This window comes from Peromyscus maniculatus, chromosome 11, assembly GCF_049852395.1.
Source record: "Peromyscus maniculatus bairdii isolate BWxNUB_F1_BW_parent chromosome 11, HU_Pman_BW_mat_3.1, whole genome shotgun sequence".
In the NCBI taxonomy this organism is placed as follows: Eukaryota; Metazoa; Chordata; class Mammalia; order Rodentia; family Cricetidae; genus Peromyscus; species Peromyscus maniculatus.
The window spans coordinates 76,522,203-76,592,566 of NC_134862.1; the positions used below are offsets into that span (position 1 = coordinate 76,522,203).

General features: G+C 47.1%; 1 protein-coding gene across 3 annotated transcripts; it reads left to right on the forward strand.

The window, feature by feature from the left end:
* The first annotated feature begins 13,798 nt into the window (after positions 1 to 13,798).
* Positions 13,799 to 56,343, forward strand: Rxrg (retinoid X receptor gamma). 3 transcript variants are annotated; one of them, XM_006983235.4, is made up of 10 exons: positions 13,799 to 14,467; positions 29,627 to 29,874; positions 39,601 to 39,745; positions 42,375 to 42,554; positions 45,942 to 46,102; positions 46,212 to 46,341; positions 47,889 to 48,021; positions 49,358 to 49,449; positions 50,708 to 50,813; positions 55,849 to 56,343. In XM_006983235.4, the coding sequence occupies exons 1-10, from the start codon at positions 14,419 to 14,421 to the stop codon at positions 55,994 to 55,996; spliced, it is 1,392 nt and encodes a 463-aa protein (XP_006983297.1). In that variant the 5' UTR covers positions 13,799 to 14,418; the 3' UTR covers positions 55,997 to 56,343. The 3 variants fall into 3 exon arrangements, with proteins under 3 accessions (XP_006983297.1, XP_076404049.1, XP_006983298.1); XM_076547934.1 differs by lacking the exons at positions 13,799 to 14,467; positions 29,627 to 29,874 and adding an exon at positions 33,072 to 33,203; XM_006983236.3 differs by lacking the exons at positions 13,799 to 14,467; positions 29,627 to 29,874 and adding an exon at positions 33,151 to 33,289.
* The last annotated feature ends 14,021 nt before the right edge of the window (positions 56,344 to 70,364 follow it).

A 70,364-nucleotide genomic window follows, 5' to 3' on the forward strand; every position in this document is an offset into this window, starting at 1 on the left:
GCCCACTATGGGCGGTGCCGTCTTGAGGTAGGTGGGCCTAAACTTTCCGTATAGGAAAGCTCTCTGAGAGCCAGCCAGTGAGCAGAGCTCCTTCAAGCTTTGTGCTTCAAGCTCCTTCCTACCTTGAGTTCCTGCCGTAAGTTCCCTCAAGGATGAGTCGTGAACTGTAACTATAAACCCTTTCCTCCCCGAGTCGTTCGTAGTAAGGACGTTTTTAGCATCGCGACAGAAAGGAAGTGAGAACAATGAGACCCAGAGAGTACACTGTCAGTCAAGGGGCTGTGCCAAACTGACTCATGAAAGAACTTGTTAAAGCCATTCTCCGGCAAATTGAAAACAACGGCAATAACTTGGGCTTCTAATTGGTGAAACCACACTCTTGAGTTTATGTAGATTTTGCATGCTCTTCCATCCTTAAAAAGAAAAGCTGTAGGGCTACCATCTTTCGCCCAGGGATCTGCAACTGCGTGGGCACCTGGGATGCTCAAGATGTCCTCCAGCTGGCAGGTCCCCGACGGGAGGGGTCACCCTGTGAGAAAGGACCAGCCATCTCGCTTGCTCATTCCCTCTGTCCGGTGTTTATGCTGTGTCTATCCAATTTGCGCTTCCCCCCCCCACCCCCACGCCACGTGCATTCCCCATCTCCTTTTCCCATCTGCAGCCTCCCTATTCTTATCAAAAGCTGCTCCTCTTCTCTAGATCGTGTAATGCCCGTTACCATAGCACCCGGGTACTTCACATTATTAAGACAATCTCTTTATTAGTAAGCCTGCTCCTCCCAGGGAGCCAGGCGCTTAGAGCCCTTTTGAGGAGATGATCAACCTGTGTCTTGGAGGCTCAGGGATTTGTCAAGGGTCAGGACAGACAGGTCCTGAGTGGTTGGGCTGATGTCCCGTTTCTGGCTAGCACCATTGCTGAGAGATGGCTGAGATTTTGGTATCTGTGTTTTGTCACTCTGTTTCCTTCCCTTTTCCTCACACATTCAGAATAATTGTACATGTCATTATGCTTCGCATTGTACTAAAGGCTTTCAAATGCAGCCTGGCTCCCCATCCTCATAACATACCTTTGAACTCTGAATTTTGTGCTCATTTTAAAGGCTGAGGAGAATTTTATACTAATTTTAAAGGTTGAGCGGGCTGTAGGGATGGAATTTGAAGGGCTAACTGCTCATATTCATATAGTTATTCAAGGCTAAAGCTAGGACTCAGAGCCAGACTCCAACCCAGCCTGGTTAATTCAAGTCTGCAATAACCAGATACTCTAGAGGCTGGACAGTTTTCAGAGTGAGTTCAAGACCTGCGTATGTACTGAGACTCTGTCCCCAAATACAAAGATCACAAAAAGAAGGCCAGGGATGTAGGGTTCAGTGGCAAAGTGCTTGCCCAGCTAGCTGTCACCAACCCCGACGTTCCATCCCTAGCACCAAAATAAAAACAAAACTAAACAAAATCACAGAACAACATGCCCTGTCCCTAGAAGAGACAGGAACTCTCTGCCATGTAACAGTTAATCAGACAGTCCTTGATGCAAAGGCAAGGACTAAAGGCGAAGGATGTGATGGGCAGGTCTTAACAGCAGTAAGAGCAGATGACATCAGTTTGTGGGTATGCACCATATTCAGAAAGTTCAAAGACCATGGAACCGAGCTAGCTGCAGATCAGAAACACAGGTCCAGGGTGCTGGCAGGTGACAGGAAGTGGGGGTTTTAAGCTCAGGGTGGTATAGAAAGAGGAGAGAGACAGAGAGTGCCTGGTTGGAAAGGATCAAGGAGGTGGGTGACATTTAGGGTGCTGGAGAAGGGCTGGCTGAGATTTAGCGGATGGCGGTGGTATCGGGGACGAGAGTGATCCAGGAGGGGAAGCAGCTGAAGCAAAAGCGAGACCAAAGACCATGTAGCATGAGCTCTCTAAAGGGCTCAGAGAGGTGGGTGGGATGTAGTGCGGATCTCTCTGTAGCAAAGGACGGTGTTTAGTCTGTGGAGTTGCATCTAAGCTATACATTAGAAGGGTGAATGGATCTGGAGTATTCAGAATGGGCAGGGGAGGGTGAGGGTAGTAGCCTCCTCCACCTCACTCACAGCATCTCCCTGGCTTACGGAGGGCAAACTAATCAATAAGTGGAAGCTTGAAAACAGCCCTCTTCCCTTCCTCCAGTGAGAAATGGGCCATTCATTCTCAGAACTAATCATTAGTGCTTTTCTTAATTAGCAGAAATGAGTGATCCCTCACTGGAGTGTAGAGACGGCATGACCCTGTCCCTCAAACAGACGCAGAAGCAACGGTTGTGCAAGAACTACTTGTTGGCTGAATTCAATTTCTTCCCTGCTTGCTTTTGCTTTGGGTGGCCTGAAGACCTTGGAAGCCTTTTCCATCTATCAGGTGACGGCAGCTCTGCTGCCACTACCCCCTGACCTCGGCTTTCATAGCCCTTCCAGGCTTGGTGTGCTGAAGTCCGAGAAACTAGAACACATCAGAGAAGACCAAGAGGCCTCTCCTAGAGGAGAGTGTCGGAGCAACACCAGCCTTACGTATGGACTTGGACTTGGCGTCAGAAAGGCTCCAGTCCCTAAATATCTGGTCCCTAAATACTAGCCTGCTGATATGTCTGAAATTCCTCCGTGAGAGTCAGTGATGTTTGGGTCATTTCAGAAATAGCACAGCATCCCAACAGCTGCTCATGGGTGAAGTCACAGGCAGTCAGAAACCTTTGTCTCTGCATACAGAAGCCCCAGGAACTGTCTCCAGATTACCCCTCCCTTGCTGTTTAGTCCTCCGGTTCTCTTAATTGGAGATATTCTGGGACTCCTCTTGTCGAGCTGTGCTTTTTCACCCACTTTTTTTTTCCAATGAAGACTTTCCAGTAGCAGGAATTGTAGACCAGGAGTGCACTGGTTCGACCTCACCCCTACACTTAACTCATCTAGAAGAACCTTCATCTGACCAGAGTCTGGGCCACTTGGTGCCAGGAACTAGAGTGTGGACACTTCAAGGACTACCTGTGTAGAATGAGGAGTAGAGAAAAGAGTACAGGATTTGAAGTCCAAAGAACTGGCTTCTGATTTTACTTGGGATATGCTGTATCCCCCAAATGCTCATGTGTTAAAAGCTGGGGTGCCAGTGAAAGGCTTTGGGGGAGGGATCAGGTCATGAGTGCTCTGACTCATCTGTAATTAATCCACTGATGGATTTATAATTTGGTGGCATTACTGGGAGGTGGTAGGGACTTTGGGAGGTAGGGATTACCTGGAGCAGGAACTTCCCTGGAGGACCACCTTTGCTTGTCCCTAGCCTCTTCTCTCTGCCTCCTGTTGTCCTTTGCTCTACCAGGTTATTCTCTTTCAGCTCCTCGGGCTCAGAAGCAACAGAGCAAAGCAACCATGGACTAAATCCTCTGAAACTGTGTGCCCCAATAAATACCTCCTTCAAATGGCTTCTCTCGGGTTATTTGCCATAATATGGGAACCTAACTAACGTAACCATTGTGAGTATGAAATCACACTAAACAAGGCATTGATACCAGCACTATGGAGGAGCAAGGAGTTACCTTTGACCCCATAATGCAGCATACTCAGTTAATAATATGAAGATATTCTCAAGAGTGGGATTTCCACATTGCATGACCATAGCCATCATCTATGGAGCTTGTTAAAGATGCATGTGTGCAGGACCCTTCCAGGCCCAAAGAATCTGACTCAGAAACTTAGGGCTGGGTCCAGGAATCTATTTATAAGCTTCCCAGGAGTTCTGGTGCACAGAGTGCAGCCCTGCTTAGGAGATGTTATTATATCTCTTCAGTGTCCCATAAGATACTAGCTATACTGGGTCTAGTCCCTTTTGTAAAGCATACTTGCTTACGACATAGGGGATTGAACTCAGGAACTCTTGCATGGCAGGCCAGTGCTCTAAGCCCGAAGCATATCCTTAGCCTAAGGCTAATTTAGCACATAAACGCAGAGCTTTCTCAAACTCTGATGGTGCTAAACGTTCCGATTTTACTTACTCCAATCAACGATTTTTCTTCCTACAGCCATTTCTGCTTTTGCTGCTGAATGCTGGTCATTAGTAAATCCCTCCTTCAACTCTTTGCAAAATCAAATGGTTTTTATCCCTTCAGAGTTATTGACCTGATAGAAAATAGATGGTGACAGAGGGGCCCCTACAATGTGCGGATGTGGGCCATGCATCCTACAGTGAGCTCCTGGCGGTCGGAAGACAACCGCAGGTGTTGGTCATGGCTACCTTGTTTGAAATGGGGGTCTCTCTTTTGTTGACGTGCTCCTGGGGAGTCTCTAGTCTCTGCTTCTGTCCTTGCCGTAGAAACACGAGGATGGCAGACTTGTGCTGCCAATGTCTGGCTCTAGGTAGGCTGTAGGGAGTCCACACTCTTGCACAGCAAATAAGTACTTTACCACAGAGCCATCTTGGATTTTGTTTTTGTTGTTGTTTTTTTCAAGAAAGGGTTTCTCTGTGTAGTTTTGGTGCCTGTCCTGGATCTCGCTCTGTAGCCCAGGCTGGCCTCGAACTCACAGACATCTGCCTGGCTCTGCCTCCTGAGTGCTGGGACTAAAGGTGCGCACCACCACCACCACCCGGCTGGATTTTTTTTTTTTTTTGGTTTTTCGAGACAGGGTTTCTCTGTGTAGCTTTGCGCCTTTCCTGGAACTCACTTGGTAGCCCAGGCTGGCCTTGAACTCACAGAGATCCGCCTGGCTCTGCCTCCCGAGTGCTGGGATTAAAGGCGTGCGCCACCACTGCCCGGCTGGATTTTGTTTTTAATAGCAGTTCATAACCTGCTAAGAATGGGCAACAAGGGCGTGGTATATACTATCAAGTGTTAGACACATGAGTAGTTTCATTACAGCTGTTTATAGACTTGGAAACCTTCTTATGGTGTAAATATCACAAAACAGAGCAAAATGGACTTTGCCCCTATCCTAGCTTGTGACATCTACTTGACTTGCTCAATGGTTCTTTAGAGGACCACATAGTAGCTTTTCCTGCTACCCAGAGCTCATCTCTACGAGTTCCTAAATGGAAATCAAATCACATGTAATAGCCATTTGCCTCTGTGTAAATATAGCTCTACAAGTGGTAGGATCTTTGGGCTGTGCTGAGGTTAATGGTGGCGCTTCTGACGTCCCTGTCTGCCACACCCTGTTCAGCTGCCAGCCATGGTAATCTGCCTCCTGCAGTCACTGGATGGTATATTTAGAGCCTCTTCCCCAAGAGTAAGAGGGATCTGAAAATAGACTGCTTTGCTTGTGTGTGCGATTGGGTTGCAGCCTTCAACCTACACCTGAGTATGTGGATGCATGCAGCCAGTAGCCAGCAAGCAAGCAGTTCAATGGAATCTGAGTGCCAACGGCTTCAGCCGAAGAGCAAGGCTGCACTTCAGAAGTTCTTCCTCCATCTCAGGGACTTGAAGAGGCTTCTCTGAACTTGCATGTGACAGCCCCTCTTTGGCTGAGTTTTCTTGCATCTGGACCCAGTCTGGATTAGAGTGTTCCACATTTGCACCAATGGTTCCCCTTTGGAGGGGTCCAGATGTCTTCCCCTGGTCTCAGCTCCATCTCCTCCCAGCGTGATCACCGTGGTTCTGCATCCTCAGAGCTGCCATGTGCATTGCAGCTGTGGTTGGGTTGTTTATGGCGGGAGGGCTTTGTGATCATTACATGGCTGGGAATCAAGAGAAATAGGAGTCTTTGCAACTGTTCTTTCTACTTTAAGGAATTTATGGCAACCTCATTTCATTAGGAGTACGTTTCCCTAGCACTCATGGCTAAGAAGCAGCAGAGTAAAGTCTGCTCTGTTAACAATTGTCATCTCAGGCTACGGAAATGGCTCAGTCAGTAAAATGTTTGTCCTGTAAGAGCAAGGGCCTGAGCTCATGTCCCCAGCACTCACATGCAAAGTGCAGTGCTGTGGTGCATGCCTGTCATACCAGTGCTAGAGAGGCAGAGGCAGGAGGATCCTGAGGTTTCTCAGGCCGGCCAGTGTCCCCAGTGAGTGAGTTCCATATTCAATGAGTGATTCCATCTGAGAAACTAAAGTGGAGAGCAGTAGAGGAAGACACTCAGCGTTAACTTTTGTCCTCCACATGAGCATATACACACATGTACATTTACACATACATATACCACACACAGAGAGGCATAAAATAATAAAACGATTGCGATGATAATAAAAATAAACAAGGCAGAGAGCAATTGAATGGCATCAATTGCTGGTCCACATAGGCACTTGCCCACATATATACAGAAACACTCAAACACACATACACACGCGCACACACACACACACATACACACACACACATACACACACACACCTAATAATAATAATCCTCACCATCACCTTACCACCATACATGTTACAGGCATTTAGCAATCTCTAATGCAAAATGGTAGATTCTTTGGTAAAATAAGTATGAGATTGTCCGTGTGTGCAAGAAGAGTACAGTTTAACAAGTGGTTCAAGTGTAAAGTGTAAATGTAAGACATTTAGCATTTTTTTTAAAGCAGCAGAAACATTGAGTACTTTAAGGGAAGATCTGACAGAGGAACCGGCCTTTAATGAATCACAGTAGGAGGAGTAAGATGGGACCATGCCAGGTTGGGGTCACAGTGCTGACAAACTGTAGGTTAGAACCTGCTAAGTCTACCCGCTCAGTGGGTACAACCAACCACATCTCTGGATCAGCAGGAGCTTCTTGGGTTCTTCAGGTCCCCCACTATGCATTGCAGCAGATAGGCAAAAGCGATCTTAGTGATTTCCCAGGAGTATCCAGAATGCTCTTTGCCATTTCTGCTGATGGGTTCTTCTGAGTAGCTCCCAAAACTCAGCTCAGTAGAGTCCCCTGGGTTCTTGGACAGCTCCAAAACCCAGGCCTTCACCCCATACCAACCATATCATCTCTGGTAGTGAGCATGTGCAGTAGGGTGAGTCCAATGTCAGACAAGTGCCAATAACTTCTTTATATGGGGACAGCTCAGTCAGCCCATTTCACTGGTGACGGGGACAATTGGCTGAGGTACAAACTAATAGCTGGTTTCTAAGCCACTAAAGACACTGTAGCTGTAATTCTCGCCCTGGACATATTTAGGCCATTTGCATTTTTTATGATAACTGAGATAGCTCTTCTAACTTAAAGCTAATCAACACTGTGCTGTAGGTGCCTAGTATCTCTGTCTTCTGATGGTCTCAATCACTGGGACTGCTGTGCTGTAGTACTGTCCATAGAAGCCTATAATTCCAGGACAATGAAATCTGGGCTCTAAAATCCAGCGGAGGGCTGGTGAAAAGGCTCGGTTGGGAAAGTGCTTACAGTGGAAGGAGGAGGACCTGAGTTCGGATCCCCAGCTCCTAGGTACAAAGCCGGGTGAGGTGGTGCGTTGGTTTGTACTGCTCACACTGGAAGAGTGGAGACAGGTGGATTGCTAGAGCTTGCTGCCCAGCCAGCAGAGCCAACTTGGTGAGCTTTGTGTTCAATGAGAGACTCTATCTCTAAAAATAAAGGTGCAAAGAGATAAAGATACATGCTATCGATGACTGGCCCCCACATGAGCATTCACATACATATGTGTGCTAACAAGCATTTATGTGTCCATTAAAAAAATTGAACTGTGGACTCTGGGCGCAGCCACACTCAGTTCCTCATGCTCAGCATCCTGGAGTTGACACCAGGAGATCTTGCTGTACTCAGCATATGGTTCCATTTATCATATAGCTACTACGTTTCTGCTATATGTAAGATTCTGTCATGGGGGTTTAGGGAGCTACAGAAATAACTCAGACTTAGGTGCCAGTCTAGGGTTTACCATTCATTAAGGGTTTTCAGAGACATTTATGATAACACAAGGAGAAGCATGTCGATACAACGGTGGTGCCAGACACAGCTATGGCAGTCTAGAAGGGGGGAGGGAGGGAGAGAGGGAGGGAAGGAGGGAGGCGGGAGGGAGAGGGGGGGACTCACAGGATCACCTAAAGGACTCATGTGAATGGCCATCAGGGACAGCAGTTTTTGAACAGAGAGCAGAACTGGGGGACTGCTCTGAGCTAAGGAGCAGAAGGAACCCATGCATGAGGGATTTGGGGGGTGTCGCTGGGAAATGGCAATTCATCCATCTGACCAGCAGTGGAGAGAGACAAAGGCAGGAAGAGAGATTCTGCACAGCATCCAGCAACGGGGTGGTCCATCCAGCCCAGAACCCCGGGTGAGACATCGGGAAAATGGAGCTCTAGAATGCTGGCCATTCAGCACGGGGGAAGAACATGTTAGCCCCAGGCCCTGGATCCCGTGTGTTCACTCCGCCTTGGTCATCAGACCTGCTGTTCTCCCTGCCTAGCACACTCCTCCCCGCCTTCCTGCTCGTTGTTCTGTTGAATCCTGCTGATTGTTCCGATCTGACATAGTTTCCGTTGCCTCAGAAGTTTGCTATATGACCTTTCAGTTTAGAGTCTTCTGTTAGAGTCACTCATCTCATCCAATTCGTTTTCCTTCCTAGCACTTATCATGGTTTATAATGACACACGTGCCTGTATGGCTTTGTACTGCTAACACTGGAGGAGTGGAGACAGGTGGATTGCTATTTGTTTAATATGTATCTCCTCCATCAAACTGCTTAAGCTCCAGGATGTCAGGGACTACATCTATCTTTTCTATTCGTATATCTTTCCTGATAATTAGAGGCCAATGAGTGTTGAATGAGTAATGAAAAAGAGCTAAAACAGTATGTAGGAACTTCCACTTTTGGACCACACGTGTGTAATAGAAACATACTGTGATGATTCACAGTGATGGTCGGCTTGGCAGAATCTAGAATAACCCAAGAGACTAACCTCTGGGCATTTCTGTGGGAGATAATCTCCACTAATTAAATAATCTCCACTGCCATGTTGGAACTACACCCTTGAATTGTAAGCCAAAGTAAACTACTTTCCCCTGAAATCGCCTCTGCCAGGGTATTTAATCACAGCACCAGGAAACTCAGAATGTATCAGTGGTGAGAGGAAGACAATGGTCTGGAAGGGTCACTCTGGCTGAGAGTCAGAGTTGGGGATATGGATTAAAAAAAAAAAGAAAGATTTACTTGGTTTTATTTTATGTTGATGGGTGTTTTATCTGCCTGAATGTTTGTGCACCTTGTGTATATAGTGGCCTAAGAGGCCAGAAAAGGCACCAGATTCTCTGGAACTGGGATTACAGACAGTTGTGAGCTGTCATGTGGGTGCTAGGAACCCAACCTGGGTCTCCTGCAAGAGTAACAAATATCCTTAACCCTTAGCCATCTCTCCAGCCATCAGGAACCTGATGTCATATCCACTCTGTCACTAATAGTGATGAGACCACATTCAACGTGTGTGTGTGTGTGTGTGTGTGTGTGTGTGTGTGTGTGTGTGTAATATATATATTTGAGTAACTGTCTTTTCTTCTCTCATTTCACAAACTTGATGTCAATTTATTCATTTATAAAATTGAGAAAATAAAGCTCATTGTACTTAATTCTAGTACTTTGGGGACACAAATTGGAATTTTGTATTCTGTTATATAAGTAAAGTTCTAGAAAATATAAAAACACCAACCTATTGCATCAGTATGAGATCAGCACGTCTGGTTTCTGTACCTAATGTTTATTGGTAATCATCAAGTGAATGACTTTAGGTTTTCATCTGTGTTTGCTGCAGAATATTATTTAGTTCACCATTGGTCAAAAGAAAAACAAAACTACCTGGAGATAAAGCTGTACCCTTTGATTATCAGGCTTTGAAATATAAGATTTGTTGGCTGAGTTCTCATTTAATGTTATAGTGTGAATACGTGTCCTCATTTAATCAAATGCTCTACTCAGAGCTCGTCAATACAAGTTCAATGCATCATTTAAAAGGACATCTAACCTTGGCAAGAATTAAGCTCAGAATTTTTAAGGAATGAATTAGCTAGTTCCTTCTCCAGACAAGGAGCATTTGGTCATTCATTTAACATCTTGATGAGAATTCACTGACAGATGGAAACACTGGGCAACTGAGGTCCGTGTGGTTCTCTGGGGAGGGCTTGTGTTAGACTACAGGAGAGTCAGGATGCTGTTGTGACATCACTAATGGTCTTACCCCAAACCACACTTCTTTTAACTTTGCGGGAAGTTTTGGGTGCATAGTAAGCCTCTTGGAAGAAATCACAGGGAAAGAGCTTTTATGTATTAGTGGCACACTGGGCCTATTGCAACATGGCAACCACTTTTTGATGCAGCGTATTTATTGGGTATCTCTGAGCATTTATGTCGGAATTACTCACAAAACCCACGGGCACTGTCTTTGCAGAGTTAACAGTTAGGCAGTGAACACAAGGCACTTTTGAAAGAAAGCTAGTAACCACTCAGCTCCACTGTGCTGGGTGTGGTGAGCTCACACCTGGGAAATGTCACCTGAATGCCAGTTTTGTCAGACATGGGCTGGGGGGAGATTGTCCTATAAAGGTGTGGGACTGAGCTGGAGCTTGAGTGATGGGTAAGAATTTGGCAGATGGGGAAAACTAAATGAAAATGAATAATAAACCCTACTGAAGGACCCCACAAAAAAAGGGATAGGAATGAGAAACACACACACACACACACACACACACACACACACACACACACACACAAGAAAGCTTTAATTCTTTGAATTTACTTTACAGTATAAAAGTGAACACATGCCCAGTTCTTATCATATGTGATCCACAAAACAAAAACGAAGTCCAGAGGCTTCAGTGAGATAGACAACATGTGCATTTTTTTTTCCTGGAGTCCAGCTTGTCCCAGGCCAGAAAGCACCAAAGTGGCAGAGCTGTACGGACCCAGTGCTTTGTGACAACTGTCCCTTAGCATTCTCCTCTACATACAGTTCAAAGATTCTGCTGAGATACAATGGTGAGGCCTTCATGCTGGGTTAAGAAAACTTGCTTATTTTGGGGGTAAAGAAATGGCTCAGTGGTTAAAAGCACTGGCTGCTCTTCCAGAGAACCTGGATTCAATCTCCAGCACCCACATGGTGGTTCACAACCATCTGTATCTCCAGTTCCATGGGGGTGCTATGTCCTCTTCTGATCTTTGCAGGTAACAGGTACTAGACACATGGCACACAGACATAACATGCAATAAAAACGCCCAGACACATAAAATAATAAAAACATTTTTAAAAGGAACTTGCTCATCCTGCGAAGAAAAGAAGTTGAAAAGATTCCTCACAGTGGCAAGAGAAGTAAACCACCAGCAGATCGTCTCGGCATGAACGCGGGGCTAGGCTCTCGAGGGAGCATTTTAAAGGGTGGTTTCTTGAGTGTCTGAATACTTAAAGGAGTCCTTGCAAGCATGGAATCATCCAACAGGCAATTGAGACAACATGTTTCCCTTCTGACAGGCGTATCATAGAAAACGTGGTTTGTTCTTGATTGAGACACTTGCTTCAGACACCACAGCGGAGAAGACAGACAATTGGGAACAGGTGGTAGTTGGACTGCGTTCCTGTTTCTCGTTGAAGGGGATAGCGGTGGAGCTTATTTAAGGAAAGTGAACTAAAGTGCCTCACTGAGATTGTCATGCCATCTTCATGGCCATCGTCAGATTAGCTTGTACCTGTGGAACATGCATCATGCCTCTGTCATAGTTTAAGTGGTGGGCATTTGTGGGTTCGCTGAATATTCACAGCCCAGGGAGATTCAGTAATTGACAGATATCACTGGGCTATAGCAATAGAGTTGGGATTTGCAGCAAGACTGGCCTCAGACTTGGCACCAAGGGATGGATTTTCTAGTGGTATAAGATGCTATCTTTGATATATATTCCTTTCAACACTTTGATTAATGGGTTGGATAAGACATGGGAGGCCATCTGTTGCATTTTCAGAAGTCATGAAATGGGGATATGTATAAGAGAGACACTGGCTAACAGAAACATGTTCCAAAATAGCTGGAATGAGGAAGGCATGCCCTAAAAATGTCCATTTTAGGGGAACACGGGTCAACAATGCAAGTAGGCCCCCAAACCAATCATCCAGGAATTGGGTGAGGGATGTACATAAAAGTGAGCATAGCATGAGTGGGGAGGTTTTTTTTTTTTTGTTTTTGTTTTTGTTTTTGTTTTTGTTTTGTTTTAAATCAAGTTAGTTTTCTGCGAATTAACATGTAGAATCCAGATGCTGACCCATGTGAGCAAGCGGGCCTCCTGGGAGCTGCACTGCACTGCTTACATCAGCCCACCCTGGATTAATGCTTTGAGACTCAGTGTCCGTCCTCACTGTCCCACTGTGACCCTCCTCCTTGACTTTTGTTGCTCGGGTCCCCTTCATAGCCTCCTCTTCCATCCTCTCGATTTTGTTCTTCCCTCTGGCACGTTTTTTCTTAGTTTTCATTTTGGTTTCTTCTAGAGTTCAAATGTTGATTTTGTCCCATAGTACTCTGGTTTGATTTACCTCTCTGGCCATCTATGTCCTGTGCAGTATCAGGAGAAACCTTCATCCTTTGTGAAACCCCTCAGTTCTCATCCTATGACAATGGCCCTTGGGGAGTGCTCACAGAGTGCCCATCACTTGAAGAACAATGTGGCCCATACTAGAGTAATCATGCAAGTCTGGTCAACACTGTTCTCTTCCTTGAGGGTGTTTATAGAAACAGCATTATTAGAAACAAGGTCTCTCTCTCTCTCTCTCTCTCTCTCTCTCTCTCTCTCTCTCTCTCTGAGTGATTGGTTGGTTGGTTCATCTATGTCTGTATGCAAGTGTGTATGCCCATGCATGCAAATGCAGAGGTCAGAAAAAGATGTCTTCTATCACTTTCTACTCTGTTCTCTTGAGACAAGGTCTTTCTCCGAACCCAAAGCTCACCATTTCTTCTTCAACTAGGCTGGTGGCTAGCCAGTCCCATCAATCAATCTTCCTGGCTCCACCCCCCTCCCCAGTGTTGGGGTTATAGGTGCACTTGGCCACATTCAGCTTGTTCAATGGGCACTGGGGATCTGAACTCAGATCCTCAATCATGTGCACCAAGCGTTCTTACTCATGGAACCATCTCCCCAGGCCCCTGGATGTTTTGAATAGTCATGAACTCTTAGTGATACATGGACTGTCTGGAAGAACCAGGGACATCTAGACAAGAGTGTGTTTGGCATGGTAGAGCTTTGTCAGAACTTCCAGATGATCCGGTGACAAACCCCATAGTCTTCTCTTCTGTGGTTTCAAAGGGTAGCTGAGATCCTGAGTGCAGAAGCAGCAGGGAGAATACTGTAGGGTGGTGAATGCTTCCTAGAGATGAAATGGGATGGTAGTGAGTTCCCCGACACTGAAGATATTCAAATATAGGCTGAGCAGGGCTTTCTATACATCAGACCCAAAATACCAAAGGGACTTAGACTTCTATCCATCTATTCAAGGGACTCTGTGTCAGTGAGGAAGCAGGGATGACCCTTGAGCAAACTGCACAATGATGGTGCTCAAGGTGAAGTTATCCCCCGCGCAGTGAACTATTAGTGTGAGTACCACTTTGTGGAGGGAGCATCCCCTTCCTACCTGTAGGCTTCCTTGTGAATTAGCTCTGGTCTTGCCTGCTCCATCAGGCTTCTATTGTTAGAGCATGGACCACTGTGGCTGGCCACCCAAGCAGGAGGGGCCCAGCCCAAATCTAAAGGCTGCTCTATTTGAGTTTTTCGTCTTTGGGCATCTAGTCTCATGCTTTTCTAATTTTGTGCTTATGAAAGGGCTCTGTTCTCTCTTGGCCCCCACCCCCGCCCCCTTTCACAGATCAAATAACAAATGCACTGGACAGAGAGGAGCCAGAGTGAGAAAATGCATTTTAATAAAACCCCATTGATTTTTGTGGGTGCAAGTCAAGGAAAAAGGCACCTAAAGAGTCTTCTATCGCCTGCCACCTCCCCCTCTCTCCTGACCTACTAGGGCACTCACACATCGATTGGTTCCCAGCTAATAGATTGTGCCACCCGGTAGGGACCTCTGGGGACTAGCGGGGGAGCTGGAAGAGTCGCTCACAGCAGCCCAACCCAGAGTTAATCAAACTAGCAACAGGATCTCAGGCGCGGTGGTGGTGGTGGTGGCGGCGGCGGCGGCGGCGGCGGCAGCAGCAGCAGCAGCAGCGACGGCGGCGGCGGCAAGAGGCAAGAAGAGGAGCAGCGGCGGCAGCATTATGCGTGATTACTGACAGGCACCAGCTGCTGCCGCCGCCACAGCCTCTCAACACTATGTGGACTCTCGGATCTAGAGGCAGATTCCTGACTAATCCCAGAGGGCTGGCCCAGCCTGCGCTCCCCCGGCTGCTAGCAAGCGATGGCCACTCTTGTTAGCCCAAGTTGAAGGAAGCCGGGCTGTGCCTGGGAGCGGGGAGAGGCTGTACACTCTTCAGAAGCGCGGCAGAGGAATGAACTGAACAGCCAACATGTATGGAAATTATTCCCACTTCATGAAGTTTCCCACCGGCTTTGGTGGTAAGGACCTCACTGGGGCTTCACCGTGTGAGTGGGAACCTGTCGGGGAGAGGCAGGGAGGAAAGAGGATAACGTAGCTTGGAATTGGAAGGCGGGCATGTATGTTCATATGCATGTGCAGTGCGTGTACCGCGTGTTTCGTGGGTGCTTCTCCGTGCAGAAGAGAGAATGGTCCCAAGGTGAAGGCATGTTTGCATATCAGAAGAAGGGCCTGGGGTGTTCCGAGAGTCTAAACCAGCGTGTTGGAGAGGGTCTGAAACAAAGATAAAGAGCTCGCTGCAACCCCACATGTCCTGTGGGTGTGAAAAGTGAAACAGTGAGGGAAATCGCTAAGATGTACCTTTTATTTAATTTGCAATGAGAGGGAAAAAGTGGTGTAAAGGGTTTTGCTTAGGCAAAAAGTGCTGGAAATACTTTACAACGCGGGCAAGGTTGTTTTTACTTAAAAGCTGATCTCTTTACAATTGGATTTTCAAAAAGGAAACATACCCCTTTAATTTGCCACCCTGCTCTCCTCCCTGCGTTTCCCCCTTTTGATTTGCTAATAGCCTCCTCTCTCCTCCCCTGCTGCTGCCCCCAATTCCACAGCAAGGGTTGCAGTCATCATTTCCGCTCTGGGGGTCGAGATCTAGGGCTGGGGGTAGGGAAGGCCAGGCTCTGAGACTGAACCTGCAAACTGAGGCTCTAAGTAGCCAAGGCCAGGCAGGGTAGTCACTCACTCCCCAGGAGGCTGAGCTCATGGGCTGCCTGCCCAGGCACATCTGTCCTGAGGACCCCCTCCCTCCGGAGACAGGAGTAGTCCAGACACACAACCATGTGGAAATGCAACCAGCCGTCAACCCAACTGACTTCTCAGGTGTCTGCTTGGTGGCATGGAGTTCTTATTCCTGGGAACCAAAGTCAGAGGCTCTACTCTATGGACTCTGGCAGGCCTGGAAAAGCAGACTGATTTGCAAGGTCTGAAGAAGTGAAGTTCCTGCTCTCTTGACCTCCTCTATGAACAAGAGCCAATTTATCCAAAGGCCTGGGAAGAAAGTTGGCCACTTTGCTAGACTGTACCCTCTGTGAGGCATTGTGACATAGACTGTCCCTTGTTGGGAGGCTTTGGGTGAGGGGGGGTCTCATTCCTTCAGAGTGCATCCAGCGACTGTACGAGCCAATCAGGGGCCAGGCACCTGGAGATTGAATGTAAAGGACACTCTACCCTTTGCACTGAAGGAGGCTCCTTAGATAGACACAGTAATGCTGTACTGTGTACAGTGGCCGAAGCGTTAGAAGATTGGGCCCGGGGGCAAGGGAACGTGGGAATGGGCCCATGGTAAGCTCAAGTTATTTGGGCCAGTTTGATGGCTGAGCGTGGTGCCCAATAATATGACCTGACGTGAGGCTTCCAGGTTGTGGTCGGGCCCTTCTCCACGCCCATCTCAGTGCCCTTTGGGGCTGAGGAGAGCTTTACCCCTTGCACTTGAGCTTGGTTGTTTTGGGGGGGGCATGTTTATCTTCAGCCTGATTCTTTAGACCCTCAGGATCTGCGGGGTGATGGCTTCAAAACGGAAGAAGAAAGAGGGACTAGTCTAAGATTCCTTGGGGGCTGATTGCTGGAACTGTGAAATGGTAGCAACTCAAGGACCTTAGAGAGGCGAGGATGTCTCATTTGGATAGATACCAAGCTGAGGCCTAAAAGAAGGCCGAGATTAATCCAAGGGGATGAAGGGTAGAGTCGCAAAGTGCTTCCAGAAACGTCTCTAACTCAAACTTATAGTAGAATTGCTTTCACTTGATGTAACAAACAGAAACACACACACACACACACACACACACACACACACACACAGAGAGAGAGAGAGAGACAGACAGACAGACAGACAGACAGACAGAATGAGATTCTTGGCTTTGGTCCTTAATTTTTCATCATTTATTCGTGAGATCTCTGGCAAGCTACTGAACCTCTCTAGACCTTCTCATCTTCAATCTCTAAAGTGGGATTTGTAATCTCATTCTTTTTTTTTTTTTTTGGTTTTTCGAGACAGGGTTTCTCTGTGTAGCTTTGTGCCTTTCCTGGAGCTTACTTGGTAGCCCAGACTGGCCTCGAACTCACAGAGATCCGCCTGCCTCTGCCTCCCGAGTGCTGGGATTAAAGGCGTGCGCCACCAACGCCCGGCTGTAATCTCATTCTTAAGAGTTTTGTTTTGAGAATTCATGAGATAGCTAGCCCATTAAAAAAACTATAGTCTGTACATTTGGTACCAGATACAAATTAATATTTCCATCCCTCCCATTTTGCTCAGAAGCCAACATGCAAATCAATTTAAATACCAGATATTACTGTAGAAGAATGAATTGGGGATCTGGAAAAAATGTACAGCTAAATCTGTAAAAACCCACACATTTTACTGGCTTCAACTTTAATAAATGTGGAGGCTGCAGTATTTAGTGTAATTGTTATATCAGATCTGATATAACACGGGAAAGGGTTGTTTGAATGCTTGCTTCTTATGACGCTTTTTGTTGTCATCCCTAAGGAAGGAATGACTTACTTTGCTGGGTTCTGTGGATATTTTCTACTTTCTTTGCATGAGCCAGTTAAGAGGAGGTCTACGCTCAGAGCCAAAGGACTCTGGCTCTTCTGTCCTAAGAACCTGCTATGCAGGAGGGGGATCCGACTGCAGGCCCGGGAACCCTGGGGACATCACCTGCAGCCACCATGCCTCTGACTTCTTAAGGACAGTGCGGGATGACGCCTGCCTGTGCACATATTAGCAAATGGAACCACAGAAGGTTCCGGGGTCCTGTAAGAATCTCTAGGGCAGCAGCAATATCACTGTCGGAGAGTAACACTCATGTCTGGGCCATGCTTATGATGTGGCTGAAGGCCAGTACCTATAGGGACCTGCAAAGTGCCCACTCTCGGGCTTGGACTCTGCCCTGGATGGTAGGAGAATGGTTTTCTCCTTCTTGGCTAAGTCTTGGGTTTGCCAACTGAACAGGAAAAGACTTGTTATCCCAGTATGCTTCCCATTGAAGATTCAAGACAAAGCTTGTGATACCCCCATCTAATTGTGCGGTAATCCCAGGGAAGAGAAGGGGCAGAGGGTGCCAGGGGCCAGCTGTCAGTGTGAGTGCTCTGCTGGGGCCAGCCCAGCAGCCAGCAGGCTCGCTGACGCTGGCCGCTCTTCTATTTTTTTTTTTTTTTTTTTTTTTTTTGAGAAGAGTAACTGAAGGCTTTTGGGAGCTAAAGGACCCTCACAGCTAGAAATGATACAGCTGGCCCTTAAAGTCAGGCTGCAGGTGCGTGCTCTGCAGAGCGGCCGGCGCACAGCTTTTGAAGCTGGCAGCACACTTACTTTGCAAAGATAGGGGCAGCAGTCCACCTCACTCCAGCCTTGAGCTGATCACAGTGGCCTGGCCCTTGAGAAATAAACTGCAGGATAGCTTATGACCGACCAGCAGTGACCTCTGGGGCATCAGCTGGTGGCTTCTTAGGGACTTCCTGATTTTTAAGAGTCCTGCCCACCTGACCTGGCTTTGGCATAGAAACTGCCCCCTTTCAGCTTGAGAATAGCCGCAGAGGAGAGTCATGTTGGCAGTGTGTGTGTATGTATGCATACACACATGTGTGTATTTTCCAGAACATATTTTTTCCTCCGCTGCCGCCGATGTGTGGGTGGTTAATTGAACGCTACCATGGGCGTAAGTGGTTAGGGCTTGTGTAGGAAGAAATAACTGTTTATGAGATGTAGAAAGGAATATATTTAGGATAAACTATTTTCTGAAACATTTACAATATTAAAAAGAGGTAGATGGATCAATAGCAACCAAGAGAAGAAACTACACAAAGAGAAATCTTTGACTTCCCCCAAGGTATATAGCATCTGAGTCTGCTGAGAGCTGGGCCTTTAGCCCTGGGTGCTTGATGCCAAGGCTACTAAAGGAAGCTGCTGTTTTCCTTTCTGGTGCTTAAGTGCATGTCATGGAGTTCAGGAAATGCAAGACATTTATTTTTTTTTAGAATTCCTGGGCTTGGGTGGCTCTCATGAGATGGATCCAATCCTCACTCAGTCGTCCTCACAAGAGTGGAGGTAATAGTGAGCATTTACTAGGCACTTACTGTGTGCCAGGCACTTTCTGGGGTACTACATGTACGTATATGTTAGTGTTCTCTGGGATCCTTGGAGGTAAGATACTACAATCATTTTTTCCCTGTTTTGCAGACAGGAAAGCAGAAGCCTAGAGAGCTTGAGCAAACTGTCCAAGGTCATCCTGCCAGTAAGGAGCAGAGTCCAGGCAGAATCGGAGTCCAGGTGGCTCAAGCCAGGGCTAAGGAGCTCAGCCTTCCACTGTGTGGCCACGCCCAGGGCCAGAGGGAGGGTGGGGTAGGAGGTAGGAAGGAGTCCCAGAAATGAAATGGGTGAGTTACTTGTAAGAACAACTTTACATCCCTATTTTTTATTGTTTCGAACTTAGGGTTCCTAGCACTTACTTTTTCTCTTTTGAATCATTGTAGTCAAAGAATAAAATATCTTCGGGAGGAGGCAGGTGACAAGACAAAGGTTAATCTTTTTATTTCCCCCTAGGTGGATCACATTTGATTTTAATAGGTGCTGGAGTTTCCCATTCTGGGGTTGGGCTTGGCCAGACAGTAAGCAGCGTACACTTTTACAGGCCACACTGCATCTGCGAGAGGTGCTCACGGGAACCCTTGCGGTGAGAGACAGCTACAGATGTGGCTGTGCTCCAGCAGGGCTGCTGGTCCCTAGGGGATTTCTCGGGAGAAGTTTTATTACCATTTCTGATGGTCCTTTCTGTTAGTTGTGATTCCCAACACCCTGGCTGTAAAACACATTTCTTCTGAGGTTTCTCTGTCACGGACGCTGAGTTCTCACAGTCGGACAGCATCCCTTAGGTCGTCTGTCCCGACGGTCCAGTGACTGTTGGAGATACTTAGGAAAGCACATGTAGCTTGGCCAGGGTGTAGGGATGGATGTCACCTTCAAACTCATTGTCGCAGTCCCATCAGAGCAACCCTGAGTGGGCAGGAAGAGGAACAGGAGCATACAGCTCAGCCACAGGGTCCTACCCTTCCCTGCTATCCACTTCGAATGGGTGAACATTGACCTACAGTTGTAAGGGTTAGGTTTTTTTTTAGGGGGGGCATGGAAAATTATAAATGCTCTATAAAAGTCGGTTCCTCTTTCTACACAACATGTGGAGGCATTAACTGTGACTGGAATTCTGTGTACCCTCTCACCCCCACCCTTCTTATAGGAGGGATATCTGTCTTCATTTTACATATCAATCACAGATCCCCCTCTCCTCCCTCCTCCCGCCCCTCCAGCCTTCCTCCTCAACCTACCCCCCATTCCCTCCTCCAACAAGGCAAGGTCTCCCATGAGGAGTCAGCAAAGCCTGGTCCATTCAGTAGGGGCAAGTCTAAGTGCAGCCCCCCCCCCCCTTCATCAAGGCTGTGTGAGGTGTCCTATGTCATAGGTAGTGGGCTCCAAAAGGCCAGCTCATGCACCAGGGATGGGTCCTGATCCTACTGCCAGAGGCCCCTTAAGCAGGTCCAGCTACACAACTGTCTTGCTTATGCCGAGGGCCTGGTCCAGTCCCATGCAGTCTCCACAGCTGTTGGTCTAAAGTTCATGAGTTCCCACTAGTTTGGTTTGGTTGTCTCTGTAGGTTTCCCCGTCATGGTCTTGATGCCCCTTGCTCATAGAATCCCTCTTCTCTCTCTTCGACTGGACTCCTGGAGCTCGGCCTGGTGCTTGGCTGTGGCTCTCTGCATCTGCTTCCATCAGTTACTGGATGAAGGCTCTATGATGACAGTCAGGGTGCTCACTGGGGATGTCTGTCTTAAAGTATCAGACTGTGCACTGGGACATGCTGAAGTAAACATGACCTGGATTTGATTCCTGGAAAAGCACAGGTTTCAGACAGTCACAGGTTAGCATGTCATTCCAGGGCAGGTGCTCAGGAGGCTGCTGTGATCGGGGACCTCCTACCCCTGCTCTTCCAGAGCCCTGTGCACCAGGGCAGGGACCTTGCCCACTCCTGACTCCTGTTTTCTCACCTTTGAATTAAAGAGCCCCTGGTTGCCCTTGTCAGCTGCTGTGTCTAGAAGAGGGCAGGGGTATGCACAGTAAGGGTTTCCAGGTTCAAGGTCAACTCGAGCTCCTGTTAGGATTTCAGAATTAATATTTGAACTCTAAAAATGGAAAAGACTGTGATCTTTAAATCAAAAGAACATTTACGAGAAGTTAGAAGACTGGCCAGGAAAGTGCTTAATAAATATTTTAGGCTGTTTGCCTGAGTTTCATTTCTGGGACTCAAGATCTTTGTCTCTCTTTCGCATCTTACTAGTCATGAGTGTGAATGGGAAGCAGCCTCATGGAGGCCTTGGGGGTCAGAGTACCTGTGTTCTCTCAGCTCCGACAATGAAGAGAGCAGAGCAGAAAATCAGAGAGCAGCGAGGTAGTTCCCTGGACCGATGAGAGGATGCTTGCTCATTCGTTCGTTCATTCATTCATTCATTCATTCAATTTAAGGGCTAAAAACCTGGTGTGTGTAGGACCTGTCCCCCGATGGCCTCTTGGAGTATATGCACGGGCTCCAAATCCTTGAAAACGTTTGAGGCTCCATTGTTTCTGGAAATTTCTCTTAGGCTGAGTTTAAGTGTATAAATCTGAAAAATTCAGGTATTTAGAACCCAAGAACAGATAACATTATATAGAAGTATATTTCCTGTAATGTAAGATGACTGCAGTCTTTGGAGAAGGCTATCCTTATTCAGAGGCTGAGCGAACCTGAACAACCCAGAGAGCTAAAGGCCATGGGCAGAACTAATGTTCAGAGACCTCAGCGATGAAAAGTTATTCGGTGGCACCCTCAGCACCGGCCTCAGACTCCCGTAGGTACACGGTTAGAAGGGCTTACCGAATACTTGGTACCAGAATATGGACCTGGCTTGTGGGATAGACAGTTTTGTTGTTAGTGGGATCCCCTGGTACATCTCATTTGTTAGGGGCAACACCATACCCGCCTGGACCAACCAGGCTTATATTTGGTCCTGAGTGGGAAAGTAGTGTGTGAATAAAACTATCCAAAGAGAGGCAGACAAACACTGTGTGAGGTTAGACCCCAACTCTAAGGTATATACAGCACTGACTACAGTAATTCACAACAAGCCCTCCTGAAAGAGCCACGTTGTCATCAGGAACCTCTGTTTGCTGATCTGCCTAATGGGGATAAGTCTCAACTTACAAACAGCCCTGTACCAGACTATAGCTGGAAAGAAACAGACAGTGGCCTCAAGGGGGAATGGTTTCATCTCAAAGGTTTGTCATGGAGCCTAGCACAGAGCACTCAAAAATGGTTTTTGAAAAAGTCAATAGTTGCTATGGAAATAGCAGCATAGATTCACAAAGAACCCCACGGTGATAGGCATCATTTAGTGGGCACGATATGCTTGGTTTGAGGATCAGAAGACCTGGGGCTTTGCCTGGTGTGGCCCTGAGCAGAGCCATTTCTGAGCTCATTCCCCCTTTAATAAACCAAGGTAGTTCTTGAAATCTTGTAAGTCTGATTCCTAATCAAAAGCAATATAGTCTTATTAATTTATGACATAATAAATTAAGAAAGATGATAGGGTGCTGGGAGGATGGCCCAGTGGGTAGAAGCACTTTCTGAATGAGTGTGAGGATGTGAGTTGGAATCCTCAGAAGCCACTGGAACACAGAGAGTCTCTACCTGGAGATGGGAGGTGGAGCCAGGAGAGGGAGGCGGAGCCAGGAGAGGAAGCCCTTGGTTGAACCAGCCTAGCAAAACTAACTTAACCAACACCACTATCACCACCACCAAAGAGAGCTTGTCTCACACAAGGTGAAGTTGAAGACTAACACTTGAGGTTGTTGTCTGGCCTCCACACACATGTGCCTTGGCACACTCATGCCTGCATTCACACACGAGAATCTGTATACATTCACAAGTAATAAACATTAGAAAAAAACTAATCACGGTATGGACTGGTTTGTATTTGCTGATTTACAAAAAATTAAAGAAGGTTTGCTAAGCAAATAAGCTGGTGAGAGAAGCGCTGAGCCTATTTAGGATACATCTGTTTTCAAGCAATTTAAAAAGCATAGTCGGAATGTCATTAGCATATTAACGGGGTGTTAATTACAAAAGAGTCTTTTAAAGCAGGTTTTATAGAATCCCACTTAGTAACCATTAGCTTACGGTACTTGAAACACAAACTATTCACGTGTGTTACTTAGAAGTAATAAAATTGTAATTTAAAAGTAATCTGCCAACTTGTCAGGAATTTAAACTGATTTTCCTCTCAATTGATCCAAATGAGTGAGGTTTTGCTATAATTATATATAATGCTGGTAATAATGAGGCTGATTATCAATCTTTCCCTGCTTTTCACCACTCCATCATCACAGATTTTAGGGTGGGAGTGGAGGGAGTCGGGAGGAATGGGGGACGGGGAGGGAAAGTGGAGGAAAAAGAAAAGATGAAAAAAAAAAAAGCACCCCCCCCACACACACACCCCTTTGAAGCCCTGGAAGACGCCACCACACAGCCTCTTCCTGAACTGTGCGGGGCTAGCAGAGCTCCCTCAGTGGCTGGGAAAGGCTGTCTGCCTCTGCAGCCAGTCGGTCCCAGCCCCGCAGCAGATCACCACCAGTGCATCATTCCGGCCTCACCCTTACTTCCCTGTTGGTGGTTGTGGACATGCACAGGACTGAGCAACCCCAGAGACAGAAGCAGGGTCATTTCTCCATGTTTTCCATTCTGGACAAGTTCTTCTCTCTTAAAAAAAAAAAAAATCCAGGAAAGGCTTCGGCTGCAGAGGAGGCTCCCTCTCTGGGCTTGCTTCTAGGTGGGCTCCCCATCCGGGGAGTCTTGTTTCTAATACCTTGTTTTCCACACCTGTTAAGATATCCAGCTCTGTTCCAGTTTAATGGGTATAAAAAAAAATATATCTTTCCATCCAGCCCAGATATTGATGTGAAAGTCCTTTGGAAAATGCCAATAATGATTCAAGTAGAGAAGAGATAGCTTAGCAAATCCTAGTGCAGGATGGCTCTCCGTGGAAGGTTGTGTGGGGCAGGAGTCCTGCAGAAGGGAACCATAGCTGGGGTTTGGACGATGAAGGGCTGGACTCAGGACTAGGAGGTCCTGTTAGAAGGATTCAGAGTCAGGATCCTGAGAGAGGCTAAGAGCCAAATCAAGAAGAAAGAGGCGGGAAGGATCGTCTCAGGAAACTGCCAGGAGCTACTGTTGTACAACCAGAGGCACTGGGATTAGAGTCGAGCGCTGGTGCCTTCCATGGTCTCAAATGCCTTGTCCCCTTATGATCCCAGGCTCCCAGGTTTCACATCAGCACAAGCAGGGACAATAAGAGTGCCAGCCTCAAAGTATACGACCCACGTGCATGAGAGTATCACTAATGACCCCCGTCGGTTCCTGTAATGAATATGTACCAATAATTTTTTTTTTAAAAAGTACCAGCCTCCAAGGGTTGTTGGCATGAGGTGAGTTAATATATGTAAAGTGTTGCGAACTCTGTCTGGCTCATGGCAGTCCCTCAATACTATTAGCTATTATTTTTATTCAGGAGAGGAGACAACACAAAAAGTGTCAGTTAAAGCCCTTCCTAAAGCAGTCCCCTGCCGAACTGGCTCAGCAGCCTGCCAGTGTGTTCAGAGCCAAGTAGGGAAAGGATGTGTAAGTTTTCCTTAAACAAAGAACAAGCCAGGCATCGACTATTGTGATTGTCAGCTTAGGCACAACGTCTTTCTACTGGATGAAAGGAGGGAGACTCGGGTGTGGGATGGTCCCCACCGTGGGAGAAACCAGGGTGGGACAGGGCCCCAGGACGCTCCCCCTCGCCCCAACTTATTGTGGAGACTCCAGTTCTGAGAAACTGTCCCCTTCCCCATGGGTGGGCATTAGCCACTATCAATGGCTCGTGACACGTCTCCTTGCCCTCCTGAAGAGGGTTGCCAGTGGGAAAACAAACTCTCCACCCTGGCACAGCAGCGAAGGGGTGGACCCGCCAGGGCGTTTGCTCCCTTGTCTGGCCAGTCAGAAAGACTACAGGCTTGACATTTCACTTTCATTGGCGGAGGATCGGTTGCTAAGCAACTCCTTACCTTGGTAAGAATTCTGTACATCTCAGTACTTCTCAACAAGTATCTGTCTCTTTCTCTTTTCTCTCTATTTTCTGTTCCTCCCGCCCCCCTCTTGTATACGCACACACTTGATTTGTTGTTTAGAGATTCCACAGGTTTTGGTTTTGATAACTGTCAGGAACATTGTTTCTTATGCAAATAACTTCTGTTGCTGTATTCTACATCTAGTTATATATAACAGCGAACAAATGCTCCACTAGTCAATAATTAGCCAACAAATACCATTTTGAGCACAGTGCTAGGAACCGTGGTGATTGTTTAGAGCAGGGGTGTCCAACCTTCCGACTCGGTGGCGTGATGTCACGGTCTACAAATGTGCTGGTTCACATTCACAGTTAGTCCAGGTGCATGTGGCCCATGCTGGCTGGGCAAGCAAAGAGGTGACTGACCAATGGTCACCAGGAATTCTGAAGGGAAGTCATCCAAGGGGACCTGTGTGCTGGACGGGATGATGAGATGATATGAGGGGACCTAAGGATGGCACTGGGGTAGGTGAGGTGACAGAGGAGCACTTTAGGCTATTTTTGAGCCAGTCATTTAGAAAATCCAATATTAAAAACCCCAGTGTGCCTGTGTAGGTGTTTCTAGCTGAACCCTTGCCTGAGCGTTCACTGTTCACTTGAATCCACATTTTAGTGCTAGATACAGAACCCAAGGCCTTATGCACTGCAGACAAGTGCTGCCACTGAGCCACACCCCCGCGGCCCTTTGATCTTTCCCAGACTAGTCTTCTGTGACTCTCACATACAGTCCGTTCCCCCACATTCCCTACAGAGTAGCAAGCCTTCCAGCGGCTGCCACTGGGCCGGGGATCTCAGGCATTCTTTCTCGTTCGCTGAGGCAGGCACGGTTGTCTCAGTCCACACAGTTCCAGAGAAGTTCAACAGGTCTTGGGTTGTAAGAAGAGGGAGAGACCCGGGAGCAGGCACACATGGAGGACACAGCAAGGAGGGTACCTGCAAACCAAGGCGAGCAGGCTCAACACCACAACAGCATATGGATGCTGGACTTGCCGTGCTCAGAACTCTGATGAAGTAAATCTTGGTTGCTTAGGAAAACGGAAGTCTACAATGGCTGAAAAAGTGGAGCCCAGAGGTCACCCTTGGGCATTTTTTCCACATCTGAGCTTGTGTCTCTGCCTCTTTAGGATTATACCTGAGGCCACAGTGCTATAACACACTTCTGAAAGCGTTAGTGTTCTTTCTGTATTCTACATATTCTTGCCACGGTTTGGGTTCCTGACGATACCCAGCATTTCAAACTATACTTGCCAGACAGCCTGAAGGCCTACCCAAGTCCAGCTGGCGATGGCAGGGCCCCCCTCAGCCAGTGGCTAACCACAGACCATTCCAGACCACCATCGCCTGTCCTTTCTCTCCAATGCCTGAAGGCTGTGCACTGGGCATCACTCACAGAACAGAGCTAGCTGGAAGGATCATAGAGGCTACCAAGTACGAGTTCCCTGCTGGGAGAAATGAGGCCCATGAAAAGAAAACACTTTTCCTTGGCCTGTTGTCAGGAAAGAAGGGGACCTCTTTAGGAATTTCCAACAGATAAGTCATTTTATTTAAAAAAAAAAAAAAAAAAAAGCTGCTGATTCAAGAAAGAAAATGAACCCAGTAAAATAGTTCAAGGGCATTTCTAGGTCTCTGGGCAGTTGGCATATTGCAAATGATATAAGTTCAAGGTGCAGGACCAGGGAACCAGCAAGGTAGACAGGATGCAGAGGCAGGGTCCTCATTCAAAGTGAACCCAAGCAATCAGCTGTTCATCCCTGCTGCTATAACAAGGTACTTCAGTCTGGTTAATTCATAAATAATGACATTTTTTACTTATGATTCCTGAGACTTCAAAGTCCAAGATCAAAGCCCTGACAGACTCAGTGTCTAGTGAGTGCTGGTTTTCCCACTCCGAACGTGATGCACTCCATGAATTCTGATCCTCTGGTGATGGAAGAATTGGAAAAGAGACAAATGCTGTTTCCTCACATGCAGAAGAGATTTTGGAAGGCTTCATAGCATTCTGAAGCTTCTTTCAGAAGGGCATTGATCCCTTCATGAGGGTGCATCCTGAGGCGCTCTTCACTTCCTCAATCCTGGGGTTTGAGTCCCAAATGAGTTTTGGAGGGACATATTCAACCCACAGAAGAGTTCAATATCTTTGCTCAAAGCAAAACTACCATTTCTCAGATTTACTAGGTCATTGTGAGGGACAGAGTTCCAAAAAACATTTGTTCAAGATGCATTTGTCTCTTTGAGTTTGGTTTTATTTTGGAAAATCTGGTTATGACTCGTCTACCCCTTCTGGGTTCACTGACGCATCAGAAGTGAGCCACATTAATGGTTTTTAAAAGTAAAAATTGAATTTTTTATTTGCTTGCGTCACAGTGAGTGAGTGTGTGTGTGTGTGTGTGTGTGTGTGTGTGCGCGCGCGCTTATCTGTTGCATACATGTGACATGGCATGTGGGAGATCATGACCTACGGAGTTAGTTCTCTCCTACTATGTGAGTCCTGGACAAGATCCTCAGGTCATCAGATTTGGCAGCAGGTACCCTTACCCACTGAGCCACCTTGTTGGCCCTGTGCATCTCTAAGACAATAACTGGGCATGCGCACTGTTTCATTCCATCTCAACAAAGAAGCCCTCCCACCACTGCAGTTCACAGTCAAATCGCCTTCATTTTCACTAGTGGCAGTAACAATAGGCTTTGATTTTCAAATTGTTTGCATGCTACCATCTCAGTTGTCTATGAAACAACTTATACAGTCTCTAATATTTATTTCTATGTTGCTGTGCAGGTCCATCAATCCCTCCCTCCTTTCCTGCCTCTCTCCCTCCCTCCTCCTCCTCTTTTTTTTTTTTTTTTTTTTGAGACAGGGTTTCTCTGTGTAGCTCTGACTGTCCTGGAACTTGCTTTGTACACACCAGGCTAGCATCTGGCTCCCCTCCCCCCCTCTTTTTGGGAAGGAGTCAATGTTCCTTAAAAATCATTTGATGCTGAATTTCAGTTTTATAGGGAGAATATACTTTGTATTTGGCGTATTTTTCCGTGACTCGTTCCCATGACAATGAACCTGGAAGGAAGCAGCTTGAGGGATGAGGGTTTATTTTGGCTCAGGGTTCAGGGGATGCAGTCCATCATGGTGGGGGAGGTGCTGTAGCAGGACTAGCCTCTCTCTGTGGTGTGGGGCTGTTTGGTCATATCCAAGCAGATCAGGAAGCAGAGAAGGGGAAGGCCAGCATCCATCTGCCATTGTCCTTTGCCCCCTTTTATTCAGTTCAGAGCCCCCATCCTTAGGGTTAAGATGCCTGCATTCAGGGTGGGTTTTCCCTCCTCAGTTAAACCTATCTGGAAACAGACTTGCCCAGGTGTGTCTCCTAGGTGATTCTAAATCCAGTCAGGTCGACAATGAAGATTAGCCGTTACACTCGGTATTTCCCTAAAATCAATTTATTGCTTTTAAAAAAAAGTTTGAATAATTCCCTTCCGAATGATAACTTTAGATAAAAGTGGGACATTGGGCCCAGGTGTGAGTGAGTGTGGGATCTTGAGATTGTTCTCTTCAAGAAACAATAGTTTCCTCTTTATTTTTTGCCTTGATTGATTGATTGTGTGTGTGTGTGTGTGTGTGTGTGTGTGTCTAGATGCATGAATGCACATGCCACAGTGCATGTATGGGAGTCAGAGGACAGCTTGTGGGGGCCGGTCCTCTCCTTCCACTGTATGGGTTCCAGGGTTGGAACTTCAGTCTCTAGACCTGGCGGCTGGTGCCCTTATCCACTGAGCCATCTTGCCAGCCCCGGAGTAACTCGTTTCCTTAGGCAAACCTTAACTGAGGAAGAGGAAGAGCCGAGAGAAACTCCAGACAGACACGTTTAAGACCAATTCCACAGTGAATTTCTGATAACCCCCTGTTCAACCCCAGGACTTTGAGGGAGAGAGTTGTTCCTTACCTCCTAACATTAGCACTTACTGCTCAGGATTCTGCCTCGGACAGAGTGTGGTTCACAGGAGGCGTTTGGAATTGGGCGGCTTCTCCTGCCGGCCATACTCACTAACCACTCAGCTTTCCTTCTGCTGAACTAAGGGCAGCAATTTTGCACTTTTCTTTGCATCTGGCCCTTCATATCAGCTGCACAGGGACCCGGGACCACAGTTTCGGTGGTGGTGGGGTGCCTTTGCTAAGCTTTCTAGACTGTTTTGCAGAGACTGGGTTTATAACCCTGCTGGAGAGTGGTTCAGGGTGGGCTCTCAAGGAGATGGGAGAGCACCCATCCATCTCTTGTCTTGTGTTAGTTACTAGCTACAGGAAACATGGGTTCAACTGAGCTGAGAAAAATAGTTAACGCTGATCACCCATGCTCTCAGAACCTCTTCCACAGGCACTCATGGCATGACACCCTATCCCTGGAGGTGGGGGTGCTGTCTACAAGCCCATGCGCACTGGTCTGGCTATGCTTACTGGGCTCTGGTACCCACAAAGCTACTTCAGTCATTCCAATTTGCATCTGGGGGGTGGGGGTGGGTGTTAGTCTTGCCTCAGTTCTCATAGCCATATGAACTTGAGGTAGCGGATCTTGGTAAAGCTTGGGCACCTGCTCACTCTGTTCCTCACATGGGCATTGGCTTACCCTTCCTGACTGACTGGCCCGGGACCCAGTCACAGAGGCCTGGGGACTTGTGAGCCATGCATTTGTTGTATTTGCTGTGCACCCCATTTAGGCTGTGATGGATGCAGGGAGCAACTCAGAGAACTAAGGCATCAGTGACTCCCTCTTCTAGGCCAAGCTCTCTCCTCCATGCACTTTGCTTGTCCGAGCAACTAGCATTTGTAGGAGTGGCCAAGAGGAGGGGAAGGATCCAGGAAAGAAAATCAGGGGTGGGCTAGGCCCCTGTCTCCACAGGAGCCCTGTCTTTGCTTCCCTAACGTGTCATGACCTATACTTTTCCTTCCCCAGGCTCGCCTGGCCACACTGGCTCCACCTCCATGAGCCCATCAGCAGCCTTGCCCACAGGGAAGCCCATGGACAGCCACCCCAGCTACACGGACACCCCAGTGAGTGCCCCACGGACACTGAGTGCTGTGGGAACCCCCCTCAATGCCCTCGGTTCCCCATACCGAGTCATCACTTCGGCCATGGGTCCACCCTCAGGAGCATTGGCAGCCCCTCCAGGAATCAACCTGGTGGCCCCGCCCAGCTCTCAGGTAGGTGTTCTTTCTCTCCAAGGTTCATTTAGCCATCTTCAAGGCCTGAGGCTGCTCCTAGGGTAGACCACAGACCAGACCAAGAGCTTGAGCTGGAGCCATAGGCAGGCACTCACTGTGAGGTATTTGAAGCAATTGGATTACCTCTGTAGACTGCTCTCCTTCAGGACCTCACTGTCTGTGCCTTCAGTCTGAGAAGGCCTGTGGACCTGACAGCAAAACTTGTGGTCCATGAGATTGTGGCTGGCCACAAGGGTGCTTCTCTTGTGGGCTTCCTGGATGTGATTTCATCATCTCTCTGGGGTGTTTGTAGACCCCTTTCATTTTTCTTATTTCATAATGAGTATCTAGAGCAGTGGTTCTCAACTTAAGGGTTGCGACCCCTTTGAGGGCCCCATATCATATATCCTGCCTATTAGATATTTATGTTATGATTCATAACAGCAGCAATAACAATAACTTTATGGTTGGAAGTCACCACAACATGAGGAACTGTATTAAAGGGGCACAGCCTTAGGAAGGTTGAGAACCACTGAGCTAGGGGGTTGGAGAAATGGCTCCCCCAGCAAAGTGCTTGCCATGCAGGCATGAGGAACCAAGTTCGGATCCCCAACCCCCACAAGAAAAGCAGGGCACAGCATGCGCCTGTGGTCCTAGTGCTGAGAAGGTAGAGACAGGAGGATCCATGAGGGCTTCCTGGCCACTCATGTCAACCTCTGGCCTCAATACACATGTGTGTACACATACATACATGCGTACTTACGTACACACACAGGAATGAGTATCTATGAGGAATGAGATGCCATATGCTTTTGTTAAAGGGAATATAGAAACGATCAGGGCAAGTCTTTGCTAAGCATTTTCAACTGAGAGGGGAAATAGGCAGGCACAGTGCATAGACAAATCTAGAACTAGGTATACATACGTCCATATTGTGCCTGAGACTAAGGGGAGTCAAGGAGAAAATAAAACCTGAATTCTGGGTGTCTCCTGATGCAGTGCAGAAAAGGTGTATGCACAGCAGACCTGGATCACCGCTCTGTGGAGCTCCCAGGATGGCCAGCAGGCTTTGCCTTTCTTCTAAGATCGGCAGCTTCCCCCTCTTGGAGTGGTTGGCCACTGCTGTAATAGTGCTGTATAAAAATATAATCCCCAGGCTGGGGTGCTCAGTGATTAAGAGCACTTACTGCCCTTACAGATGACTTTGGTTTGGTACCAGTGCCCTTATGGTGGCTCACAATTGCCTGTAACTCCCCATTCAGGGGATTTAATGCCCTCCTCTGACCTCTGCAGACACTTCACGGATGGAAGAACAAGCATACATGCAGGCAGAACACACATACACAAAAAATAAAAATTAATAAAATTCTTTAAAGAAAAGCAATCCCTAAGTCATCAAAGCTTCCACTTGAAGATGCCCCTGCTTCATATGGGCCTAACATGCTAGCAGGACTTTGTCCTTTGTGTCTTAGGCTAAAGGATCAAGAGCTAACTAGGAGATAGTTCTTCATGGTCTGTCCACAAAAGTGCTCTCTTAGTTTCTTTTCCTGTTACTGTGATAAAATTCCCCGACAGAAACAACTTAGGGGAGGAAGGGTCTGTTCTGGCTCATCGTTCTGGGTGACAGTCCAAAATTGTAGGGAGGTGAGACTGCTTGCGGGTCACATTATAGCCACAGTCGAGAATCTGAGAACGGCATTGCCTTCAAGCTAGTGCTCGGCTCGCTTTCTCCACTATTACACAGTCCAGTAACCATGTAATAGTGCTCTGCCTAGGGGACAGGGCCACCCATAGTGGGCAGGTCTTCTCATCTCAACACAATCACGATCATCCCCTATGGACATCATGGCCAAAGAACACCATAAAGATGATTTTATCTTTGGTGGGTGGGGAAATAGGTTGTGCCTGTTCTAGTAGGAATTACTACAAGGGCAACGCACAAAGGAGATGGAGCATTTTAGAAGTGGAGATTTAGGAGCAATAATCCCATTTACTATACCTTCCTTTCTCCCTGCCAACAGCCAGCACTTCCCACTGTAGCAGGGATCCTAATTGATCTTAATGATAAAAACCCAGAGCCAGATAGCAGGGTGAAAACTGAAAGATCAGAGAAACCGAGCAGCCGGCCACTAGAGAGACTTCTTACCTCTACCGAATCCTCAGCCTGAAAGGGCCGAGCTCCTGTTTCCACCCCACCTTATCACTTCCTCTCTCCTTGTTTCCTCCTCCCAAGTGCTGGGGATTACAGGTGTGAGCCACCACTGCCTGGCCTCCAGTGGCTAGCTCCGCACTCTGATCTCCAGGCAAGCTTTATCTGTGAGAGCACAAACAAAATATCACCACACCACACCCCCTCCGTCTGCATACTTGCGGGGCAGGGGGCAGCACTGGTAGTCTTTATGATGCTCAGCTTGTCTGTATAAACATTATTATGAATATTTCTATGACAGTGTTTTTGATGAGGCTGACATTTATAGGTTTCTCATGGATAGAATGAGTAATCCAATGTACCTACCCTGCTTTGGACAGTTATCATCCAATCACCTGAAGGTCAAATTAGAAAAAAAGTTCTTTCCTGGCCCAAAACACGAGGTAGATAGCTACTGAGGGAGACTATCTGAGGTTGACTTCTGGTCTCCACATACAGGAAAACACACACACACACACACACACACACACACACACACACACACACAATTAGTAAGTTCATGAATAAATGCATACATAGTAAAAACTGTGAAGACCTACAGTGCATGAATGCTATTTGATTCCACCCTATTTGGAGGTATGAAAGTGCAGTAAATGTAGCTGCACATTCAAAACAAACAAAAACCTAAGGAATAAACAAGACAGTTAAAAATAACAATCATCGTATCTGTGAAAACCTATAAACCAGGGTAAGTCAGGAGAGTGGCGGGACCTATGGGTAGAAAGCAGGCAGCCACCGTCTCTCTGAGGCTGCACTCAGTAATCACAATGGAGACTTCTAACTAAGCCAAACCTGGCCAATAAATTCATCTTCAGAGCCGTGTGTCAGTCAGGGCCGCTATTCCTGGACCCTATGCCTGTACAGAGGGATCGGGGTTGAAAGGTCAGCTGAAAGCTTTGGTCCTGGCCAACTGGGCTGTGTGCAGAGGCTGGGCCAAGTTTGGCTCTGGTAGCTATATTAAGCTTGCCAAGCGCTGGTGAAGCGGCCTCAGACAGCGAGCAGCGCTCTGGGCTTGGGCTCCGGAACCACATGCAGCAGCAGAACTTTGCCCAGTTAACCAGGTGACACACGGCAAAAGGTCTTGGTGCTAGCCACAGAGACGTAGACTCTGAGGCCTTAGGTAGGGATTGTTCCTACATCCTGCCTTCTCTGCTCAGCCCTGGGTCTGTGGGAGCTTGGCCCTGAAGCATGCTCTTTCCGTGACCTGTGAGTACAACTCCAGAGTGCTGGGGGGAGGAAGTGCTTGGTGCGGGGAAAGCAGACGGGGTCTCCCGCTCTGCTCAGTTGTTATTCTCTTTGAACTCCTCTGAGTGCGCTCTGGGTTTTAGATCTTGAGGACCAAGGAGAACTGAGCTGGCATGGATTGGAAAGGACCGTGTGACCTTTCACAAACCACTTTAGCTCTTCTCTGTTTGAGTTTCATTTTCTCTACTGTGGGGCACAAATGCTTGCCCTGATTTTCCTAAGGGGATTTTAATGAATGTCAAAGGAGACAGGGAACTGAAAAATGCTTCTCAAGTTCTGTAATGCCCTGTGGCAGCCAGAGAGTACTATTATTGTTGTTGTTGTTGTTATTCCTCCATGATGTATATTCTACAAACTGATCCTTGATTCAGATACTCTGTTGCTGAAAGGCTCTAGAGAAGTTTGTTCCAACCAGTATTCACAGAACCATGCCCAATTCCAGGCACTAGAGATTATTTATATGTATATGTATATATATATACACACACACATATACATATATGCATAAATTAACACACACGATTTATATACATGACTGAATCACACACGTGTATATATGAGTTATATATACATATATATGAATTATAAATACATTTATTAATTACATATACATATACGTGAATCATATACACATGAACTATATACACATATATGTTACATATGAATTATACACAAATTATATATGCATATAGATATGAATCATAGATGTGAATTTTATATATGTATAGCTATATGATTCAGTCTCTTTTGGGAGCATCTTAGGAGAGGGAACAATTTTCAAATACCACATCTAGATCCGAGAGGGCATCTGAACACTTTTCATGTAGTCATTTAGGCTACAGATTTCATTGTGTGTGTGTTTGCGTGCGTGCTCATGCGTGTGTGCTAAGTGATGTATATTTGTCAGTATGATTCTGTTGGACAGACTCTGAAAAGGTCCTACAGATATTTGGCCTCTCCCTCCTCTCTTTCCCCTACTGACCCCTACTGCCTGACCTGGATGCTATCCCTATTGATTTTTCTTTTTTCCTTTGGCTTGCTAATTTATTGACAATTGAGTTCTTAACCTCTCAAATGTTTGCATTTTTATAGCAAATATTTTCATAAAACTGCAAATATTATAGTTGGAATAGGTCTAAAGATTATCCAATCTGATGATAAAGAGAAACCAAACTATAAAGTCTCCAAACAAAATTGTATTTGGAAGTTTAATACACATATCAATTAAAAGAAGACTGGTTAGCTGTGCATGGTGGTGCTCACCTGTAATACCAGTGCTTGGGAGGCAGAGGCAGGAGGATTATTTCAGAGCTAGCCTGCGATCCAGAGTGAGACTCTGTCTCAAGAAACAAATCAGTTTTGGTTAAAGCATGTTCAGAAGATAAGTAGCCTCAATTTTTTTCATACCTAGGACACACACACACACACACACACACACACACACACACACACACCATTTGAAAAGCACTGATCTAGTCCAGAGATGAGGAAAACAAATTCTTCTGAGTGAAAGGACCTGGTCAATCCATAGTGAGGAAGAGTAAGGGCAGACCAGGATCCAGGTGGTGGGCCAGACCCATTACAGGATTAGAGGTGGGGTCTGCACCCCGGAATAGGAACCAAACCCTGAGCCTGGCCTGGGTGGAATAACTGAGGCTGAAGGCGGCTCAGAAATGGCTCCAGATGTATCCAGGAGGCATCGACCACTCGCCGAATCTGCAAGGAGAAGATGAGCCAGTATGCGCCTGTCCCATTCTGAGGACACAGCCAGCCTGCGTGCAGTGGCTGGTCAGACCCCCTGCTGAATTTCAGCTCTAAAGTGCCTCCTTCAGCAGAGCTGCCTCTAATGGAATGAGACAGCAAAGGTTCAGGGACTTGGGGGCCAGGCAGCTAATAGGTCTGTATTGACAACAGCTGCCTTCCATTCCCTGCACCGTTGTCTCAACCCACACAAACCCCAAGCCGGTCAGTCAGAGGGGTGGATGGAGGCGAGAACGTCAACTCACCTGTCCTGACCGCTTGGTCCTACCGCCGTTGGTTCACGAAGAAGCGATGTAGGAGAGAGAGGGGCTGCCGAATCGGAATGGGGAGGGAATGTGTAGACCGGCTCCGCTCCTTCCTGGGATCCCGGTCCAGGAGGGTGGGGCAGGAAACAGCAAGAGCAGGTGAGGACTCGGTGTCTCCTGCCAGCCCCAGCCAAGTACACAGTAGTGAAGAAGGATGACCTGGGACCCAGGAGCCCAGGCACCGAGCTCCAGGTATTAGACCTAGTGAGGTACTAAGTGTGTCTTTTCCCATCCTTCCTCGGTCTGCTGCACCCCATGCTTCACTGAGGCTGAGTTTGAAAGCCATACTTCCTCTGCACAAAATTTCTAGCGGCCCCTATTTGCCATCCTCCTAGCTGGATCATCGAGTCTCCAAGCCTCTGCCCACCTCTCAATCTTATCTACCATCCACGTCTACCCCATGGGCACAGTTACCCCACAGGTTCTTGGGTTTCCCTTCAGGCCTTCACTCAAAGTCTTTGCCCATCATCGGCCCACCTACCTTCTACCAATTTGGGGGCAGGTTTTTATCCCCAAGTGCTGCCACCTCCAGGAAGTCTTCCCTGATCTCACAAAGTGTAATCTTTCCTTCCTGTCCTATCTCACCCAGTTTCACTCGGCAATTCCTAGAGGCAGTGACTGCATCTTTTTGCTTGCAGAACCTCTGAACAAAAGGAAAACCCACAGCAAGGCTGTTGTCTTCCTATGAGAAATAGGGGGCTATGGAGGTGGCTCAGTGGGTAAGGGCACAGGATGGACAAGCATGAGGATCTGAGTTCAAATCTCCAGGACCCACATGAAAACTAGGTATGGTTGCCCGTGGGCCTGCAATCCCAGCCTTGTGTGGGATGGAGAAAGGAAGATTGCTGGGGCTTACTTGCCACCAGCCAAGCTCCAGGCTGAGCAAGAGACCCTGTCTCAAGAGAATAAAGGTGAATAATAGGACAGGATGCTTGGCATCTTTCTCTGGCCTTTACACACACACACACACACACACACACACACACACACACACACACACACACACACAGGTGTACACATCTGAAGAGTTCACATATGTATACCTTCTCATCCCTACACGGAATGAAAATAGGAAGACTTCTTTGGGTTGTTGTGAGGACTTTCAGTAGTAGTTAGCATTGATCTAGCTTCCCAGAGATGGTCATGTGCATTGATTACTCTTCTGTGATGACTGCAGGATGCAGCTGCAGAGTTAGGGGATGAGGTGGGAGGCAGAGGGATGGTGGTATTTTCTTGAGAGGATGATCCTTACTCCTAGGATCTTTCTTGTCCGCCTGAGGATTTGAAGACAGAGCTGTGATCAGCTATAAGGCTCACTCTTTGGGCTCATCTGGTGTAATAGCTTCCATTTTATGCATCCAAGTGTTGATTGATACGCTCTTGAAGCAGTTAGGAAAAGCTGTCATGATTCTTACCATGCCAGTGATTCTTTTTTTTTAATTTTATTTATTTTTATTTTGTGTGCATTGATGTTTGTGGCTGCAATCTTGCTGAGCTTCTCCTGGTCTGGCTCCAGAGAGTAGCACCTAGCCCTAATCCATCCTTTGTTTAACCAATACCCTTTGTTTCTCTTATGTGAATCTTGTGAATCTTGTCTGAGAGTCTCCCAAGGATCAAAGGCTTATGCAAAGCTTGGTTCTGGAAACCAGGAAAACCGTGGTACCTGGGAAATTGAGGAATTTGCACTTGGCATTTCATCTTTGGGAAGCTCCTTTCAGGTTGCTTTGAAGATATGGAAATTAACTGGCTAAACTGTAAATAGGGAGAAAATAAAAATGCCCTGGGCAAAGGGAAAGTGCTTCAGTCCTTAGAGGCTGGACACCCTGCAGCCATGAAAGGCTAGATTCATTCTTAAGGTGCTTCTGAGTCTTCTTTCCATGGATCGGCATGAACCCACACACCTGTGCTGCAGCAATCCTCGACAGGTGTTTTGTCTGCATATGTGTTTGTATGAGGGTGTCGGATCCCCTGGAACTGGAGCTGCAGACAATTGTGAGCTGCCATTTGGGTGATAGGAATTGAACCCGGGTCCTCTGGAAGAGCAGCCAGTGCTCATAACAACTGAGACATCTCTCCAGTCCTGCACCTTCTTCTTCTTCTTCTTCTTTTTTTTTTTTAGAGGCAGAATTTCTCTGTGTAGCCCTGGCTGTCCCAGAACTTTTTCTGTAGACCAGGCTGGCCTCAAACTCACAGAGATCCGCCTGCCTCTGCCTCTCAAGTGCTGGGATTAAAGGCGGGTGCCACCACTGCCCTATGCCAGTGATTCTTACCTGTAAAGGTATATCAGCGTCATCAGTGATGTGACAGGAGTCCTACTACAAGATCAGTCCTTAGACCCGCCACGTGAGAGCCTCCAGACACCGGCTGTGGGCATCATTTTCTCTTGAAGTTCCCAGGTGTAGACCTTGTCTATACTCTGCAGAAGCAGGATGAGATATTGGGCGTGGGCTCCAGAGAGCCTGGCTTAACCTCACATAAAAAGTGGAAAGGAATTCTTTCTTCCATCACACATTTTCATCCTTTATACAAATTAATGAAATATTCACAGCCTTTAACCCAGAGCCTCTGTCTGTCTCCCATGCTCAATAAATATTTGCTTAGCGAATTGAAAGGCTAGTGATTGTAAGAGGAACCTTACTTGATGCTATTACAGGCTACATTTTATTGGTCTCTCTTCCTACACCAAAGTCCCAGAATAGGAGAGAAATCCTACCTCTGCTTCAGTGTGGACTTAGAGCTACATGGTTAGACAACATAATTAAAAGTTCATGAGGGTCACAGGAAGTCAGTGTCAACCCTCAGATATTTTCTTGATGGTTCCAGCAGAAACACAGGTACAGCCTCATACCACCTCCCTTTCTTTCAAGTTGCTTGTGCATTGTGTGTGTGTGTGTGTGTGTGTGTGTGTGTGTTCGCATGTGTATGTGTGTGTTTGAAGACACACATGCATGTGAGCTTGCCTACGGAGGTCAGGGGACAACTTCGGTTCTTTAAGTGCCATTCACATGTCTGTCTGTCCTTGTGTTCTTCTTCCTCCCTCCTCCCGCTCCTCCCCCTCCTCCTCCTTCCCTTTTTTTGAGGCTGGTCGTTCACTGGCCTGGAACCTATTGATTTGTCTAGACTGGCCATCTAGAGAGTCTCAGGGATCCACTTGTCTCCACTTCCCAAGCACTGGGATTCTGGGCACATGCCACTACATTTTGGCTTAAAAAAAGAAGAAGATTCTATAGCTTTTCCTCAGGCCTCACATTTGCACAGGAAGTCCTTCACTGACGGAGCTATCTCTCCAGTCCCTTTTATACGGGTTTTTGTGTATATTCTGACTCCTCAAGGACACCAAACATTTTTGAGGACCAAGAGACAGACCTTCTAGGTTTTGTGTCTCCCTTTGCCCAGCTGAGAATGCTGCTGCATACACCTGACTGGATGACTGCCTCAGATTTATTCAACTTGTTTTCTCTGGTGACCTCAAACATTGAGCTTCAACTACTTGGACACCTTAAGGGCATCAGGATAAGTGGGGAGGAAACGTTCACCTTTGACAAGGGATGGGGACCAGGGAAGTCAAGCTGACTTATTCAGACATCCATATATACCAGCTCCATGCTGTGGGGGTGGGGGAGGAGGGGCTTACTAGGCACTGCAGAGACAAAGCATTGGGGCTAGCATCTTCAGTGAGCTCCTAGAGAGGAGCCGCACACCAGCCCTCCTCTTCCATTTTTTCACGAACCCCTAAATATACACTTTTATTTGCCTTTGTGTCTCAGAACCCTGGGGAATGTCCAGCGATTGACTTGGATGGATTTGCATTTGGGGGTAGGGGGCTGGCTTTTAGAGTCTGCATGTCTTGCCCTAGGGCTATAGCTCCTCCAGGTGCACTGCTGAATCTGCTGTCAGTAGTCGATAAAAGATTTACAATTGCACCTCTGACGTCGTCATTGTATGTGTGCAGTACAGTTTAGCTCAAGCAAAACATACGAGTAAGAGGAAGGAACACAAACAGCTCCACAGAGGTGGGCTGTGGTGCTCCGCTTGTGTTTTAGCTTCCGTCTTGTGCACTTGTCCCATGGCTTTGCATTCAGGTCACAGAGGAGCAGTTGGGAAACTCTGTCCTTGGAAGTTAATTCTTGACATGGAGCTAATCTCAAGTGCACGGTCTTGAGGCTGGGCTTACCCTGCCTTTGTTTTTGTTTGCATCTCTTGCAGCTAAATGTGGTCAACAGTGTCAGCAGCTCTGAGGACATCAAGCCCTTACCAGGTCTGCCTGGGATTGGAAACATGAACTACCCATCCACCAGTCCCGGTTCCCTGGTGAAACACATCTGTGCCATCTGTGGGGACAGATCCTCAGGTATGGATGGGTCCCACGAGACAGAGTTCCAGAGAAGGAGTCCCTCTGCTCCATGTGTATACTGCACCCAGTGAAATGAAAAGACCCTTGATAGTGGTCCAGCTGGAGGCCTCGCCTATAGATTTTGCTCATGGGGTTCAAAGCTTGCAGTCTTGACGATTCTAAAATACATTTTCTATGTGAAGGATCAGCTTCAGTGGAAATGTTTCGGCAACTCCTCTCTGGAGCAACACAGTTGCAAACATGTCTGGGATTGAGGCCTTAAGTGACGATCCAATGTCCCATGCTAGATTTTCTTTAATTTTTAAAAAATTATTTCTTGTGATCATAAAGTGTCCCAAATACATAATTATACAATCAAAAAAAATTGTAAGAACCATAAAAAGTACAAAGAGAGAATAAATTTTTTTCCTGTAGTATCCCTATGAAAGAGAAGCTCTTTAATACTTGAGCATATTCTGTTTTATCCTTTCACAACATGCTAGATTTTTTTTAAGCATGCTTTTATGGGCATAAGTGTGTTTCCATTGGCTTATCCTCTTCCAGTTTACCAAAATTGCTTCTTTTTCTTCCTCTCCATTCTTTCTGCTCCGACTTCTCCCTCCATCAGTTTTTAACACATTTGAGTCTGAGAAGGTGAATGGCAAGTTTACTAGGTGTCTGCTTGTAATAGCAGCACTCAATGTTGAGTCAGGGGGATCGTGAGTTTGAAGTGAGCCTGGGTTACATAGTGAGAACCCGTGTCCCCATTAATTAAAACAATGAGAAACAGCATGTTCTTTCTATAGCGGACCACGAAGGCTGACTGAACGTTTCTCCTTCCTTTCATCAAGGCTACAGGGGCCTCAGCCTTCTTTACTTTGCGGCCAACAGTTACTTGCTTTTATGACTCGTTTTCAAATCACGAAGACATGGCTGCTGCCATGACAGAATGTCAGTCACAGCCTGACAAAGCTTGTTCTTTGTTTTGGTTATTTTTAATGGAAGGTGGTTGGTCCCTTCCTGTATATATAGTAAAGCCATGGGATGACTACCACACTATGGTCAAATTAGGGTCCTGCTTCTCAAAGTTAAATATTTCAGAGCTGAAAGTACTAAGTTACCTGGGGCCAAGATGAAGGCCATATTTATCATTACTGTAAATTCCAAAAATGAGTGTAGCCAGCTAATTTGGCACAACTCTCAGGCAGGCTGTCTCTAGCCACCACTTCAAAGGGTGGTCTCCACTGACAGGTAGATAAGCTCTGGGGTGCGTGAAGTTACATTTGTGAGTTCTCAGGGACTTTGCATCAACAGAAATAAAACAGAATTAGATAATTGGGTCTGTGGCAACAAGGAACCACATTTTTGCATTCTAGAATCAGACCTAAAAGTGTTTTAAACAATCTGCTTCGTTACATTTTTAAGTTCTGCGACTCCAGCCACGTGACCATAGCTGCCTAGTGTACAGCATAGAGACTTCCCTTAGGGCAGTGGTTCTCAACCTTCCTAATGCTGTGACCCTTTAATGTGACCCTCATGTTGTGATGACCCCCCAACCATAAAATGATTTCATGGCTACTTCATAACTGTAATTGTGCTGTTGTGAATTATAATGTAAATATCTGATATGCAGGATATTCGATAGCCTCGATAAAAGAGTCCTGTGGCCTCCAAAGGGGTCGTGACCCGCGGGCTGAGAATCACTGCCTTAGAGCAAGCGCTGTGACTGACTTACGGTACCTGTATAGAGACAGGTGTGGCAGGCACAAATTAGCCATTCTTGCCAGGGATAACTATAGGTCCCAGAGATAGTGAAGCATACAACCAATTATTCTAGATGAAGCAAAATTACTGCCTATCAGAACTGTATGCCCTGCTCAAGATTGAGTATAACGTTATGCTGTAAAGATCTTATAACATTTTTTTTTTTTTTTGCAATAACAGGCAGTAGCTCGGGATTGTTCATAGTTTATGGTACAAGACTTTAAGTTTTTTAAGTTTTCCTGAGACCCTGGGCTTCAGTTTTGAGAACTGTTAAATAAACCAAGGTTCTTCTCCTGCTGAATAACACATAGCAATTAGACATCTTTTTATTTGTTATGTACACTAAAATATTGAGATGAGGTGGGGCGTTTCCTTATCCAAATCCAAGAGTTGCTCCGATAAAATAAATATCAAAAAAAAAAAAAAAAAAAAGCCGGGCGGTGGTGGCACACGCCTTTAATCCCAGCACTTGGGAGGCAGAGGCAGGCGGATCTCTGTGAGTTCGAGGCCAGCCTGGGCTACCAAGTGAGTTCCAGGAAAGGCGCAAAGCTACACAGAGAAACCCTGTCTCGAAAAACCAAATAAATAAATAAATAAATAAATAAATAAATAAATAAATGTCAATAAAATCTGAGGTCAGGAATTTTTTAAGGCTGCTGTCTGGAGTTGGAGATACAGAGGGAAGACACACACACAAAAGGGGTTTTTTATGCTTCCTTTGGATCCTGTGGTACAGCTTGCATTCTTTGGGAGTCCTTATTTGTGCTTAGGAGCTATAGATGTTTCCTTGAGGTGGGGGGGGGGCAGTTAGTCATGGTCTTCTTTGTGGTGGGAAACCTGAACAGATACAAGAACAGTCTACGGAGTGTTCTCTTGTCCCCAGGAAAGCATTACGGTGTGTACAGCTGTGAGGGCTGCAAAGGCTTCTTCAAAAGAACCATAAGGAAAGACCTCATCTACACCTGTCGCGATAACAAAGACTGCCTCATCGACAAGCGCCAGCGCAACCGCTGCCAGTACTGCCGCTACCAGAAGTGCCTGGTCATGGGCATGAAGAGGGAAGGTGAGGTGCCCCGCCGCTCCCCTCTACCCAAGGAGAGCAGGTCGCATGCCGAGGGGGCTCTGAAGACAGACGCATGCGCGAGAGCCGGCTGCCCTGGACACCGTGGGAGGGGGAGGTTTGATGTGGCCCTTGAGAGGAGCCTAGGTGCCACAACTTCTCAAGGCTTACCTCCAGAGCTCATCTCTCCCTCTGTCATCTCTCTTCTCTGGGAGCCCCAGGACAGGTGGGTCTCAGAGGTGCAAGAGGCCTTGTTCTCTGTGGCCCCAAGGGAGCATCTGACTGACCTTCAAGGGGGAGCCGGTTTCATGCTGCAGTCTTAGTCTCACTGGAGGGGAAGCTGCGGGTGGGTTGAGGCCCTCTAGGATTAATAACCGTGGCCCGCTATAAATCCTGTCATGTTGGCATAGTCCTCCGTCTTTGTGGATTATTGGCGTTTACAGGTCTGGCCGACTGGCCTTCTCAGTCCCGGAGAGTGTCACCGGGCATTTCGGTGGTCCCGTCTTTTAATTTATAGTGTGAGTGAGTGGGCTATCCTTGTGTCGGAGAGTAACAAATCTGAAAGTGCTTTTTCCTTGTTGGTGTTCTTGCTTTAAAAGATCGAAAGTCCATCCTGCTAAGTAACACAAATAAATTGAAGTAGGCGGTTAATTAACTAGAGGGCTTTGTGCAGGTGCCTGGTGTTCCTGGGGAATCTTAACGGCTGTGCAAGAAGGATGTCCTTCCCTTAGAGGTAGAACAACTCACTGGGTGGGTTCCTTCAACACCTCTTGTTGTGGAATTGAGGAAGTCTGCCAGAAAGGACCAATGAAGGAACAGGTCCTTGAGCCCATGCTTAGAGGGAATGATAGGATAAGGGTACGTTTCAGAATCGTCCAATCAACAGGCATCAGCTCACAGAAGAGGAAACGACCCTGAGAGCCAAATGGCATCCCAAGCTGCCTCCCTGCTTCCTTAGGGGAGACACCAGTGTGAACAAGATGGCCAAGTCAAGCCATTCCCCACCCCCACATCCAGATCTCACTAAGAGAAAGGAATAAAATCCTTGCTATGGCTTCTAGGCTGTATATGGTATACACACCCTTCAGCTCAGCCTGTCTTAGTGCCCTGGAGGCAGTGTGGAAGGTCTGTAGGTGGGCTCTGGAGGCAGCTAGCCCGGGTCCCTACGCTGGCGCCACCACTTCCCAGCTTTTGACTTCAGACAAGTTACCTAGTTTCTCTGCGGTTCCTAGGAACCCAGAGAGTTATTGGAAGGGGTTAAATGAGATATCATAATCTATGTAAAGTATTGAGTATAAAACATAGCTTCTGACTTGGAAAGTGCTCCATTAATACTGGCTGCCGGAGAACCTGAAAATAAGCAGTAACTATTTACCACGTGGACGGATGAAGCCTGAAAAGCTGGAGTCTGGGACTGTTTTAGATCAGCTAGTGTCCTGGATACATCGGGATGTATGTTGTAGCGGGAGCTGAGGCTATCTGTCGTGTAGATTAGCTTCCAATAGCAATATGTTGCTTCAACTACAGCATTGAGGTTTACAGTACTAATAGCAGAGAGAGTAGCCAATTCTTACTCAGTTAGTGGCAAATTGGAATTGAACCTAGCTTCCTGAAGCCAAGGCTTCCTTTGAAGCTCCAGGGTTATTTTCCTCAAGTGTTACAAGTCTGTTAGAAGAGATGATTGATGATCAGAGAAAGAACTTGACTCAGTTTGCCTCTGTTTTTAAAAATCAGGACAAACAGAAATGTATTAATTTCCTAAAGATAAGCGCAAGAGCATTCAGCTGAGAGAAAACCATGCACTGTAGTTCCCACGGTTGTCACTGAGCAAAAAGACTGACAGAGTGAACTGAAAAAGAATGAGAGAATGAGGGAAACAGAGAGAGGGAAAGAGAGAGAAGGGAACAGAGAGAGGAAGGGATCAGGTAGGAGAAATGGGGGAGAGACACAAGCCCACGGGGCAGGAAGACAAAGGAAAAGGGAAAATAAATACTCTATGGAAACTTTTACTGTTGTTTTGATAATCCCCACAAATCCATCTCAGTCATTCACTGCAATTTCAGCCCCCAGGGACGGGGAAACCAAGGCTTGGGAGGAGGCTGAGTGATAGATCTGAGAGCATCTTCATGCACGTGGCAGGGATACACTTTGGCTGTGTGTTTGCTCTTCTCTCGCCTTTCCTCCTCTCTGTTCTGTGTCAATTGCCTCTTCCCACTTCCTTGTTTTCTTATCTCTTCCTTTTCTCCCTTTTCTCCTTCCTTTCTATACTCTCTCCAATTCTCTGGGCCACATAACACGGCTCCCTGGTAGGGATTATTCATGGTGTTCTTAGGCCTCTTCTCTGGTCTTGAGAAATCAGTCTCATCATTCACAAGAGAGACTCAGTGTGCAGCATCCCAGCTCCAGCCCTTCAGACAGCCTCCATGGCTGGTTATATCCTCAGAGGATAAGGGCTCCATGGCCTACAAGCTGGGAGCAGTGAGGGAGAGACCGGGAGGCTCTTGTGAAGGTGTTCAACCAAGTTAGATTAGAATTTGCTCCTTTGGGGGGATGCAAACTATGTTCCAATGTTGAATTCTGCTCATTGCTGCTGGGACCAAACTGGAAACAGCAGCCTTGCAATAGAAAGGAACCCAACAGAAACTCTTCACCTTGAGAGGGCCGTGTAAGGTGTGGGGTCCGCCTTGCATCCCGATGTGTGGACCAAGGGTTCTGAGAGCTAGAGTGAACTTTGATGAAAACCCCAAGTTTGGGAAATGCAGAAGCCACTCCAGCCTACACCTTTGCCTATGTGCCCTCCTCCACCCATGAAATCAGTGCACATTCTGAAATGTCTTCTAGGTGACATCCCTCCACCCCTTCACTTACTAAATCCCCACAGCTGGCTCCCCGAAGATCTTCCCTGACAAGTCGGATCAGGTGATGTTGTGTTCAAGCTGGTGCACAGGGGGCCTACCTAATGGGACGTGAATGCCAGGGCTGATGCATAGGATCTGACAAGGGGAGTTTTTGCAGTAATGGCCTCGCTCCTTAACCGTTGCGTGCTCACAGCTTACCAGAGGCAGCAGAATAGGAAGGGCGATGGACACAGTGGGGATAGCAGGGAGATGGTGGCTCCTTCAAAGAAGGGTGGAACCGGAGCTTAGTGGAGCTAAAAACAGCAAGATTGAGAGGGTCTTTGCAGTGCTTTGGGAACAATACCACTAAAGACCTATCTTTGCCCTGACAAGGGAACAGCTTTGCTGAATTGGTTCCATCTGTCAGCATTCCAATGTCCCCGGTTCAATACCATGATGACCCTGGTTGTATACAGGAGAAACTTGAGGTAGGTAACTGTCCCACACTGGACCTCGGCACTGGGTAACTTCTGTTGGTCTTGCCACATGCCAGCTGTGCAAGAAGAAAGGCAGAGGAGCCGGGAGCGAGCCGAGAGTGAGGCAGAGTGTGCCAGCAGTGGCCACGAAGATATGCCCGTGGAGAGGATTCTAGAAGCCGAACTTGCTGTGGAACCAAAGACAGAATCCTACGGTGACATGAACATGGAGAACTCGGTACGCTGCCTTAGCTCTCCACCCGGCTTCCATTTTCCTGGCTGGGGCTGGAGGTCATAGAGGGGTATTTAGAGTTCCAGGACCTCATAGAAAATTGTTCCCTTTTCAGACAAATGACCCCGTTACCAATATATGCCATGCTGCCGACAAGCAACTTTTCACCCTTGTTGAGTGGGCCAAACGCATCCCCCACTTCTCAGACCTCAGTTTAGAGGACCAGGTCATTCTGCTCCGGGCAGGTAAGACATCGGGGTTCCTCTTGTCCTGAGACAATCACTCTGGGCTACTATTTTGAAATGACCCATGGGACCCAAAAAGGAGCAACTTACAATTGCTATGTTTTCCTTGAACTCACTGTGTAGACCAGGCTGGACTCACAGAGATCCGCCTACCTCTGGCTCCCAAGTGCTGAGATTCAAGGTGTGTGTGTCACCATGCCTGGCCTTCATTCTATGCCCTGTACAGACTTGTAAATTTAAATGGTCCTCCTGTAGGATTTTCATTCCCAACTGAAATCCCATTCATGGAGGAGTAGGGCTTTCCCTCCCATGCAAACAATGTTTCTGTAGTTTTATAATTTACATTTAACTCCAGAGACTCACAAATACCTTTATTGAGGATAATTTGAAGCAGTATCTTACAACTATAAGACTAGCAAATGAAACTTTTCCTACTTCACAGGTGAAATAAGAAAAGCAGAGATTTGGGGGGGCTGAGGAGATGGCGTGGTAGGGGAAGGTGCTTGCTGGACAAGCGTAAGGAACTGAGACAGGATCCCCAACACATGTGTGAACAGAAAAGCTGCATGAGGTTGCGTGTGCATGTCACCCAAGCTCTAGGGGTTAGGAGTGGCATGGAGAGGGGAGGATTTCAGGAGCTTGCTGTCCAGTCCGCTTAGCTGAAAAATAGCAATCTGCAGGTTCACTGAGGGGCCCTGTGTCCTGAGAATAAGGGAAAAGAGGGATAGAATGGGAACGCTAAGTGTCCTCCTCTGGCCTCCACACCTGCGCGCACACACACACACACACACACACACACACACACACACACACACACACACAGAGAGAGAGAGAGAGAGAGAGAGAGAGAGAGAAAGAGAGAGAGAGAGAGAGAGAGAGAGAGCAAGCTAGTAATCTCTGCTTATGCCTGTGTTACCTGGTGTTCAAGGTTTCTTCCATTTTAAGATTCTTCACGCTGAAATCTCGCTGCCCATATCTGAGACATCGCAGTCGGTTGACATCTGCCATAGCTCCTCTTTGTCACAGAGCCATCAGGGAGATTTCACGAGGACTGGCCAAGCGTTGGGAACCAGTCCGCTCACTCATCCCTGTTAGACACTGAGCCGTCACCGAGTGTCCCCTGAGAGCTACATACTGTGCCGTTGCTACAGGCGACACCAGAGAAATACAACTTAGGTTGTCAAGTCCTGGGGCAGAGACGAGGAGGTACAGTCACTGTATCTGTCATTCAGCCAACAGTGACGACTGTCCGGGAAAGCTTTAATTCATATTTGCTGGCAACAGGCGACGGAAAGAGTCCCTGTTCTCAAGCTGTCACTATAGTGTGTATCTAAGAAGCTGCAGGGGTTTGTGCCGAGCCACAAGGTCAGGAAACTCTAGCCCTGCTCTTTCTTCTGTCACTAATGACACGTGTCACCTTGGGCTATGTCTTACCCCCCCCCCCCCAGGATGTTCAGTTCTGCTCTCGTTCCAAGAGAGAATAATCTGTGCCGAGGAAGTAGGAATGTGGTCGCTTTCCCCACAACGTCTCCTCTCTCCGCTTGCAGGGTGGAATGAATTGCTGATCGCCTCCTTCTCCCACCGCTCGGTTTCTGTCCAAGATGGCATCCTGCTGGCCACAGGCCTCCATGTCCACAGGAGCAGTGCTCACAGTGCCGGTGTTGGCTCCATTTTTGACAGGTTGTGATTACTTTCCGCTTCCAGGATTTGCACATGGCGTATATATGCACATTGTGTATACACACATTTTTCTCTCTCCTCTTCCCTCCTCTCCCTCTGCAGAATGCTAATGTACAATAGGCAGTTTGTAGAGGTGCCTAAGACTATATCAAAACCATTTTTTTTTGTACTGAGACGGTGTCTCATTCTATAGCTTGGGCTAGGCTCAAGCTCATGATAATCCTCCTGCCTCAGTCTCCCAAATGCTGGGATGATAGGTGTGAGCCCAGTTTCCACAGACTATTGAGTAGGTGAAAATGTAAATCTGGAGATTGAGAGAGGGGTTTTGACAAAGGTGATTACAATAAAATAGAGCCAGTCAGAGGCCAGCATCATTGCCTGGCAGATGGAAGGGCCTCCTACCCTCATGCCTTCAACTTGGGTGGACCATTGACGTCAGCTAGGAAGCCATAGGTGAGGAAGGAGAATAGCATATCCCAGGAACCAGGGATGGAGAAGGGGTCTAGATGCATCTTCAAGAGGCCTGGTATGTTGGGTTAAAGCTTTTTTTTTTTTTCTGGACTCTTTCTCTCTGGATCCCAGATCTCTAGGCTACAGCAGAAACGAGCTCAGTCAGAAAGTAACATCATGACAGAGACTCTCTCCCTTAAATGTACTAAAGTACATTAAAAAATAAAGTAAATAATAATATAAATACAGTATAAAGTATGTATAATATAAAGTAAACAATAAATAAAGTAATATGTAGATTGGTGACTTGGAGTTAAAAGAGTGGTCTTCTGGTAAAGAGGAAGAGAAAGCTGAAGAGGCTCTATTGAGTTCCAGGAACTCATAAGTGTTCTCTTTGGGAGACATACATGTTCCCCTTAGAGGAGTCTACCTCTTCCCTGTCCTTTTCCATGATGTGCTCAAGCACTCTCATAGTTCCTGGAGATGCCTCCCCGTTGACCTGGGGTTGACCTGGCCTGCCTTCGGTGGGTTCTTCTACATGCACAGTGCCCTGGGCTGGCTTTTCCTGCTTGATTTCTCCTTTCCACCTCCTTTGAGATGCCTTTCTGTTCCCTGCTGGGAGGTCATCCTACCTCCCTGTGAGCTTGGGAGGCAGTTATTCACTGGACTTTGCCATGTAGCTGGTGGTTCCCACATCAGTTTCTTCATCCGCACTGTACGTCCCTTAGGATGAGGGGCTTCATCGTCTTCATCCCTGTACCCTAATACCTTCAGCAGTGTCCAGAAACAGCGTAGGCTATCGCAAGTAGGGGTGGGATTCATTTTGCTGATCCTTGGCCTGGAACTCATTCTTCTCTCCTTCTCTGCCCTTGCTTCCTGTGAACAGAGTCCTCACAGAGCTGGTTTCCAAGATGAAAGACATGCAGATGGACAAGTCGGAGCTGGGGTGCCTGCGAGCCATTGTGCTTTTCAACCCAGGTATGGGGGTCACCCCTCTTCCAAGGTTAACCCTCAGAACTCTGATGTTGTTGCCTGAACCCCGTACCGCCCAGCTCAGCTGAAACAGAGCAGCTGGAGCCCAGAACCCATCAGAGTATAGAGCCTTCTCTGTATCACCTTTGCTCTCCAGAGCCATCCTGAAAGTATTTTAACTGGGCGTGGAGTTTCATTAGGTGCGTGTGTGGGGTTCCAGCTGGACAAGGTGAGAAGTGACAGTGGTCACTGGGACAGAGAAGGAGGAGGTAAAACGTGGTCAGATTCTGGGTACATCTCTAGGTAAAGTCGCTGGGATCTACCGGTGAATTAGAGGTAGGGTGTGGAAGAAAGACAGACATCAAATATGTCTCAGGGGTGTTTCATTCCCCAGAACACTTGCAGAAATGGAATTCCCATTCATCGGACATGGGTAAAACTCCAGGGGAAGCAAGTTCTAAGGGTGAGTGGGTAGGAACCAGGAGTTGTCTTTAGACAATGAACTTAGAGATGGACAGTAGACATCCAAGAGAAGGGACTTCGCAGGAGAAGCCAGGACCAAAGATGTATAAAGACGAAGGCAAGAGCTGCCTCCCTCACTGAATTGGGAGGAAGCCACAAACCTGATGAGAGATCAGTTGTAAGCAAAGATGGCCGAGAAGAGGGCTGGGGACTGGGACGCTCTCGAGCTGGTGGAAGACAGAACTGTCAAAGGAGCCTATTGTGTGGTCAGCGGGAAGGGAGTGGCATCTTGGGGTCCAGGTGCAAAGTACTTGAAGAGGAGGAAGTGACCAACTTCATCAAACGCTGCTGTGCACCTCCAGGGCGGTGTGATGTGACATGTGACATGTGTGCACCCTTTAGCTCCAGGGTTAGGGAGGGTAGCTCTGATGCAGGCCATGGGTAGGCTTAGTTTTCATGCCCATGTCATCACTCAGCCATGCTCGACATGGAGAAAGCTTCTGGTAAGGGTGTGAATGGCACTTTTCCAGAAAGGCTTGGACGAAATTAAACTCTCCATAAGTCTGCAGAGGGTCCATTTCACCATTAACAGTTGAAAATCCTTAAAATGGAGAGTTTGTGAGGGGGTTATTCACAGAAAGGGCACAGGTGATCTGCTTACTTCCCGGCTGTCACCGGGCCTGAGTTAGTTCCATGTGTCTCTCCTAACGCTAGGGGAGGTGGCCAGTATGACAGGGATGCTGTCTGGAGGAGTGTCCTGTGGGAGGCATTAACCAGAAATTAAATCCGTTGCCCTCTGCAGATGCCAAGGGTTTGTCCAACCCCTCTGAGGTAGAGACTCTTCGAGAGAAGGTTTATGCTACGCTCGAGGCCTACACCAAGCAGAAGTATCCGGAACAACCAGGCAGGTGAGAGAGTGAGGAGAGAAAGGCAGTGTGAACAACAGTGCAACTCCTTCTTATCCCGTTGAAGGAGCCCGCCCGTGCCCCAGGGACTCTGCAGACCTGCTGTCCTTACCTCAGCACAGGGAGAGAAAGGCTCGGGTGAGGGTAAGGTCTGTCCAGATCACCCTTCACCCCCTGAGCATCAGTGAGCAAAGCAATGGCTGTAGATGGAACATGGGAAGTTCCAGAAGTGAATTAATGACCTTTCAGTGGTCTTTATTACAATGTATTGTTATGATGGCTGTGATTTGTTACTGCTGTTCATCTCTTACTGTGTCTAATTTATAGGTTTAATTTTTCATTGGTACATGTGTACATATGTACACATGCATACATATTTTTCTGTATCTCTCTATGCATAGATTTGGTCGTATCTTCAGTTTCAGGAATGCACACAGACTGTTGGGACAGGTCTTCCTCAGATGGGGAGGGGGACCAGTGAGTGTATTTTTAAAAGTTGGATGAATAGGGAAATGAATGGATTGCTATAGGAGTGTGGTCTCCATTCTACCAAGTAACAGACGCAGAAAGGACACGTCACTTAATCGAGTTTGCGAAGCTGGTCGCTGGTGGAAGTGAGATATGAACCCCAGTCTCTGTGAAGTGACAGCATCTCTCTCACAGTCTCTGCCCCGTGGACTCTCATGCAGTACAAAGGACAGGCTCTGAGAGCTGCTGGTCCCCAGGTACCCACCTGTGTGGCCTTTTCATACCATCTATAACATTATTATTTGGTCTAAACGAACCGTTTCACAAGTTCCCTCCAAAGTATGTAAGCAACGAGTTTCCCCTTTCTGCAAACTAAAATGAGAAACTGTGATCCTCGTATCTCAAAAACAAACGGAACAGAAGACTGCATAAGACACATTAGTTTTGTCTTTAGGATTCATTGTATACCCCGCAACACACACTAGTGACTTATTCCTCTGTGAAGTCAAATTTCCATTTATCCCGCATCATACACAGATATCTTACCAGATGTTCAGCAGAGAATAAACTGTTTTGTCAGAGGTTGTAGAGACATCAAATGGGCGGGTTTCAGCCCTTAGGTCAATTCATAATCAGGCTACTGTATTATTGGAAATTCAGTAGTGATAACAGACCCATCAAAGTCAGTAACTCAGCCCAGTGGAAGTTCTTTCTCCCCCCTCAGTCTAGGTGGACACTCATTGTACAGAAGCAACTCTTCCTTGCCAGCACTCAAAGACCCCAGCTTATTCCTCATTGTGGCTCCATTCCAGAGCCATCTAGGTGATGGAGCGGGGAAGGAAGAGAGGAGAGAGGAGCTGTGTGGATGAGACAGATCCTAGACACAGTCCTCTGCTGTCTTACTTCTATTGGCTAAAACTTAGTCCTGCGATCTAGCCAACTGTGGAACATCAAGAAAGTGTGAGCCAGGGGAGCTCAGTGGCCACTTGGTAGCCTGTTCTTCACCAGCCATTAGAGAGGTTGAAAGGGACCTGGCTCTGTCTCTGACAGCTACGAGCCCTGGGCAAGCCTCATTAACAGGAAGCTCTGAGCAGGACGTTTTCTACCGAAGTCTCCAGCCCCCAGATACTATTAGACCTGCTGTCCTCAACGCTGCCCTCTTTCCGGAACTAACTCTGGGTCCTATTATTAATCATTAGGACTAAAAGCATATCCCAGAATAACTTGACTCTCTTTTCCTCCCAATTACAACAGCAGCGTCTGCTTTATTAGAAGAAATAGTTGTTAGAATCGGGTGACCAATTTTTACTGTAACTGTTTCGGGTATGCTTTGTTCCGGTGTCCACGTGGTCCCCTGTGTGCACACATAGGCTCTATCTACAGATGTGGGGCTGTGTCTTTTGTTGCACTGTGTTCCTCCTTTCTGCCATTCTAGGGATTTTTTATCAGACGATTGAAAGGAAAAAAAATCATTTCCCATAGTTTTGTCATATTGCCGTGGGCCCATATTTTCAGGTGCTTAGTCATTGCTCTGTGGCTGGCATCTAAGTTGTTTCTAAATATCACTTTAACATTTTAGAACTGCTGGTTTTCCCCGCAGGAGACTGCCAAGGGCCTGGCTACCTCTAGGCCAGTGGTTCTCAACCTTCCTAATGCTGTGGCCCTTTAATGTAGGTCCTCACCACGTTGTGCTGACCCCCCCAACCGTAAAATTATTTTGTTGCTGCTTCATAGCTGTAATTTTACTACTGTTATGAATCATAATGCAAATAGTGGATCTGAGGGGGGTCGTGACCCACAGGGTGAGAACCCTTGTTCTAGCAGCTGGAGGAGGAGCCAACTCTCAACTGGGAGTTCATGAAGCGGGTAGAGGCTGTGTCCCCTGTGTGTCCTGGCTTGTGCAGCATACTTTGAACAAGGGGTGAGATCTCTGTCTGAGCTCACAGGAGGCGGCTCGGCAGGTGCATGAGGGGAGTGCATGAGGGGAGTCACTTGGCTTGTTAGGCAGGTAGGCTGGTCACCTCTGACTTGCATGTTGGCACCTCCCAGCCGGGCACTTGTCACAGTGGTGGAGTGCTGCCACCCTGTGGATAGGATTAAGCAGTGCCCGTCATGAGGCCCAAGGTCTGTGAGAAAGTTGGAAGTGGAAATCGAAGCAGGGTGCAGAACTCACACTCATCTTGCACACACAACAAGCACCTTCAATGGCTGCCTTGCTGCTGACACGTGAGCCAGCAACGCAGTGACAATGTCTGTTGATGCATGGGTTCATTCCATTAGCCCCGGCCTTAGTTCCCAGGCCCAGCCCCGACAGCATAGGTAGCCACTAGAGAACACTGACAGCCTTACAGGGTGCCAGGATTAATCTCAGTCTAGCCTTGCATTTGAAAGGGAACTCTTTGCCAGGACAGCTGGGTAGAAGGGCAGCCTCCCCCTCGATGCACTGTCCCTTTGCTGCAGGAGACACAGGAGCTCTAAAGTCTGTGTCCACAGTGGCATAGGTCTTGAATTTTTTTTCATGAAGCAAAGAGTGATCCCTGTTTTCCCTGGTGTTTTCAGATGTCGCCAATTTGTTTTTCTTATATTGATACTTACACTGATTGTTTTTGTCTTACTTGGGTGTATGTCCATATAGGTGTATTTGTGTATCCAGATGTGCATAGAGGCCAGAAGTCAGTCTCAGATGTCAGTCCCTAAGTACTGGCCATTTTTTTTTTTTTTTGAGACAGGGCCTTTCACGGGTCTGAACCTCACTGATTATGCGGGGGGGCCAGCTGCCCAGTGAGCCTGAGGGGCACTCCTGTCTCCTCCTCCTCAGAGCTGTGATTACAAACTCACACCACAATGTTTGGCTTTTTTTAAATGTGAGTACTGGGTATCGAACTCATGTCCTCGAGCTTATATGGCGAATGGCTTACCGATGGAACTATTTTCTCAGCTGTATTTTTAAATGTCGTGTGACACGAATCTAGAAGTGTGCACTCTTCCAAGGAACACGGAAATTCCAATTCAAAACTTGTCCTTGAAATGAAAAACTCAAGTCCCATAGGGAAACTGAAGGACGTTTTAAATCAGGGGACCAATGGACTGCACAGATGCCACATAGACTCTTCCCATGCCACTTCCTCCTTTCTCTGGACTCACCGTGAATAGCCCCATTATAGAAAGAATGGACAAATGTTAAAGTGTGTGTGTGAGAGAGAGTAAGGATGTTTGTACACACACACACACACACACACACACACACACACACACACACACACACACGAGATTGTGCATGTATGGCAGCCTGAGTGTGCATATGCAATCATGTGTGCGTGCACGTGTATGCATGTAAGTGTGCATGTGTAAGTGAGGGTGTACGTGCAAGCCCATGTGTGTGTGTGTGTGGGGGGGTGTCTTTCTTGTTGCTGTGATGAAATACTCTGGGAAAAGCAAGTTAGGGGGAAAGGATTTCCCTTGGCTTGCAGTTCCTGAGAGATACCATCTATCACAGTGGAGAAGACACGGTGGGTGGCAGAGAAGCCTGGTGGCGGGAGCCGGGGGGCAGCTGGTTACACTGCACCACGCTCAGGAAGCAGAGAGCAAATCTGAAATGGGACCCAGCCTATCATGTCCCCCCCTCCCCGCTCCCGCCCCCGCCCCATGACTCATTTCATCTAGTGAGGCTCCACATCCTAAAAGTTCCACAACTTTCCAGACAAGTGCTGCCAGCTGGGGACCAGCAGGTGAAATACACGAGCCTATGGGAGATGCTCCAACCCCCAGTGGCGGGAGGGGATGGTGGATGTGAGAGTTGTGTACATGTGTGAGGGGGGTGGGGATAGCACATATGTGGATCTCGGGTGCGTGAGGATGTCCGGCCAGTGTGTGCGAGTGTGTGTATGGTTTCTCCCCAAACAGATTGGCTCCTCAGAGGCTAATACTCTCTCTCCCTCCCTCCTCCCAACCTAGCTAGCGAGAAGCTCAGAGGAGGAAGCTGGCCATATACGTTAGCAGCGACTGGTTAATTGAAAGCGAAAACTTGGTTTTGGGGAGCAGACTGAGGTCACACAGCCTAAGTGACCAGCTAGATTGTGAGGAAAAGCGAGAGCCATGGTCTCCTGAGAGCAGGGCCGTGGCTGTGCTCATGCAGGTCCTCACGTGTGTTGGTGTAGTGGTGGCAGCTGTCCCAGGAACAGCACACCCCATGTGTCATGCTGTTGCAAGGGCTCACACTAATCTTGGAGGACCCTGAGGAATGCAGGGAAATGGCTGGCAAGGTAGGCGACGCCATCCATATAGTTCTGTGATCTGTGCAGGGCTAAGGGCTATTCTGGAACATGTCCTGGAACTCAAGGCTGCCAACGTGCTGTGGGATCCCGGTTCTGCTTTTGACACAAACCAGCCCTCTAGCTGATTTCTGAAGTTCTTAGAAGCCCCCTGGGTTGCAATCCTCCAACTCCTTCGTCTCTGCTTCTAGGCTTTTCTATGGCAGCTTGGCGGAGACCCGTCAGACAGTCTCTACCACCACCACTAGGCACCTCTTCTTGCCATTCCCTAGTCACAATGCCCCTTGGCTTCCCTGCAGGTTTGCCAAGCTGCTGCTGCGCCTCCCAGCTCTGCGCTCCATTGGCTTGAAATGCCTGGAGCACCTCTTCTTCTTCAAGCTCATTGGGGACACCCCCATTGACACCTTCCTCATGGAGATGTTGGAGACCCCACTGCAGATCACCTGAACCTGCTGAGCTGCAGCTTCCCCACCCAGGGTGACCTCTGGGCTGATGTGTGTGGAGCCCTACCCTGCACACTGTCCCTTACCTCCCATTCTGACCTCCCTTTTCTGTCCCCAAAATGTGATGCTTGTAATAAAGACAACCTTTCTACACATGAGACTTTTCTAGGTGGAGTTTTGTATGGATGTTAAAGGTGACCCTTCTTTGCTATTTAGGGGGCTGTGGTCTTTCTGGAAGTTCTTGGGAAGAGTAACCCAGCCTCTGTACATACAATTGGTTTAAATTATTTTTTCACTTGCCATGGAAAGCAAACAAATGGAAAAGAAAATAAATATGATATTGGCACTGCTTGGACTGTGTGGTGTGTTGTTGTGTGGCAAGGAAGTTCTCTGGGATGTGGAGGCCATAAGCTAGCACTGGCCTCTGTGGTCTGGGGCTGGAGTTAGGAGCTGAGTTGGGCTGGAGGCACAGCTGGCTGGGACGTTGCTGCTGGGAAGGAGGAGAAACCATCTTTTACAGACAGCTGGCCTTTCCTCTTCTCCCTCTCCCTCCTCCTCTTCATCCTCCTCCTCCTCTTTTGACCCTTCTCAAGCCTGTATTCACAGATATGGAAAAGGAAATGGGGACCGTCTGGTGAGGAGTGCTAGGGATTCCTGGCCCCTATGATGGGGGAGGGCAAAAAGGGGTCTATCCCCAAGCTGAATGAGAGAACACAAAGACTCACTCAGTGAGCGCCTGCCTATGCAGGAGGAGGCTGGGGTCTGACCTTCTGGGCTGGCTACCCACTAAGCAGCAGGAACGCAGACCCCCATGGACACAGCAGGCAGCAAGAAATTCTTGAGAGGGGTTTGACTATCTAAACACAGAGATGGATGCCATTCTTGAGGCCTCCAAAGGCAAGGCTCCATCTTGAATTTGCCCTTGGGGTTAGGTAAGAGGGAAGAATTGCACATGTCACCCATCTATGTTGAGCAAGTACTGTTTAACCTCTGTGCGATGCAGAGGTCTTTGGAGGCTTCCTGAACAAGTTGTCACCTGCCCATGCACTTAAACCTGTTCCTTGTCATCCCTGTTGGGATAGTTGACTTGAGTTGCCTACTTGACACCATCCAGAGTCACCAGAGTCTCAGTAGGGATTGTCTAGATCAGGTTGACCTGTGGGCACATTGGTGGGTGAGATTGTCTTGATTGTGCTGATGTGGGAAGACCCAACCCACTGTGGGTCCTGAAATGTGTAAGCGTAGAGAAGGTGAGCTGAATAGTAAACATGCATGCATTTATTCTCTCTGCTCTTGACTGCCGTGCGACTGGCTGCTTCAAGTTCCTGTTGTGACTTCCCCACAGTGATGGACTGACTGCAACCTAAATTGTAGCCAAATAAACCTTTCTCCTTCAAGTTTCTCTTCTCAGAGAGCGTTTTATCACAACAGCAGGAAATGAATGTAGCTCACTTCCTCAAACACTCAGTTCTCCAGTGGACAGAGGAAAGGAAGAGCCAAAAAAGAAAGGATGCATGTAATGAAGTGGGAAAAGATCAGTAGAATGGACCACTAATTGGGATGGGACTGGGTACTTCAGTGACCGATATGAGCTATTTTGAGCATCATCCTGGGTACTGTCAACAGGCAAGGAGAAGGGACGTAATAGAGCTTGTCCGAAGGGCAAAGTAAAAAAAATAAAAATAAAATATTTCCAATTCAGTCTATGTGTAGGAGGCACAACTTACAGAAAGAATTAGAAAAATCAGAATTGTAAAACATGCAGCATTTTTCTTCAAGGGGAGAAAGTGACTAATGCCCGTTCACCCTGAAGGCTGGGATGGATGTTGTCTAACAACCCGGTGATCCTTTGCTGTTCTATGGAGCCAGCCTTCACCTGAATCCACCCAAATCCTGAGCGTTGTTCAGGTCCTAATCCTGAGCTTTGTCTCTCAGTGACTGGAACCCATCCTTATGAAAGGTCCCACGTACTTCGCATTCTCAATCAATGGAACCCATCTAGGAGCAAATCCTTGCTCCTAGGCCCTTACCCTGAGCACTGTTTCTTTGTAAATAAGGACCCATTCTTATGGTGAAGGTCACAGGTGCTCAGCTAAAGAGATGGGCTTTGTAAGGGAGTTTCTATGTAGCCCCCTCTAAAGCATTGTGATAATTGTCATGTGGAAACCTTTCCCCAAAGTTTTACTGTGTTTAAATATGTAAGGAACGTTAACCGCTTGGCCAGACTCCGGAAGTTTTTGACCCAGCCCCTGCTAAAGTGGTGCTGACCTGAGTTCAGTTCTTCACCTCACGTGGATCCTGTCCTTGCCAGCTGTGACGTTGGCAGGGACCCCCAACAGTCCGTGTGCTTTGGATGCCTCACCACACCAGTTGCTCTAGTAAATACCAGGCAGCCACCTCGTGACTTGGCCTTCTTAGGGTATCTTCCACACCTTTCACCTCAATATCATCCCCACTGCCCACTTGAGGGAGCCCAGATGGCCTGTCTGAAGTCTTCTATCCAAAACATCAGCACAATGACTTAGCTTTGCCTCTAATAGGAGGCCAAAGACAGTCAAAATGTCCATGGATATCTCTTCTCCTCTTTTTTTTTTTTTTTTTTCAAGACAGGGTTTGTCTGTGTAGCCCTGGCTGTCCTGGAATTCACTAAGTAGACTATGATAGGGAAAAAAAAATCCCCCAATAATGAGTAACTCTACCGACGCAGTAAAGCAGATCAGGCCGAATTAGTAAGTCCAGGTTTAAGCTGAGCAGAACAAAGCAACTTCCGGATGACTCTCAGGAAGGCAGGAGAGAGAGCGAGCACCTGGCAGGTCCTGCGACCAGGTGTTAAATAGTCTGCAGGCATGGTCTTGAGCAGCCTCGGGGGAGGGACTGACCCTTGGTGGGCTTTCTGAGGGGCGGGGTCTGGAATGGGAGGAGTGAGATCCTGAGAGTGGAATACCCCACCCCCACCCCCAGAGAGAGATCCCCAACAGACCAGGTTGGCTTTGATCTCAGAGATCCACCTGCCTCTGCCTCCTGAGAATTAAAGGCAGGTGCCACCAATGTCCGGCTAATTTTCTTCTTTATATATCCTCAGCACACTCATTCCAGCCAGGCTAGCCTTCCACCAATCAGCTGCTGCCCACGTTTCTGTCTTTCTTCCCTGTCTGTCATGACTCTTTCTAGTGACTCCTATTCCGGCCCTGTTTGTCCTTTGAGGCCAGCTGTCACCACATCTGTATGCAACCATTCCTGATCTCTCTACCCCTGTAGTTTCACACATTATTTTGTGTCTCCATTTGAGCACACTCCATACTGTGTATTGTGTATTAACTACTTACATATTCTGTTTACTTGTAAACTTGAGTAGAGATCATGTCTGATTGAACTGTGTTTCTGCAATGGCTGGAGCCGAGCACCCAGTTCAAAGTCGGCATTCAATAATTTCCCCCCCCCACAGTTGGTACCTCTGTTTTCATTCTTAATACAAGGCATTCCCCTGCAAATGGAGCAGCCCCGTTACCAGGCCAGGAGGTAGAGAACTAGACCGTTGGCAGTCAAGTTACTATTCAGGGCCATGGTGGGCTGTGACCGAATAAATTCAGGCAGGTTCTTTGCCTTAGGGGAATTCATACATGAGACAGGCAGAAAACATTAAGATCAAAGCTAATGAAAAGTTGCTTATCTGGGGCTGAAATAACAAAAGATGGCTTGGGGGAAGAAGTGGTTGTTGCACAAACATGAAGACCTGATTTTACTCACCCAGCACCCACACAGAAGCCTGGCATGGCCGCAGTGTGCCTCTGGACCCCAGCATGGTGAGGGGTATACCAGTGGATTGGGGAGAGCAGATGAAGTCCTGACTGAATGTATATTGTTGACATATGTAAAATGCCATGTTAAGGACCCCAATATCTCAGACCCGTGGGAACTGGCAAAGCCTTCCCCAGGTCAGGTTCAGGGAGCTGGCCAAGCCTTCCTCTGGTCCCAATGTAAATGATGACAGTGTGTGGAAATGGTCAACCAAGCTTTTTCTCCAGTATTAATGCAGCCCAAGACTGCTCCCCTAAAAGATTCTTCCTACCAAAATTATCTAAACCTGCTTCCTTGTTCAGCTGGATATGATGAACCCACCTTCTTATTCAACCGTATACAAAGCTTTCTCTCCAGTATTAATGCAGCCCAAGACTGCTCCCCTACAAGAAACTTCCTGCCAAGATTATCTAAACTTGCCTCCTTGTTCAGCTGGATACGATGAACCCACCTTCTTATTCAACTGTATACAAGCCAGCTCCTTGATTCAGATGTATAAAATAAACATGTTGAATTTCTGGGGTGCTCCGTTGCTAATTCTCCACCAGAGCAAGCATGGCCCACTGGACCCCAGCTTTTTTGTAGGTTCATTTGTGTGTCTGTCCTTTCTTCATTCTCTCATAGCCCTAGTTAGATAAATCCATGCAGAGTGTGGCAGCGGATCCCAGGGGCTCACAGGCCAGCCAGCATAGCTCCAGGTTCAGTAAGAGACCCTTTCTTGTGTGTGTGTGTGTGTGTGTGTGTGTGTGTGTGTGTGTGTGTGTGTGTCTGGGGGGTGACGATGAGAGAAACAGAGAGAGAGATACACAGAGTCAGAGAGAGAGAGAGAGAGAAAGATAGATAGATAGATAGATAGATAGATAGATAGATAGATAGATAGATAGAATAGAGAAAGGTAAATTGGGATAGAGAAAGATACCTCTCTGGCTTTCACACATCACACATGGACAAGTGCACCCACACATACTCATTCACATAACACACACACACACACACACACACACACACACACACACACACACACACACACCACCTCCAGCCCCTAAAAAAAAAGAATGATTTGTCTATAGCACTTAAGTTTACAACCCACATAAAAACCTGGGATTGTAACCTGGCCTTGGAGATATATATATATATATCGGCACTTATGAGATATCTATTCATTCTAAATGTGAAGAAACAAAGGTTCCTGAGGTCAGTGTTGATTCTAGGGCACACACATGGACCTCAGGATGAGGGGCGTGGCTACTCCCACTACAGATGCTGATCTTCAAGATCTCTATTCTATGACTAAGAAGGATCTGCACATTGAGGCGCTAGTAGACGCAAGGAGCACATATAACATGAAAAAGAAGGGCGCTTCTTAAATAAATGTGGAACTTAGACAAACCAATAGTTGGCCAACATATTCAGAACGTTCTGCTTAAGGGTATTTTCTTTGGTTAATTCTCTTTTAGACGTTTGTCTTTAAAACCGCTTAAGAGGCCACCGAAGAAAAGTGATCTCATGATACTCCACTAAAAACTCATCAAATAACTACAATAACCCCACGTGACCCAGATTTTCCTAGCATCCCCACCTACCCAGCCGCCACTGGCACCACGCTGGCTCTTTCATATTCCCAGCTTTCTTTCCTACAGTATTTAATACATTTGGGATTGAGTAGGACTTGACTGTTTCCAAACATCCAATCTTTTCTCTGAGTGATCACGCCCCCATCACTGTGCTTCTAACAGCCGGCTCGGCTTCTGGAGGGTCCTCCCTCACACCGACCTAAAGTTTTAGGCTCTAATGTCTCACTTGGAGAGTCAGGCCTGTCATAGGATGAATTTAGGGCGTCGCTGGAAGGGGCTGAGTGGGGAGTGGAAGGGAAGCTTAAATTCTTCCCTTTTTCCTAAGGTGCCCAGGGAAAGCCGATCAGGGGTAAAGGGCCTTTGCCAGCTTGAGAAGAGACCTGCCCCTCACCCCCAACACTTCTCCAGCCAGAGGAGAGCCGCTCTGACCCTCCTGGAAAACTCCATGGAAATGTCTTCCGTGGCAATTTAGGCACACACAGCCATCTCTGACCATAGACCACAGAGGAACTGGCCCTGGGCCCAGAATCCCCACGAGGAAAACTCCTTGGACTGTGCAGCTGCGGTGCAGCCAGGATCTTGCCCACCCCCAGCTGGATGCTGCGGCATGGTGATGGTTAGGCACGGGCTCCCTCTGCTGCTAGCTCTTGGTATTAGTCGTGCTTGTCTGGGAAAGCATCTTCCAGAGCCCGGGTGAGCCTCCAACCCTGGCTAGAAGTTCTTGAAACCTGTGTTATTCAGTGGAATTTTTTTTTTTTTACCTCTGCAATTATTAGTTTATTAGTATCATCCAGGACTCATGTTCAGTATTCCTCCTCAAATTACATAAACAAACGCAAATGTAAAGAACCCAAGTCAAAATTATGTAACAAACAGCACTCCATCACAAAAGCGCATAAAATTACAAGAACGCTATTTTAAAACACTGGCACTTTAAAAGAATGATAATCTCAAAAAACCACAAAATTGCCAAATTGTTCCCTAACTGCTAAGAAGATTAAACATGACTAATGAATGAGTTTGGGTTTTATAAAGAAAAACCAAATGGATCGGACAACTGGTACTAATGTGCAAAGTTTATCGTCTTCTCTTGTGTCTGATTTATCAAGGAACAAATCACAATATAGGAAAATATACCCTTACTTTAATTTTAAATGTGGCATAATTTTAAGAAAAGCTGGCTCAACTAATTAAAAATACTTTTTGAACAGTCAAGTTTCCTGAGCAATCCTTAGATAAATGGGCAAAGGCATGAATTACAGTCAGCATCCTCATCACAACTCATGTCAACACAAGTTTAACATGGCAGCCTTGTATTTTAAGCTCACACTTTTGGGGATACATTCTCAGGTCTTAAACAGGGAACTACAGAATGTCACTGCCATTACACAGTAATGGAAGTTAAGAGTCCTTGTGATTAGATTAGAAAGTACTCTTCTATTAGTCCTTCAAGTAGAGACATTCAGATGGTTTGAGTCTAATAATCCCACACCATGTGATAGAATTGATCATCGATCATTCTCAGCTTTGCATGTAGGTCATGTACTATCTCTTATCCAACTGATCACGACTTTGGAGTTTCAACTATGGATGAAAATGTTACCCCCATCACAATATGCAGGGTGTGTAGATAAAAGCTTTTTTTTATCCAGCTAACTATATGAAAAGAAAACACTGCAATAATTCATGTGACCCAAAATGGGCAAAAGCAAAAGACTAGCTTCCCCTTGAGAAGAAAAATGTCAGACCTATGAAAAGGACAACAATACTAATAAAAAAAATTGTATTTACTTAGAAGCATTGAGGAGGAAGAAGAGGAAGATGAAGAAGATGATGATGAATAAGTTGGTTCTAGCGCAGTTTTTTTCTTGTCTATAAAGCATTTAACCCCCCTGTACACAACTCACTCCTTTTAAAGAAAAAAATTGAAATGTAAGGCTGTGTAAGATTTGTTTTTAAACTGTACAGTGTCTTTTTTTGTATAGTTAACACACTACCGAATGTGTCTTTAGATAGCCCTGTCCTGGTGGTATTCTCAATAGCCACTAACCTTGCCTGATACAGTCTGGGGGTTGTAAATTGGCATGGAAATTTAAAGCAGGTTCTTGTTGGTACACAGCACAAATTAGTTATATATGGGGACGGTAGTTTTTTTTGTTTGTTTGTTTTTATTTTTTTTTCATCTTCAGTTGTCTCTGATGCAGCTTATTACGAAGATAATTGTTGTTCTGTTAACGGAATATTTTTTCAAACTCTGCGGAAATGGGCCCCAAAGCGGAGCCGAGAGCATGGAGACGCCCATGGAGCGGGCACAACAGGTTGGGAGAGAGTGAGCCCTTCCTGGGCAGTTGACGGAGACACAGACTATACCTGCCCAGCCACCCGTGCTTCACAGGTAAGCCTGGCTCTCCAAGTCTGAATCCCATTCTGACAGAAATGTCTCCATTGTCACTGACAGTCAAAGCTGTTCCCAGAACAGGGGACTTGGGAGTAGCTGAATTAATTTTCAAGGGAATCAGGTTTTCTTTAGCTCCCACCCCCTTTAACCGAAGCCACCAGAGTATAAAAGTATCGGAACCAGTGCTTCCCACTTCTGAGGAGCCTAAGGCAGAAATTCCAAGGAAGCTGGAGTCGTTTACAGCATACCTAACAGGTAGCAAAGGTTGGAGTTCTGGCGGGAAGAGCAGATGCTGAAAATAGGCAGCCTGATGGCACCTTGAACAGGTCCTGGATGTCACAAGGCTTCAGAGAGCCCTGTGCTGGATGATAGAAGATTCTGGTCAAATCACCCCTAAAACATTGTTAGCTTGGTGAATCAATAACGTCTGCCAGAGATCAACTGAGTTTGTGTTCCATGATGTCACGTAGAAGCAAGGGACCAATCCCAGCCCTGGAACACTGGTTCTGGAGAAAGTAGAAAGATCCCATTTCTTAGCAGAGAGTCTGAAGGATCAAACACACAGATTAAATAAGATTATTGAACACATGTTATGGGTTCAATGCTTTTAAGTGGCACAACTCTAAAGGTGCCACCTAGAGCTAGGGAGTTGGCCCAATCAGTAAAATGTTTGTTTGGGAATATGAGGACCTGAGCTTGATCCCCAAAACCCATGTAAAAGTAAAATCAGGATGTGGTGGTCTGCACTTATAATCCCAGCACGGAGCAAGCTGGGCAGATCCTGGAGCATCACTGGCCAGTCGGCCTTCCTGCCTCCATGTGCATCACAGTGCTGGCTAGCCCCAGGAGAAAAGAACTGAATTCATCCCTCTAGTTCACTGGTTTTCAACCAGCAGTTGCCACCGTTTGGGTGGGAGCTCCACCTCAACCCCTGGCACCCCGGCAACCCTATACCCAAAGAGTCTGGAATGTTCTGGTGGGAGATCCACCTCAACTCCCCTCCCCCATCTCTTTCCCCAAACCTGCCCCTTCAAAGCCCCCCCAAACACAGCTTCGCCCCCAGAGAGGCTCAAGACCACAGGGTATATAAGCTGCATCCCTGAATACAGACACGCGGTTCTTCTGGTCTCTCTTCCTGGTCTCCTCTCTGATGGACTGGGGAGAATCACCTGGGAACACTTTACCTATTAAACTTGGGCTTTTCCTGATTCAGTCTGATTTGGATTGCTGCATTGGCAGAGGGGCCTATCAGGATGAAAAAAAAAAAACAAAAAAACAAAAAACCAACAACCTATTAGCAACCACTTTTGGAGGTCACATATCACATATCCTACATATCAGATATTTACATTATGATTCATAACAGTAGTAAAATTATAGTTATGAAATTGCAATGAATTAATTTTATGGTTGGGGTCACCACAACACGAGGAACTGTATCAAAGGGTCTCAAAATCAGGAAGGCTGAGAACCACTGTTGATGGCACAGCACACTCAAGGCACCTCTTCTCTTTCTTCCTCACCTGCCGTTTCATATTTAAATCCCCTTAAGGTATTCGCTTTTTTTCCTTGTAAGTCTTTGAAAATGTACTTTACACATTTATCTCTATATATGACATGAGTAGAACTCACTTTCTACAACTTCGTGATTTTAAATGTGTCTACAGTTTGTCATCTGTGTGGAGTGAGGTTTTGTTTGACTCAGTCCTGTGCTTTGAGTTCCATCAATGGCGCTGTATGTGGCACTGGCTGATTGGTTTTATGCTTGCATAGTACAAGTAGGTGGCCCGCAGTGCCTTGCCTTTGCAGACATTCTTGCCGATAACCTCCTTTCCTATATGGGTTTTCCTTTGGGACACACAGGAAGAAGCGGGCCTTGCCTACAGCCACAGAGTCTCACAATCATCACCTCACTGTCCTCCGAACATCTCTCCCTCTCTGTGAGTGGTGGTTTGAGAATGATGTAGGTGAACAGGGCCAAGGAAAAAAACACCCTGACCCTGACTTGACCCCAGGACGTGGTGGGGGGCTTGAAAGTGCACCAATACCTGAGCTTGCCCCTGAATCAGACTGTAGAATCCCACCAATCCCTGAGCACAGAATCCCACCAATTCCTGAGCTTGTCCCATAATCAGACCACAAAAACCCCAAGCCACCCTGGAAAGATCCACCCTCCATCCCACCTGCCAAGAAACTCTATATAAACTCTGTACCTTGTTCAGGGTGGTTCTGCTTCTCACCCTAGAGGAAGCCACCCTGTAGCTTGAGTTTTCCTGCCTTGCCCACAGTCAGGACAAATCTTTGTCACCCGCCAGTCCCACAGCTGCTCAGACCCAACCAAGTAAACACAGAGACTTTTATTGCTTACAAACTGTATGGCCGTGGCAGGCTTCTTGCTAACTGTTCTTATAGCTTAAATTAATCCATTTCTATAAGTCTATACCTTGCCACATGGTTCGTGGTTTACCGGTGTCTTCACATGCTGCTTGTCAGGGTGGCGGCTGGCAGTGAGTCCTTCTGCCTTCCTGTTCTTTTATTTCTCCTCTCTGTTAGTCCCACCTATACTTCCTGCCTAGCCACGGCCAATCAGGTTTTATTTATTGACCAATCAGAGCAACTTGACATACAGACCATCCCACAGCACAGCCAAGTGCAGACCATCACAGACACCTGCACTCAGGCCCGTGGTCCTAATCATCCTCTATGTGGACATGCTGGGTAAAGCCATGAGGAACCCAAGAACGGCTCCCACAGGACATACAGAACATCCCACAGCACCACCCTCCTGGATTCTTCCTTCCCAATAAATCTCTTGAGAGAGGTTTGCAGTGTGGTGTGACATTCTTGCCAGGTGTGACAACTTTTGCTGGAGCCAGAACGGAGGGGAGTGGAGCAGAGCTGTAAGCTCTCAGCTGGGGAAACTTTCCCTTAGTAGATCAGAGCTGTAACGTTTCTCCATAGTACAGCAGATCTGTAACAACTTCGCTGGGGTAATCCACCCCTGCCCCGGCAGAGTTGTTACATTGGGGAAACCTTTCCCTGGAGCAGGGCTGTAAGGTGCTAAGCTTACAGTGACTTTGTGGTATCCTTTGGCTCCCGACTCCAGGATACCTCTCCACCCGAGCGGCAATGTTAACAAACGGTCCCTATGGGTTCATAGATTTACATGCTTAATCCCAAGTTGATGAACTGTTTGAGAAGAGTTTAGATGTGTGGCCTTGTTGGAAGAGGTGTGTTATTGGGAGTGAGCTTTGAGACTGTATCCATGCCAGGCCTGATCCTGCAGATCAGGATGTAAAGCTCTCAGCTACTTCTCCAGTACCATGCCTGCCTGTGTGCCACCATGCTGCCAGCCATGATGATCATGTACTCACCCTCTGAAACTATAAGCCAGCCCCAATTAAACGCCTTTCTTTATAAGAGTTGCAGTGGTCACAGAGTCTTTTCACAGCAATAGAACAGTGACTAAGACAGTGTGTTACATATGTGTATACACATCTGCATCTCCAGGTCTCATTTATACACAACCTTCTTAGCACTGAACGTAATTCAAACACCTAGTCTCATCAGTGTGCTACATATAAAATTGCATCTCTGATGTGTCTTTCCATGAGTTCTAGAAGCATTGAGCTCCTTTTGGCTCCTTGCCACCATTGCCATTTCTTCTTGGTTGCTTATCCTGAAAGGATTAAAGAATTACACATGGCCTGGAACTGGGCATTGCTCTTTTTTTTTTTCTTGTGTACCCATGTTGTGTGTGGTGTACATGCCTGTGCAGGCCAAAGGACAACCTCCGGTATCATTCCTCAGGCACAGTCCTTTTTTTTTTTTTTTTTGAGACAGGATTTCTTAAAAAAAAATAGGTTGGGCTGGCTGTCTAGCAAGTCGCAGAAATCCACCTGCCTCCTACTCTCCAGAACTGGGATTACAAGTGGGCGCCACCAGGTCTGCCTTCTTTTTCATGGGTCCTAGCAATTGAACATAGGTCCTTCTGCTTGCCAGGCAAGCACCCTACTGATTGAGCTGTCCAGCCATTATTTTCTTATCTGAGTAAGTACATAACATATTTGTGAATCACTAAATATTCTCACTGACTAGCCTCAATGATCTCTGTGTGCTCCTGACTCCTACAGTGCTGGTTTTGGATATGGGGTTTTGGGGTTTGCCTGGGGCCCTTAGGACGGCTCTGCTCTCTTGAGTAGGATTTTTGCCCTTAGGAAGGAGACTCCAGAGACTTCCCAGACCTAACCTAAAGCCACGTGAGAACCGGTGAGATGGGACCTAGAGGCAGGAAGTAGCCTTGAAACCTTCACCAGCTACAGGGACTGTCAAAGTGTCGCTCATGGCCCTCTCAGTCTCCAAAACTACATGTCTTAGTTACTGTTCCATTGCTGTGAAGGGACACCATGACCACGGCAACGCTTATAAAAGAAGGCATTTGGCTAGGGGCTTGCTTACAGTCTTAGAGAGTTAGTTCATGGTCATTATGGTGGCAAGTAGATAGGCACGGGTGTGGAGGAGTAGCTGAGAGCTCTACATCCTGATGCATAAGCAGCAGGCAGAGAGGGAGAGAGACACAGCCTGTCATGTGCTTTTGAAGCCCACGGCCAGTGACACATCTCTTCTCACAAGGCCACACCTCCTCCAACAAGGCCACTCCCCTAGTCCTACACCAGTTTACCAGCTGGGGACTAAGCATGCAGAGATATGAGCCTACGGGGTATTCTCATTCAGCTCACACACCGTGGGAATGAAATGGTGGCTGTTCACTCGGCCCTCTACTCTTTACCACGCTCAGCCATAAGTGAGATGTCTTTGTCAGGCCCCTCCCCTCAAGGCAGAAGAGGAAGCGAAAAGTCTGTAAGAGCCAGAGATGATAGACGACTCCAAGGAAGCATCATCATCTTCCAGATACTGGACCGATGCACACATGAACTCACAGAGACTGTGACAGCACACCCAAGACCTCCGCAGGTTCAGACCAGACAAAATCCCAGCACTTGAGAAGAGGAAGTGGACACGAAGTCCCACCCCCAACCAGGAAGCTGTTTGCAATTAATATCTGATGGGAAAGGGAGCCTCACTTTGCTCCAAAGGAGTGTCACTGGGTATATCATCTCACTCCAGGACAGGCTCCATGACCAGGAATACAAAATGGGTTCCAATTGTGTGTGTGTGTGTGTGTGTGTTCAATTTTATTCTTTCGTCTGTTTTGATTTTTGTTTGTTTTTTCTTGTTTTGAGAGAGACAATGAAAGAGAAGTTGGATGGGAAGGGAGGTGAGAAGGATATGGGAAGAGTTGGGGGAGAGGAAAGAATATGATGAAAATATATTGCGTTAAAAAGTCTTTTTAAAAAAAGACTGTCGTTTGGAGCTGGGGAGATGGCTCAGAGGTTAAGAGCTTGTTGCTCTTGTAGAAGACTTGAGTTTAGTTCCTGGCACCTATGGCAAACAACTCACCAGCTCCAGGGAATCCCACACCCTCTTCTGGCTTCCACAGGCGCCTGCAGGCAAGTGGTGTACACTCACGTACACACACACACACACACATAAACAAGGATTTAACAAGAACAAGACTGTGCTGTTGTTCCGTGGTGTTTTTCCACTTATTCTCACCAATTGCCAGAGGTTCCTCCACCAGGCTCTAGACTGTACCTCCCAAAGCAATAGATGCTGCATTAGCTTTTCCCAGTCCAATACCATCCACCAGCTGGAGCTCCGTCTTCTGTTTTGATTCAGTCAGATCCATTCACTTCTCACTTTGTGGTTTATGATTGTGAAGTCTTAGAGGGAAGTCATATAATGTCCCAATGTCCCGTAATCACTTTCTAATCAATCCAACAACAGACTCAGGAGCCCTGGTGATGGGAGTTCTAAGAGACATCTGAGGCTGGAGATCAGGACAGGTCTTCGAGCTCATTTCTTTCTGGACTTAGACATGGCCAGGGTCTGAGGCAGGCTGACCTGATAGCAAGGCCTCCCTGGTAAAGAATCCAGAGGATAGGTGCTCCCATGATGCTCCCGAGGTGTGCTGTGGTCCTCCTGTGGCAGGCGGCATCTTGGGCAAGGATCTATCCTGTGGGTTCCAGAAACCCCAGCTTATTAACCTGGGGCATGCACATGTCCCCACAGCATACCTGACCTTCACTCATCTGGCTGGCCACAGGAGTAGATGGTCCCTTTCCCCATACCACCAACCAGATGAATCATCTCTCTTCTACAAGGTAGAAGACTGGACAGAGATGCCAGAGGGCTTCTCCAAGTGCTTCTCACTCCTTTGGAAGATCAGAGTCTATCAACTTTGTACTCACATAGGAATGTGAGAGTAGGAAAAAATGTAACAATTATTTCCATTAGCTTATCTCAGTGGCTTCATATCAGAGGTGACAAGGACACGGTTCAGAGAGGTTGAGACATTTTCCTATGGTCATGGAGCAAGTAGTGCAATGAAATTTCATAACCAGCCTCTACAGTTCTGCTTAACACAAGTTCCTCACTCACACCCCTCACCCTTAAAACCTAAAGACCAACCTGTGTTCTCTCTCCTTCAACCCAAAGGCTCCCAACATGCTGGGTCTTCAGTGGCTACAGTTTGCACCCGA

Coding starts and splice junctions, on each gene's coding strand:
- Rxrg (XM_006983235.4), top strand. CDS start 14,419: ATGTATGGAAATTATTCCCACTTCATGAAGTTTCCCACCGGCTTTGGT. Junction 29,875..39,600: donor TGGCCCCGCCCAGCTCTCAG/GTAGGTGTTCTT, acceptor CATCTCTTGCAG/CTAAATGTGGTCAACAGTGT. Junction 49,450..50,707: donor CATTGTGCTTTTCAACCCAG/GTATGGGGGTCA, acceptor TGCCCTCTGCAG/ATGCCAAGGGTTTGTCCAAC.